Genomic DNA, 72,089 nt, shown 5'->3' with positions numbered 1-72,089 from the left:
GGAGTGTCATATTAGGGTTGTAAATGCCCTATTATCTTGCAATCCGGAGACGCTACTTGAGTGCTCTAAACACCTTCAATTGGAGTGTAAATGCTCAATTATGTTGCCATTTAGAGACACTATTAGAGTGCCTGAAACACCTTCAATTGGAGTGTTGTTTTAGAGTTGTAAATGGCCTATTATCTTACCATCTGGAGACACTACAAGAGTGCTCTAGACACATTCAATTGGAGTTTTATATTAGTGTTGTAAATACCCTATTATCTTGCCATTTGGAGACACTACAAGACTGCTCCAAACAACTTCAATTAGAGTGTTTTATTAGGGTTGTAAATGCCTTATTGTTGTGCAATCTGGAGACACTACTAGAGTGCTCCTAACACCATCAATTGGAGTGTTGTATTTGGGTTGTAATTGCCCTATGATCATGCTATATAGAGACACTACTAGAGTGCTCCAAACACCTTTATTGAAGTGTTCTTTTAGGGTTGTAAATGCCCTATTATCTTGCAATCTGGAGACACAACTAGAGTGCTCCAAACACCTTCAATTGGAGTGTTGTATTAGGGTGGTAAATCTCGTAATATCTTGCCATATAGAGCCACTACTTGAGTGCTTCAAACACCTTCAATTGGAGTGTTGTTTTCGGGTTGTTATTGCCCTATTATCTTGACATCTGGAGAGATTACAATAGTGCTCAAAACATATTCAATTGGAGTGTGGCAATAGTGTTGTAAATGCCCTATTATCTTGCTATCAGGAAACACTACAAGATTGCTCAAAACACATTCAATTGGAGTGTTGCATTAGTGTTGCAAATGCCATATTATCTTGCCATCTTGAGACACTACAAGGTTGCTCCAAACTACTTCAATTGGGTTGTTATATTTGGGTTGTAAATGCCCTATTATCTTACAATCTGGAGACACAACTAGTGTACCCCAAAGGCAATCAATTGAACTGTTGTATTAGGTTTGTAAATGCCCTATTATCTTGCCATCTTGAAAGACAACTAGAGTGCTCCAAAGGCCTTCAATTGGAGTGTTGTATTGAGGTTGCAAATGCGCTATTATTTTGCCATATAGAGACACTACTAGAGTGCTCCAAACACCATCAATTGGAGTGTTGTATTAGGGTTGTAAACTCCCTATTATCTTGCCATCTGGAAACACTACAAGAGTGCTCCAAACAACATCAATAGGAGTGTTGTATTAGGGAAGTAAATGCCCTATTATCTTGTTGTATAGAGACACTACTAGAGTGCTCCAAACACCTTCCACTGGAGTGTTTGTTTTAGGGTTGCAAATGCCCTATTATCTTGCCATCTGGAGCCACTACTAGAGTGCTCCAAGCACAATCAATTGGAGTGTTGTTTGAGGGTTGTAAATGGCCTATTGTCTTGCTATCTAGACACACTACAACGGTGCTCCAAACTAGTTCAATTGGAGTGTTATATTAGGGTTGTAAATGCCCAATCTGGAGACACAACTAGAGTGCCCCAAACGCCTTCAATTGGAGTGTTGTATTGGGGTTGCAAATGCGCTATTATCTTGTCATATAGAGACTACTAGAGTGCTTCAAACACCTTCAATTGGAGTGTTGTTTTAGGGTGGTAAATGGCCTATTATCTTACCATCTGGAGACACTACAATAGTGCTCTAGACACATTCAATTGGAGTTTTGTATTAGTGTTGTAAATACCCTATTATCTTGCCATTTGGAGACACTACAAGACTGCTCCAAACAACTTCACTTAGTGTGTTTTATTAGGGTTGTAAATGCCTTATTATTTTGCAATCCGGAGACACTACTAGAGTGTTCCAAACACCATCAATTGGAGTGTTGTATTTGGGTTGTAACTGCCCTATGATCATGCTATATAGAGACACTACTAGAGTGCTCCAAACACCATCAATTGGAGTGTTGTATTTGGGTTGTAACTGCCCTATGATCATGCTATATAGAGACACTACTAGAGTGCTCCAAACACCTTTAATTGGAGTGCTATCTTCGGGTTGTAAATGCCATATTGTCTTGCCATATAGGAACACTAGTAGAGTACTTGAAACACCTTCAATTGGAGTGTTGTATTAGGGTAGTAAATGCCATAATATCTTGCCATATCACGACTTGAGTGTTTCAAACACCTTCAATTGGACTGTTGTTTTTGTGTTGTTATTGCCCTATTATCTTGTCATCTGGAAACACTACTAGAGTGCTCCAAACACCATCAATTGGAGTGTTGTATTAGTGTTGTAAATGCCCTATTTTCTTGCTATATAGAGACACTACTAAAGGACTCCAAACACCATCAATTGGAGTGTAGTATTATGGTTTTAAATGCCCTATTATCTTGCTATCAGAAAACACTACAAGGGTGCTCAAAACACATTCAATTAGAGTGTTCCATTAGTGTTCTAAATGCCCTATTATCTTGATATCTTGAGACACTACAAGGGTGCTCCAAACTGCTTCAATTGGAGTGTTATATTAGGGTTGGAAATGCCCCATTATCTTGCAATCTGGAGACACAACTAGAGTGCTCCAAACGCCTTCAATTGGAGTGTTGTATTGGGGTTGCAAATGCGCTATTATCTTGCCATATAGAGACACTACTAGAGTACTCCAAACGCCATGAATAGGAATGTTGTATTAGGGTTGTAAATGCCCTATTATCTTGCTATCTGGAAACACTACAAGAGTGCTCAACACCATCAATTGGAGTGTTGTATTAGGGGTGGAAATGCTCAATTATGTTGCCATATAGAGACACTACTAGAGTCCTTCGAACACCTTCAATTGGAGTGTTGTTTTAGGGTTGTAAATGGCCTATTATCTTACCATCTGGAGACACTACAATAGTGCTCTAGATACATTCAATTGGAGTTTTGTATTAGTGTTGTAAATACCCAATTATCTTGCCATTTGGAGACACTACAAGACTGCTCCAAACAACTTCAATTAGAGTGTTTTATTAGGGTTGTAAATGCATTATTGTTGTGCAATTTGTAGACACTACAAGAGTGCTCCAAACACCTTCAATTGGAGTGTTACATTTGGGTTGTAGATTCCCTATTATCTTGCAATATGGAGACACTACTAGAGTGCTCCAAACACCTTCAATTGGAGTGCTATCTTCGAGTTGTAAATGCCATATTATCTTGCCATATAGAGACACTAGTAGAGTGCTTCAAACACCTTCAATTGGAGTGTTGTATTAGGGTGGTAAATGTCATAATATCTTGCTATATAGAGCCACTACTTGAGTGCTTCAAACACCTTCAATTGGAGTGTTGTTTTCGGGTTCTAAGTGCCCTATTATCTTAGCATCTGGAGACTTTACAAGAGTGCTCAAAACATATTCAATTGGAGTGTTGCATTGGTGTTGTAAATGGCCTATTATCTTGCTATCAGGAAACACTACAAGAGTCCTCAAAACACATTCAGTTGGAGTGTTGCATTAGTGTTGGAAATGCCATATTATCTTGCCATTTTGAGACACTACAAGGGTGCTCCAAACTACTTCAATTGGAGCGTTACATTAGGGTTGTAAATGCCCTATTATCTTGCAATCTGGGGACACAACTAGAGTACTCCAAACGCAATCAATTGGAGTGTTGTATTAGGGTTGTAAATGCCCTATTATCTTGCCATCTTGAGACACAACTAGAGTGCTCCAAACGCCTTCAATTGGAGTGTTGTATTGGGATTGCAAATGCGCTATTATTTTGTCATATAGAGATACTACTAGAGTACTCCAAACACCATCAATTGGAGTGTTGTATCAGGGTTGTAAATCCCCTATTATCCTGCCATCTGGAAACACTACAAGAGTGCTCCAAACAACACCAATTGGAGTGTTGTATTAGGGAAGTAAATGCCCTATTAGCTTGTTATATAGAGACACTACTAGAGTGGTCCAAACACCTTCAACTGTAGTGTTGTTTTAGCATTGCAAATGCCCTATTATCTTGTCATCTGGAGCCACTACTAGAGTGCTCCAAGCACCATCAATTGGAGTGTTGTTTCAGGGTTGTAAATGCCCTATTGTCTTGCTATCTAGACACACTACGAGGGTGCTCCAAACTAGTTCAATTGGAGGGTTATATTAGGGTTGTAAATGTCCAATCTGGAGACACAACTAGAGTGCTCCAAACGCCTTCAATTGGAGTGTTGTATTGGGGTTGCAAATGCGCTATTATCTTGCCATATAGAGACTACTAGAGTACTCCAAACGCCATGAATAGGAATGTTGTATTAGGGTTGTAAATGCCCTATTATCTTGCTATCTGGAAACACTACAAGAGTGCTCAACACCATCAATTGGAGTGTTGTATTAGGGGTGTAAATGCTCAATTATGTTGCCATATAGAGACACTACTAGAGTGCTTCAAACACCTTCAATTGGAGTGTTGTTTTAGGGTTGTAAATGGCCTATTATCTTACCATCTGGAGACACTACAAGAGTGCTCTAGACACATTCAATTGGAGTTTTGTATTAGTGTTGTAAATACCCTATTATCTTGCCATTTGGAGACACTACAAGACTGCTCCAAACAACTTCACTTAGAATGTTTTATTAGGGTTGTAAATGCCTTATTGTTGTGCAATCTGTAGACACTGCTAGAGTGCTCCAAACACCATCAATTGGAGTGTTGTATTTGGGTTGTAATTTCCCTATGATCATGCTATATAGAGACACTACTAGAGTGCTCTAAACACCTTCAATTGGAGTGCTATCTTCGGGTTGAAAATGCCATATTATCTTGCCATATAGAGAGACTAGTAGAGTGCTTCAAACACCTTCAATTGGAGTGTTGTATTAGGGTGGTAAATGTCATAATATCTTGCCATATAGAGCCACTACTTGAGTGCTTCAAACACCTTCAATTGGAGTGTTGTTTTCAGGTTGTAATTGCCCAATTAACTTATCATCTAGAGACATTACAAGAGTGCTCTAAACATATTCAATTAGAGTGGTGCATTAGTGTTTTAAATGCCCTATGTTAACCTAAACCCTAAACCCTATACACTACTAGAGGGCTCCAAACACCATCAGTTGGAGTGTAATATTAGGGTTGTAAATGCCCAATTATCTTACCATATAGAGACACTACAAGAGTGCTTCAAACACCTTTATTGAAGTGTTCTTTTAGGGTTGTAAATGCCCTATTATCTTGCAATCTGGAGACACAACTAGAGTGCTCCAAACACCTTCAATTGGAGTGTTGTATTAGGGCAATAAATGCCCAATTATCTTGTCATATAGAGACACTACTGTAGTGCTTCAAACACCTTCAATTGAAGTGTTGTTTTAGGGTTGTAAATGACAAGTTATCTTACCATTTGGAGACACTACAAGAGTGCTCTAGACACATTCAATTGGAGTTTTGTATTAGTGTTGTAAATAACCTATTATCTTGCCATTTGGAGACACTACAAGACTGCTCCAAACAACTTCACTTAGAGTGTTTTATTAGGGTTGTAAATGCCTTATTATTGTGCAATCTGGAGACACTACTAGAGTGCTCCAAACACCATCAATTGGAGTGTTGTATTTGGGTTGTAACTGCCCTATGATCATGCTATATAGAGACACTACTAGAGTGCTCCAAACACCATCAATTGGAGTGTTGTATTTGGGTTGTAACTGCCCTATGATCATGCTATATAGAGACACTACTAGAGTGCTCCAAACACCATCAATTGGAGTGTTGTAATTGGGTTGTAACTGCCCTATGATCATGCTATATAGAGACACTACTAGAGTGCTCCAAACACCTTCAATTGGAGTGCTATCTTCGGGTTGTAAATGTCATATTGTCTTGCCATATAGGGACACTAGTAGAGTACTTAAAACACCTTCAATTGGAGTGTTGTATTAGGGTGGTAAATGCCATAATATCTTGCCATATCACTACTTGAGTGTTTCAAACACCTTCAATTGGACTGTTGTTTTTGTGTTGTTATTGCCTTATTATCTTGTCATCTGGAAACACTACTAGAGTGCTCCAAATACCATCAATTGGAGTGTTGTATTAGTGTTGTAAATGCCCTATTTTCTTGCCATATAGAGACACTACTAGAGGGCTCCAAACACCATCAATTGGAGTGTAGTATTAGGGTTGTAAATGCCCTATTATCTTGCAATCTGGAGACAACTAGAGTGCTCCAAACACCTTCAATTGGAGTGTTGTGTTAGGGCTGTAAATGCCCAATTATCTTGTCATATAGAGACACTACTACAGTGCTTCAAACACCTTCAATTGGAGTGTTGTTTTAGGGTTTTAAATGCCTTATTATCTTCCCATCTAGAGAAAGTACAGGAGTGCTCCTAACACATTCAATTGGAGTGTTGTATTAGTGTTGTAAATGCCATATTATCTTGCCATCTGGAGACACTACAAAAGTGCTCCAAGCCCCATTACTTCGAGTGTTGTATCAGGGTTGCAAATGACCTATTATCTTGCCATATAGTTACTAGAGTGCTCTAAACACCGTCAATTGGAGTGTTGTATTGGGGTTGCAAATGCCATATTATCTTGCCATATACAAACACTACTAGAGTGCTCCAAACACCATCAATTGGAGTGTTGTATTAATGTACTAAATGCGATATTATCTTGCAATCTGAAGACACTACTGGAGTGCTCGAAACACATTCAATTGGAGTGTTGTATAAGGGTTATAAATGCCCTATTATCTTGTCATCTGGAAACACTACAAGAGTGCTCCAAACACCTTCAATTAGAATGTTCTATTGGGGTTGCAAATGCCCTATTATCTTACCATCTGGAGACACTACAAGAGTGCTCCAAACACCTTCAATTGTAGTATTGTAGGTGTGGTAAATTCCCTATTATCTTGATATATGGAGACACTACCAGAGTGCACCAAAGACCATCAGTTGGAGTGTTGTATTAGAGTTGTAAATGCCATATTATCTCGCCATCTTGAGACACTACAAGAGTGCTCCAAACACCTTCAATTGGAGTGTTACATTTGGGTTGTAGATTCCCTATTATCTTGCAATATGGAGACACTACTAGAGTGCTCCAAACACCTTCAAATGGAGTGTTATATTAGGGATTTAAATGCCCTATTATCTTGCAATCTAGTGACACTACTAGAGTGCTCCAAACACCTTCAATTGGAGTGTTGTATTAGGGATGTAAATGCACTATTATCTTGCCATTTGGAAATACTATAAGAGTGCTCCAAACAACTTCAATTGGAGTGTTATATTAGGGTTGTAAATGCCCTATGATCTTTCCATCTGGAGGCACTACTAGAGTGCTCCGAACACTTTCAATTGGAGTGTTGTTTTAGGGTTTAAATGTCTTATTATCTTGCCATCTAGAAACACTACTAGAGTGCTCTAAACACTTTCAATTGAAGTGTTGTATTTGGGTTGTAAATGCCCTCTTCTCATCTAGAGGCATTACTAGACTGCTCCAAGCAGCTTTAATTTGAGTGTTGTACTAGGGTTGCAAATGCCAGTTCTCCAAACACCTTCAATTAGAGTATTGTATTAGGATTGTAAATGCCCTATTATCTTACCATTTGGAGACACTACTAGATTTCTCCAAACACCATTTATTGGAGTGTTGTATTTGTCATCTAGAGACACTACTAGAGTCCTCCAAACACCTTCAATTTGAGTATTTTATTAGGGTTGCAAATACCCTATTATCTTACCGTATAGAGACATTACTTGAGTGCTCCAAATACCTTCAATTGGAGTGTTGTATTAGGGTTGTAAATGTCATATTGTCTTGCCATTTGGAAACACTACTCGTGTGGTTCAAACACCTTCAATTGATGGTGTTTGGAGAAATCTAGTAGTGTCTCTTGCCATCTGGAGTGTTGTAATCGGTTTACAACTACCCTCTTATCTTGCCAGATGGAGACGCAACTAGAGTGCTCCAAACACCTTCAATTGGAGTGTAGTATTAGGGTTGCAACTACCCTCTTTTCTTGCCATCTTGGGACACTAATAGTGTGCTGCAAAGACCTACAATTGGAGTGTTCTATTAGGACTACAACAACCCTTTTTTTGTAGCCATCTGGAGACATTTCTAGCGTGCTGCAAAGACCTTCAATTGGAGTGTTGTAATAGGGTGGCAACCACCCTCTTTTCATACCATATGGAGACACTACTAGAGTGCTACAAAGACTTTCAATTTGAGTGTTTTATTAGTGTTGCAAATAACCTCTTTTTTTGCAATATGGAGACGCTACTAGAGTGCTGCAAAGACTTTCTATTGGAGTGTTGTATTGGAGTTGCTACTACTGTCTTCTCTTGCTATCTGGAGACACTACTAGTGTGCTGAAAAACCTTCAATTGGAGTGTTGTATTAGGTTTACAACTACCCTCTTCTCATGCCATCTAAAGACACTTCTAGTGTGATGCAAAGGCCTTCAATTAGAGTGTTGTATTAGTGTTGCAACTACCATCTTTTCTTGCCATGTGGAGATACTTCTAGTGTGTTGTAAACACCTTCAATTCAAGTGTTGTATTAAGGTTGCAACCACCCTCACATAGGTGAAGCCGTTTCCAGGGGTGGGCAGTTGCCTACCCCTGGAAATTATTATTTTTTTGACAGGGTATAGTATTTTCAGCCTCTGCCTACCTCTAATTTATTTGTTGCCTCCTTGGCCTCTGTAGCCCACAACCCTTGTTGTGGCCCAATTAATTCCTACCTCTAATTTAGGAATAGAAAAATTGCAATCAAGTGAAAAAAGCCCAATTAATTCCTTGGCGTGGCCCGTTCAAAGAAAGAAGCAGAGGTGATATTTTTAGGGTCCCTGTCAATAGAAAGAAGCAGAGGCGCGGCCCGTTCAACCCTTTGTTGATTCAAAAGAAAGAAGCAGAGCTGCAGCAGCGACCGGCGATTCAAAGCAAAGGGTTTATGGAAGCGATTCAAAGCGAAGCACGGAGGCGATTCAGAGCAGAGGCAATTCAGAACAAAGAAGAGGCGGTTCACGGAGGCGATTCAACCCTGCTCGTTGATTCACGGAGGCAGACCCTGCTCTAGCGATAGATTGACGGTTTGAACCCTAACTCTATTTAATTTCTGCTTATAAATTGATAAAATCAGTAGTGACTAGCGAGTTGGATAAAATTGAGTACAAATATGTTTTCATTCTACTCAAATTAAATAAAATTGAGTAGAAATTTCTGTTTATACCCAAATTGAGTAGAAATTTTTGTTTATACCCAAATTTTAGAAATTTTTGTTTATACCCAAATTTTAGAAATTTTTGTTTATACCCAAATTTCGGTTTCATTCTACTCAAATTGCATAATTTATACCCTAAATTTCTGTTTATACCCGCTTTAGGTTGATTTTGTAAAATTGAGCTGAACCCTAAATTTCTGTTTGTACCCTAAATTTTTGTCTATTAGAGTATCAAAGATGGACAAGTACTATAAGAGGACATCTAAATCTCCAATTGATTCACCTTCACAAGAATCACATGAGGCCGGTATTGTTGAACAAGAACCTCCCTTTGATCCTGCCCTAAGGCCACCTATATCTGAATATAATCCAAATGAGCGTGACAAAATTCGTCGATTTTATCTAGTAAAAGACCTATGTCAACCTAATAACCATGATTTTCCCCAAAGAGATATAGGGGGTATAATGAGAAGATTTAACAAAGATTGGTTTAAACCTTATCAGTATGGCTCTTGGTTGGAATATAGCATTGATAAAGATACGGCATTTTGCCTTTGTTGTTATCTATTTAGACCAGAAAACCTAGGATCAGGTGGAAGGACCAACTTTATAGGAGAGGGTTACAGAAATTGGAAAAATAAGAAAAGGTTTGATGAACATGTTGGTGATACAAATAGCTGGCACAATCAGGCTTGGAGAAAGAGTTTGGATTTGTTGAACCAGACAATGCATCCAAACTGTCTTTGAGAAACAAACTGTTAGGCAAAAGAAGGATTATCGGGCACAACTGAATGCTTCTGTAGATTGTGCTTGATTTCTTGTGAAGCAAGGTTTGGCATTCTGTGGGCATGACGAGTCCGAAAGCTCTAGCAACAAAGGAAATTTCCTTGAAATTTTGAGGTTTTTAGGAGATCATAATGAATTTATAAACAATGTGATTTTAGACAAGGCTCCCCAAAACCTAAGGTTGACTTCACCTGATACCCAAAAGGATATAGTTAATGTTGCTGCAAAGGAGACAACCAAGGAGATAATTACAGAGCTTGGCGATGACTTGTTTGTTGTCTTGGTTGATGAGTCAAGAGATGTCTCATTTAAGGAACAAATGGCAGTTGTAATTCGCTTTGTGAACAATAGAGGTTCGGTTGTTGAACAGTTTCTAGGTATCGTTCATGTTTCTGAGACTACTTCACTATCTTTGAAGGTGGCACTTGAGGATTTATTGGGTAAGAATGGTCTTTCTTTGTCTAGATTGCGTGGTCAAGGTTATGATGGAGCTAGTAATATGAGAGGGGAGTTCAATGGTCTTAAGACATTGATCATGAAGGAAAATAGTACCGCATACTTTGTGCATTGCTTTGCCCATCAACTTCAGTTATGTCTCATTGTGATAGCCAAGAGTCATTCCAAAGTTGCCTTACTATTCCAAATGGTCTCTAGCATTCTCAATGTTGCTTGTGCATCTTGTAAAAGGTGTGATCGATTACGTGAGAAGCAGAGAATTGAAATGATGGAAGCTACTTCACATTATGAGGCCCTAAGCGAAAGAGGTTTAAATCAAGAAACAAGTCTTACACATGCAGGTGACACTCTTTCCATTTACTAGCAATCATTTTTTTGCAAATTTGATGCTTTATCTTATTTTCATTCTCTTATTTTTGTCACATGTAGGTGATACTCGATGGAGTTCTCATTTCAAGGCTCTCAATAGCATTATTACACTATTTTCAGCCACTGTAGAAGTAATTGAGGAAATAGAACGGGAAGTAGAATCTATGTTATCTTTTGAGTTTGTTTTCAATTGTCATGTCATGAGAAATTCATTAGCCATCACTTATGATCTGTCCCAATTATTGCAACACAAAGATCAAGATATAGTGAATGATATGTGCATGGTAGAAGTTGCTAAGCGGCGATTGCAAGAAATGAGGGATAGTGGATGGGAATCATTATTCCAAGAAGTAAGTGCATTTTGTGGGAAACACGATATTGAAATTCCAAATATGGAGGATATGAACACTTGTAGGTCAAGGCGTCGAGCAACAGATGTAACCAATTTGCATTATTATCGTGTTGAAATATTTTATACGATTATTGATATACAATTGCAAGAGCTTAATAGTCGTTTCACAGAAACAACTACTGAACTTCTTAGGTGTATTGCATGCTTAGACCCGAATAATTCTTTTTCATCATTTAACAAAGATAAATTGCTTCAATTAGCTCAATTTTATCCCTCTGATTTCAATCAGTGGGAGCTCACTATCTTAGAAAATCAATTGGTGAATTACCACATGGATTTGCAAAGTGATAGTGATTTTTTGGAGATAAGGGGCTTAGTTGAACTTTCTCAAAAGATGGTGGAAAAGAATAAACACACTGCTTATCCCTTAGTTTACAAATTAGTGAAATTAGCTTTGATATTGCCGGTGGCTACCACAAGTGTTGAGAGGGTATTTCCGGCATTGAATGTGGTGAAAAGTCGCTTAAGGAATAAAATGGGAGATCAATGGATGAATGATTGTTTGATTATTTATATTGAAAAGGATGTGTTTGCCCATGTGGATAATGAGAAAATTATGCAAAGATGAAGAAGATGAAGAATCGTAGAGGATTGCTCGCTTCAATGTCATTGGCTTGGAAATTTCATACTTATTGTTGGATTGTTGAAGTTATTAGATTAATAGATGAATTCTTGAATTTTTTTTTGAAATTTTCATCTTTCTTGGTGAATTATTGGACTTATCAGATCATTGTATAAATTGTTGAATTTATTGAAAATTTTGTATCTATTGTTGAATTATTATGCCCACCCCTGGCTCAAATCCTGGCTAAGTCACTGCACCCTCATCTCGTGCCATTACGAGTGTGCTGCAAAGACTTTCATTTGGAATGTTGTATTAGGGTTGAAACTACTTTCTTCTATTGCCAGATGGAGACTACTGGAGTGCTCCAAACACCTCAAATTTGAGTGTAGTATTAGGGTTGCAACCACCCTCTTTTTTTGTTATATGGGGACACTACTAGTGTGCCGCAAACACCTTCAATTGGGGTGTTGTATTAGGATTACAACAACCCTCTTCTTTTGTCATCTAGAGACATTTCTAGAGTGATGAAAGATCTTCAATTAGAGTGTTGTGTAACGGTTGCAACTACTATTTTTTCTTGCCATTAGGGGTGTACAATGGGTGGGTCGATGATATTTTATTAAAATTTGAATCCAACCCGATTACACCGGATTAAAAAAATTCTTTACTTGACCCACCAATAACCCAACCCAACCCATCTATTTTTTTATATATGGGTTATTACGGGTTATGCGGGTTAAACGGGTTGAATTTTTTTATATATATATTTTTACTATTTTTATTAAAACTAGGTACAAATAAACCAACAGCACCTTGTTAAACAATCTCGTCTAAAATAGATTTATAGCACCCTGTTATACTAGTTTGTACTGGTACAGTGCAAGTAATTACCCATGTTGTATTAGTACAACAAAAAACATAATCTCATACCCATAAAAATAATTTAGCATAACAATTCAAAATCCATGAAATAAAAAAACATAACAATTCAAAATCAAATTAAACTTAAAACTCTTAAATATCTTCAGAGCTTCAACATTTTAGCTTTCTGGTGCCTGAAATAATAATAAAGATGTGATAAAAAAATAAAAGTTAAGTTTGTCAGCAAATATAATAAAATCATATAAAGTTCTAGAATCTGGATCATATATGGATTAATTACCTTTAGCCTTGAATTGTAACCCCAGCAATAAATGACTTTGATGCTGCATGTTCTGAAAAAAAAATTGTGAATGTAAAATTGTATGTCCAGCAAGATTAAAACACAATTTAAATCCATCACAATAAAAATATAAAGTACTTACCCTTTATCATATTTCTCTACATCGTCCATCTCCTCCCGAGGATCATAATGAATTTTTGAAGACCGCAACCAATTCTGACCATACACCAATGCCTCTACAGTTTTTGGAGAAAGAGAGCTTCTGAAGGGATCAAGGATCCTCCCACCTGTACTAAAGGCGGATTCAGATGGGACTATTGAGACCGACATTGCTAACACATCCTTGGCCATCAGAGAAAGAATTGGATACCTCGAGGCATTGACCTTCCACCATGCTAGTATATCAAAGGACTTGTCATCTCCGTTGTCGCATGCTTCAGCCAAATATTTTGCAACTTCTGACTTGCTTTCAACACACTCTTCTTCCATTAAATGACGCTTAAACTGAGACTTCACAAACTTTGAATAGTCATCATCTACATCCATAGAACCAAGCCCCTCATTTGAACTACTAGCCACACCTTTCAATGCTGCACCTCCATCAGCACTTGAGTTCATTTCACCATGTGTTCAAGATAATATGTGTATAAGCTCTCCGTTGTATGCTCCATATTTCTAATTAGATCATTTGCCATATCAGTTGGGTACATCTGCCCCAAGCAAAACTTCACATATTTCAGTTTATACCGGGCATATAAAACAACAACTATGTAAAGCAATAGGTTAAGATTGCTGGGATTTTCCCAATACTTCTCCAATTTCACTTTCATACCATTTGCCATAGATTTTAACTCATGATCACAACCCTTGTTCATTCGGGTTAAACATGTTTGAATTGACACAAGTTCATGAAAAAAATAGTTAGATATGACATAAGAAGACACAGAAAGACGAATTGTAACTCTATAGAATAATTTCAAAAACTTGACAAAGTATCTAGCTTTGACCCAATCTTCTTCTACTGGTGGTGAAACAATTTTACCTTTTCCTTTGCCCTTGTTGTTTCTATCATCTTTATTCTCAATCTCTTCATCTACACCAAAGTATGATCGATAGTCCCTATCTATATCACCAAGCCTCTCAAATGCCTTCTCAAATTTCTCTGCACACTCTAACATCAAGTTGAATTCCACCTAGTTTCCACATCAAGACACAACAAAACAAATCAATAAAGACAATAAACTATCCTATAAAATTGAAAGTACTAATATATGGTCAGCAGTCTTTGATCTATGCTCATGGAACTATACAATTTCATTTTTTTGCCCAATTGCACACATTTCTAATTAATAGATGATTGTCAACTTGGATTGAAAATGACATGTTTTGGAGGGTAACTAAGCATCATAGATAAATGGAGCCGACAAAGAACTGAAAAGTGAACATGCCATGACAAAAGTATCACAATCATAGATAAACTAAGCAGGTCTCAACGGTACTGAACTGAAACAACTTCGAATTTGTGACTGGTACAGAAACACATATAACACAACCTCTATAATCAATTAGTCAGTAGCTAGAAATTTCATTTTCATTAAAATAGGTCCTTTCTTTTACTATGTTTTATTTTATTCAGTACCCATTTGTATTTTAGTTTGATACTAGTAAAATAGTTATCAAGTGGTAGAACTTAATCTGTAACATTTTATTAAGTCTTAATCAATGCCTATGGGCTTCCTCTAAAAAAAAATGATCTTATATTATTTTTTTATTCTTTGAGTTGGAAATAACATGCTCCAAATCAAACTCTCACTCTTTCATCTTTTTTTTTTTACAAACATGAAGAAAGACTTGCACTAAATAAATTGTGTACTATAAAAATTGTGACCTTAATTCATCACCTCAAACACCTAACTAGCATCGAAATACAATAATTTCAGTCTTAGAAAACTTAAATAAAATTATGCCTAATGGAAAAATCATAACAGCCCCAAAAAGCCAGTATCCCGCTGCATCAATCATTGCAATTCCAATTTACCACACCTGCTACTAATACGAAGAAATTAGGCAATAAGATAGGAGGAAAGGGTAATTACCTTATCCATTGCACCAAAGTGATAACATGACCTGTTTGGACAGCGCCGGGAGAGGATTCTACAAGCGCACGGTAATTATAGTGGAGGATTTGCAATCGATTTATGGTTGTCAGTCTCAGGTTTGAGGCAGATTGAAGACGGATTCGAACCATTTTCTCAGGCATCGTGAGAGAGAGCGTGCACCGTGCAGAAAGGAGACTAAAGCGTCGACCGCGTCGTGACTCGCGAGCGAAGGAGATCGAGGTGTCAACAGATTTGGTAGAAAATAAAGGGTGCTTTAAATGTTTTTGGGGTAGAAAGGTATTCTACGCTATTTCGCATGGGATGCTTTTAATTATCGGGTATTCTACCGTAGAAAAAAAGGGACTTTTAATTATCGGGCCAGGTCCAGATATAAACGGGTTATTAAGAGTAAATTTATGACCCGACCCAGTAACATCTCAACCCGGTAAAATACGAGTCAGACGGGTCGGGTGGGTTGATAGTTTTTTTGTACGCCCCTACTTGTCATGTGGAGACATTACTAGATTGTTGAAAAGACCTTCAATTGGAGTGTTGTATTAAGGTTGCAACATTCCTCTTTTCTTGTCATATGGAGACACTACAAGAGTATTGAAAAGACCTTCAATTGGAGTTTTGTATTAGAGTTACGACAACCCACTTCTGTTGCTAGATGGTAACCCTACTAAAGTGTTGTAAAGACCTTTAATTGAAGTGTTGTATTAGGGTTGCAACTACCCTCTTCTATTGTCATATGGAGACACTACTAGAGGACTAAAAAAATATTCAATTAGAGTGTTGTATTAGGGTGGCAACTACCCTCTTCTATTGCCATATGGAGACACTACTAGAGTGCTGCAAAGACCTTCAATTGGAGTGTTGTATTGGAGTTGCTACCATTGTTTTTTCTTGCCATCTGGAGACACTACTAGTGTGCTGCAAAGACCTTCAATTGGAGTGTTGTATTCGGTTTACAACTACCCTCTTCTCTTGCCAGATGGAGACACTACTATAGTGTTCCAAATACCTTCAATTGGAGTGTAGTATTAGGGTTTCAACTACACTCTTTTCTTGTCATCTTGGGACACTAATAGTGTGCTGCAAAGACCTACAATTGGAGTGTTCTATTAGGACTACAACAACCCTTTTTTGTAGTCATCTGGAGACATTTCTAGCGTGCTGCAAAAACCTTCAATTGGAGTGTTGTAATAGGGTGGCAACCACCCTCTTTTCATACCATATGGAGACACTACTAGAGTGCTACAAAGACTTTCAATTTGAGTGTTTTATTAGTGTTGCAAATAACATCTTTTTTTGCAATATGGAGACACTACTAGAGTGCTGCAAAGACCTTCAATTGGAGTATTGTATCGAAGTTGTAACCATCATCTTCTCTTGCTATCTAGAGACATTACTAGTATGCTGCAAAAACCTTCAATTTAAGTGTTGCATTAGGTTTATAACTACCCTCTTCTCATGTCATCTAGAGACATTTTTAGTGTGATGCAATGGTCTTCAATTGAAGTGTTGTATTAGTGTTATAACCATCCTCTTTTCTTTCCATATGGAGACACTTCTAGAGTGTTGCAAACATCTTCAATTGGAGTGTTGTATTAGGGTTGTAACCACCCTCATCTCGTGCCACTACGAGTGTGCTGCAAAGACTTTCATTTGGAATGTTGTATTAGGGTTAAAACAACCTTCTTCTATTGTCAAATGGAGACCCTACTAGAGTGCTCCGAACACCTCAAATTTGAGTATAGTATTAAGGTTGCAACCACCCTCTTTTTTTGTCATATGGGGATACTACTAGTATGTTGCAAACACCTTCAATTGGAGTGTTGTATTAGGGTTACAACAACCCTTTTTTTTTGCCATCTGGAGACATTTCTAGAGTGATGCAAAGACATTCAATTGGAGTGTTGTATAACGGTTGCAACTACCATCTTTTCTTGCCATGTGGAGACATTACTAGAGTGTTGCAAAGACCTTCAATTGGAGTGAAGTATTAAGGTTGCAACAATTAGTGTTGCATTAAGGTTGTGTCATATGGAGACACTACAAGTGTGCTACAAAGACTTTCATTGGAATGTTGTATTATGGTTGAAACTATCATCTTATCTTGCCAGATGGAGACACTACTAGAGTGCTCCAAACAACTTCAATTTAAGTGTAGTATTAGGGTTGCAACCACCCTATTTTCTTGCCATATGGTGACACTACTAGTGTGCAGTAAACACCTTCAATTGGAGTGTTGTATTACAGTTGCAACTACCCTCTTTTCTTGCCATGTGGAGACACTACTAGAGTGTTGCAAAGACCTTCAATTGAAGTGTTGTATTATGGTTGCAACAATTTTTTTTTCTTGACATATAGAAACACTTCTAGAGTACTAAAAAGACCTTCAATTGAAGTTTTGTATTATGGTTACAACAACTCTCTTCTGTTGCCATAAGGAGACCCTACTAGAGTGCTGTAAAGACCTTTAATTGGAGTATTGTATTAGGGCTGCAACCACCCTCTTTTATTGTTATGTTGTCACACCCTAGATTTTTATCATCCGGATCGTGATTATATAAGCATCTTTACACCTTTCCTTGGCCCGTCAACCTACGTCGCCAACAGAAATGAAAACAAAACAACAAAACGGAGTCAGCTACAAAGCTCAGTGACCAGTTATTTAACAACGCGCTTCTCTATAATTGGCTTAATTTAACAACCATTCAAATAGGCCAGATTAATCCACAAATTCATATCAAATTATGCACGCATATTTAACCAGCAATAGCACGTCGGTCTCGGTTATCCATAAAACCAGTCACATCATATTCACACATGTGTAATCCCTGTCACAGGCGATTCCCACATTCTCATAACACAATTCCTTTAAACCACCAATCCAATGGGAAATTCATCCAACATTGGAAGGCCGCCAACCCACTGAGAAATCCATCCAACAGTGCGAGGCTGCAATCACATATCAAATTCCAACCTCAGACCCGCTATCCCGTTAAATATGCATCATAATTCAATATGCAATACCAATATTCAAATCAACCATACAAAATGAAAACACAGTTATAGAGAAGTCCGGTTACCTGAGAATGAGATCTTCAAAATTTTAAATTGAATTGCAACGATGGTTCAGAATCAGTGCGACGTAGTCGAAATTGAAATCGGACATTGATAATTGATATCCAAAAAAACTTTCACAAAATATTTCTTCTATTCTTTTTCTTTTTCTTTTTAATTGTCATTTCTGTTTGTACTCGGATATCAACCTAAGAACAAAGTGAATTGTGTCGGATATAAAACAGAGAGAAGGGAATCGAGTCTATCAATTTTGATATTTTATTATATATATATAGTTAGAGTGTAAACCGAAACGGTGCATTAATAGAAGAGGTGCGTTTATCAGGAGTTTAAAATTTAAACAGCAATGCTCCGACACAGTTTCTAAAATAGTTATTAAAATAAAGCCTCAATTTTACCTAGTTATATGAAAGAAACTTATTTAAATAATTAAATTAGATATAGAATTTTCCTAAAACTTAACTTTATGGAATATTACAAACACAGACTTTAAATATGCTACTAAAAAAAATATCATCTTTATTATATTTTATTGTGATTTTTTTTAAAACATAAATAATAACGACTCAAATTTCCGGGACGTTACACATATAGAGATACTACTAGTGAGTTGCAAAGTTCATTTATTGGATTGTTGTATTGGGATTGCAACCACCCTCTTCTCTTACTATCTAGAGACACAACAAATGTACTGCAAAGACCTTTAATTGGAGTGTTGTATTAGAGTTGCAACCACTCTCTGCTCTTGCTATCTGGAGACATTGCTAAAGTGCTGCAAATACCTTCAACTGGAGTGTTGTATTAGGGTTGCAACTAACATCTTCTCTTGCATATGGAGAAAATACTAGAGTGTTAGAAAAACCTTCAATTGGAGTGTTGTATTCGGGTTGCAACTACCATCTTTTGTTGTCGTATGGAGACACTACTAGAGTGTTACAAGCACCTTCAATTGAGTATTGTTTTAAGGTTGCTACTACCCTCTTCTCATATAGAGATACTACTAGAGTTCTGAATAAATCTTCAATTTGAGTGTTGTGTCGGAGTTGCAACTACCATTTTCTCTTACTATCTAGGAACTCTTCTAGTGTGCTGCAAAGACCTTCAATTGGAGTGTTGTATTAAGTTTACAACTACCCTAATGTATATTCTAGTAAAGAATAATATCTAAATATAATTTTTCAATCATATATTAGATCTGATATTTTTCATAATAAATTTGTTAGTTACAAAATCTATTTCATATTATCAAAACATTAGTCACTACTCACTAATCATGTTATAGTGTTATATTTTCCATTAAATATAGGGATCGACTAACAGTCCCCCTACTTCAGTCCCCTATCTGTCCCCCGCACTAAAAGACAAAAAAAAATAGTTAAAACGTGCTAACTACCACCAAAGAGCAAGATTAATGTTATTTTATTAATAGTCAAAACGTATAGTATTCATACCTATGAATTTATAGTATTCATATTTATTATCAGTTGCATTCGTCATATGTAAACACAAGCTGGAGGGGACCAGTAACGACCAGGGGGACCGCTGACGTCTTGTGACAGCCTGGATTGGGGACCGCAATCGTCTGAAAGCGACATTTTCCAAGATTGGGGACCACTATAGCGAATCTATATATTATTCATATCTAAATAAAGAAGTATTCATATCTAAACAAATGAAGTATTCATACTGACGATTACGAAGTATTCATATATGTTTGAAATAATTTATACAATTCAAAATTCAAAGTCAGATTCATCTCTCTCACCTCACCTCTTCCAAGAAGTATTCATACTGACAATTACGAAGTATTCATACATGTTCGAAATAATTTATACAATTCAAAATTCATTGTCAAATTCATCTCTCTCACCCACCTCTTCCAAGAAGTATTCATATCTAACATGAAGTATGCATATCTAACAAATGAAGTATTCATATCTAACTAATGAAGTACTCAATATCTAACAAATGAAATATTCATATATATAATTATTCATATCTAACTAATGAAGTATTCACACATGACACTAACAATATTCACATCTGACACTAATAATATTCACACCTGCCCAGATTGGGACCAAGAAATATTCTCAACAGACTAGTATGCATATCTAAAACAATGAAGTATTCATATCTAACTAAAGAATTATTCATACTGACGATTACGAAGTATTCATACATGTTCGAAATAATTTATACAATTCAAAATTCAAAGTCAGATTCATCTCTCTCATCCCACCTCTTCTAAGAAGTATTCATATGTAACATGAAGTATGCATATCTAATAACTGAAGTATTCATATCTAACTAATAAAGTATTCATATGTTGCACTGTGACAACCTTCGCTGGGCTAGCATGGACCCCCTCCAATGGTGCACCACGCTCTCCCCACCGAATCTTGACGGTGCACCATGCTCTCCTCGTCAGATCTCGACGGTGCACCACGCTCTCCTCGTCTGATCTCAACGGTGCACCACGCTCTCCTCGCCGAATCTCGACGGTGCACCACGCTCTCCTCACCGAATCTCGACGGTGCACCACACTCGCCTCGCCGGATCTTGACCGCCATCACAACCGTCGGCGTGGGTAGATGGTGGCGAGCAATAGAGGAGAAGAACATGGTGAGTTTTGAGTTATGTTGAATTTTTTTTTTTTCTTTCTAAGAGAAGATTGAAAATGATGGGTTTTGACCACGTGAGAGAATAAAAAAGGAAAGTTGTTAGGGGGATAGATAGGGAACAGATTCAAGGGGACAACATCTTTACTCTTAAATATATATGTATATACAATTTAATAAATTATTGATATGAATATGCAATTTAATAAATAAATTTAAGATCATATATTGCATTTGTTGTGGTAAGCCAGCCGAGTCAGAATCCTCATAAGTTTGGACTTTACAATCGGAATCCGAACTAATCCAGTTCGAAATGGAATGCTAAAGCAGATCGTGTGATCCTGATCTAAACTGAAAATTTGAGTTAACTCAGGTGATATGAATTCGAGCCAGGCTGAGCTACAAAGAAGTCTTGAGAACAAAAAAATGGAGGTTGAGAATGGAACACAACCGGAAGTCTAAAAGATTAAAAAAAAGAGAGAGAGAGAGAAAAAGGAATTAAGAAAAATCTGGTCAGACCAAGAAAATAATGGCAAAATTTTAAGGAAAGAAAAAAAAAAAAAAAAGAGGGATATTAAAAATCTTAAATAGAAAAGGGATCAGAATGAAACCTAGATCATTTTTTTTTAAATTAATCAACCAAGTAGCTAAGCGCAAAGATGCACAAACCGACTCAAGAGGAAGTAAAAAAAAATACAGGCCCAAGCAGAAAGGTGCATAGACACTAGACAGTTACACACTAGTTAACTTCAGAAAAGAGTTAGCAAAAAATATTAAATGTAACGATCACATTTTTGCCATGTTAAGAAATTTTACTGATTTGATGCTATATGTATTTTTTTTTTTAAATCCTACAAAGTAACAAAAAGACAATCGATAGTATTTTTTTTTATGTTGTTACAAATAGACAATCGATAGCATATGCTAAATATTAATCAAAATTCAATTTATGCTTACAATATTTGACTTCAATTTAAAGTTTATTATGGACTATTATCAAATTATCAAATGGTCCTCGTTTACACTGCCCAACTGTTAGTAATTAAACTTGTACTATTTTTCATAATAAAAAGTCCGTAATCCATTCACACACAAAATACAGCGTGCCAAAAATGCCAAGTTTTTGCTCTAATTTACAACAATGAAAATTGAGTTGAACCTTCTAAGACTAGACCGATAGTGTGCTATTTTGAGAATTCAATTCCTAGTATTGGTTCGCAAATACATCTCTCCTAGTCTTGTTATATGTTATAACCCAAGTTGTTTCAGGGAATCCGGAGCAATCAGGAAAATACGTCTTCTAGTCTTCTTGTACCGAAATACTACAACCCCTTTATATGCAGTCCTTGGTACGCCATCCTGTAAATAAGATAAATAAATAAGAAAATTTGTCTTTTGACCGTACCTGCCTTGCCCCGAGCGATACCTTACCAGATTGATTTTTTTCCTGACATCCCTTTCGACTTGTGCATAAAGTCACAATAAAAATCTCAAATTGGCTGGGCAGTAAGCACTGATTGCAAAGTCAAAAGAAAGTTCAGAGGAAGCAGGAATTCAGATTGCCCCTGGTACAGTACCTACAATTACTAAATCTAGACCGTTCTTTAACTCTAGCACGAATCTCAAAATGGACACCCTGTATCTACAATAGGCATTGAATTCCTTTTGGCCTGGCTGTGATCAAATCCAGACCGATCTTTTCCCTAATTGCAGGTACGGTACCTGAGGGGATACGAACTTGAGGAAGCAGACACAATTACAGGTGGGGCCAAAAACAATATAATTTAAAATAAAATAAACAAATTGCAATTTTCATTATAACCTTCCACTCTTCAAAAATGCCGAATTGCCGAGCGATTCTCTCAAAGTCTCTCTGATCATTGTATTGTATCCTTACATCCTCATCCATGTTGTGTGCTTTTAGAATGGCATCAGACCCTTGCAGAGGCTTTGCTGCTGACACCTCTTTTGCAAACTTTTTCCTGAAGTTCTCCTGCCAATTTATGATAAAATATAAATTTCTAAATTAAGACGAAACTTTCCAAGTCTATAAAATTGAATAGAGATTAGAAGTAGAAAAATAAGTCATTACCTCCTTGAGGTAGCTCAGGTCTGCTGATTTCCAGTTAACCTTTAAAACAAAAGAAAATTAAGCTAGAGATAGATATAACAATTCTTGAAATTATATTTCTTGAGTCAGTATGAATTATATTTACTTGAACATCATTTAGCCTAATTGGCTGCAGGTACTGCTGGAAGAACTGTCCCATGCTTGATCCCTGAAAATCAACATATCTACAGTTAAAAACTGCAAATGCCATAAAGGAGCATAGGTTTATTACTAATATAAATAAGAGATTAACTTGTTTACAAATGACTGTACAACAAAAGGATATTCTTGCTAAAGAACAAAATAGACAATAATGTTAATGTTGATCTTAATTTAATCTATAGAGCTGTTTTATCATTTTATTCTCATATTATTACTAAAACAGTTTGGACTAGTGCTGAAATGAATTTACTTACATGTTCACCAAAATTATATGTTCTGCAAACTTCAGGATGAATAAATTGTCGGTCCTTGTGCACCTCCTTGAGCCTCACCCAATCATCCCAATAAGTAAGTCATGTCAAGGAACAATAAATACAGTGAAAACTAATCTAGTAAAAATTAAACTATTATGTTTATCATGTTAATAAGAAATAGTGAAGGATATGCTTTAGGCCACTTCGGTGATAGCTCTTCCCATATTGATTTGGTCAACATCCATCCAAGCCCGGGAAAGAAGTCTGACCGATATAGAACCTCTACAATTTATTTAAAAATGAAATAACAGTATGGTTAGAATTCTTATTGCCATAGAAGAACAACCGAAGATACCTTTTTTGGGGGCAATTTTATTCATGCCCCTGGAATATCTAAACTATTTTGTATACCCAACATTATAGGAAATATCATGTTTACACCCAACGGAAGCCAAAATAACTCTCATTTCTGGTTAACATGAAAAGATGGAAAAACTGCAGACCTTTTCTCACTAGTATTCTATGCTTTAATGAACTAGAGAGAAGGGCGGTACATCATAGAAAATAAAAGAGAAATGTAGGAAATATGCTACGTATTTTGTAGGGCATATGAGATATTTCTCATTTTGCAGGGGTAAACATGTCACATGCTAATTCTAATGCCCTGCAGTTGATCACATGAATTTACTCTGTTTAGTACTAACCAGGGTCATATACGAACTGCTGTTGCCCATTATCATTCCAAGAAGAAACAGCCATGATTGTCCTTTAATAGCAAAATATTAATTACTAAAATGAAAAGTCAGTTTCCAGAATTGAAAATATAAACAAGACATCTGATGGTCCTTACTTGTCAGTATCAAGGAAAGTAGCAGTGGCCTCGAAGTATTCAAAGAAGTCTGGTGCAATTTCCATGTCATCTGCTTACCAAATAAAATGCTCAATAAGCAATATGTATAAGCAATTACAAATATACAAAGTGAAAACATATAGAAGCATCACCTTCTAATATAATCACTCGATTGAAGCTACGTTTAACAAATAATTCATCCAATGCCCACTTGTAATGCCCTGGATTAGCAAAAGCCTTAGTTAATTATTATATAAAAAGGAAACCTAAAGGCAAAAGGTTGACAACAGAAAAGGACAATTACTGGCAATCTTGTAATATGCAATTAATTCTCCTGGTCTTTCTGTTTCCACTGGCTCAAGATCAATGTGCTGGAAAGATTTCAACAAATTATAAGACAATTAATTCAGTACAGTTCAAGTTTGTAACTTTGTCTCAAAACAAGGATGGAACGGGACACATAACAAAACCTGCATGAATGTGACATCAGTGAAGCTCAAGGCTTTGTTTTTGACATCAGCATTTGTACCATCCTATAATATAAGAAGCAGACCTGTTAAACCACAATCTTTTCTCCTTATTTTCTCTGAGTAAAAAACAATAGATAACGAACCGAGAAACTTCCATAAATAGTACCTGAGATATGAAAAGTGGGAATTTCGAAGCAACTGAGGTTTGGTATCTGGAATTCACAGTTAAAATTATAAAAAGATCTCTCGGTGGTTGATTCAAAAATTTAGTTCACATAAGACACGTGATACTTGTAATATATCTCCCAAATGTGAACAACAAACTGTTTGGTATGTTACTGCTGACAGGATTCTAGTATCATGACATCCTATTATTCCACGATTACCTCTATCATACTAAGTTACTATAAAAGGCCGTGTAATGAATCAAATGTTGACATGCACAACAACCTACTTGCCTATGATAATTTCAACGGACAGGGAAAATAAAATAAAAAAGAGTAAATTATTACTTCAAGATAGATTGGATTGTCCTTTCTAGATAGTCAGGGCGATTGCAAGCCATTACCACAACAGCTGCTACAGGGACCTAAGCACAAAAGGGAGGAAATAATGTGAAGTTTGTAAAATGTTACTCTACGAAGGACATTTTTAAAAGTCAAGGGAATGTAAAGTGAAAGCTGCAAAGAAAATAATTAAGAGTTGTAAATAAAAATTGAAGTACAGACCTCGTCTCTATGGTTTATTGTCAGTTGAAGCTTTTCTGCACTCAAAGCAAGAATAGTTAACAGCACAGCCAACTTATCACACACGTAAGCAATCAAAGCAACAATAGACATAAAAATAAATGCACTCTACAGCTTTATGCATCTTTTAGTAGCTCAAGTTTGGAAAAAAGTGGTGCCTTGACTCTTGATTAAAAAACAAAACTGAAGGTGAAGGTGAAGAGAAAAACTGGAACTGTAAAGAACACATACTTTGAAGATCTTGAATTAGTGTCTTTAGTTGAGCACACTCTTCATTTTTCCGTAGCATCTTTTCTAAGATAAGACCAAAAGTTCATAGTTGGAATTAATTATAAAATAATTGAAATTATATGGCAGATCTGTTTTTAAAAGGCACAAGAGACTGGGCCCAGGAAAAAAACCTTAAAGCTTTCCTTGAACCTGGATTGGAAAATGCATGGCTGGTAACAGATGTAAAGTGTTGGGACAGCCATGTAAGGTATAATGGTAGTTTGGACCTTCTATTTCATTAATGTTCCTCTTCTAAAACTTATCATATATACTTTCTTCTTCACTTCTATGATTCTATCATAAAAGTTTGTTGAATCATTCAAGTGTCAAACTAAATACAAGACACAAGATAAGAAAAGATAAAATCAATGATGTTACCTTCTAAATCTACTATTCTTTCCTGTTGCTTGCTTATTTGATCAATTAATATTCGTGATTCACTCACGCATTGGTTTTCAGCCTTTTCCTGATTAAGAAAAAGCATAGTACCTAAACATTAGCAAACGTTCCATATTGTGCCAAGATATAGAAGTAGATCTCAGTTTATAATTTTGTTTGCACCAAGGACTACAATACGATATGTTGGTATCGAACTTAGGAAGGTCGTCTGCTGTTTTTGCCAAAACTTTCCTTTTGCAGCTTGGATTTTCTACTTGCCCATTATTTATCCTAATTAGACAATTCAGTTAAAGTGACTTGAACTATGTCATGTCCAAGCTCAGTTACAGTATTGATTGTGGGTCTAGTGTTGAGGCTCAAGCAAACACTGAAAACAGTATATTGAGGCTAAATTAACGTATACTGATGCTTAAAAAAAACAAATCAGGGATTGGTCAAGACCATTGGCCCCACTGGATAAGTAGATGACCGATTGAAGCTTAATTTGGCTAACTAAGAAGACCAAGTGTACTGTACTCTCTCTTTATCTTACCAGCCAGGTTCAGTATCAGTATAATTTTGACACACAGGACCACTATTTTGAACATACGTTAAAAAATTAGAGAAAAAATAATAATTAGGTTAAAGCAAAACAGTACTTACTACCGCTGCTAATCGATCAGCATAGTGTGATTGCGTTGCAAATAGGCGCACCTGATAGGAGCTCAAAACAAATGGAACTGCCAAATTAGATTGCATGATGGTTGCGACTTAATCAAATTTCTCTAGCTACTTTTATTCAAATGAAATGCAACAGGCTGCTCGGTCTCAAAAAAAAAAAAAACATACACACACACACACACAAGAAATAGAACAAATTGCAACCAAAGAAACGAACTAAGATCGATCAAACAGCCCAAATTATCGATTCAGAAAGTAGACATAGAGAAATGTAGAATTCTATGCTGTTAAAATCGCATCACAGATTCTAAAAAGTACGCATGCCAGGAGAAGAATCATAGAGAAGTCGAATTGAGAGAGACCTGGATGAAGATAAAAATAGCGGCTACAACGAGGAAAAGCAAGCGTATGTCCACGATGCTTCTTGCCATTTTTTTTCTCGGGTCAATTTGGCGGGGCGAAGAACATAGTCGCTCGGATCTGGGATTCTGAGTACGGAGGAGGAATGAAAGAAAAAGAGAGAGAGAAACGAAGCTTTTTAAAAGACTTTGGTATTGACTTGTCGGAGCAGCTTATATAGAGTTCAATGACAGTTTAAAAAATGGAAATACTCAATACTGTACTGGCTAAAGAAAAATCGAAAGGAGCTCGCAAATTGTATGTAAAACCACGGAAAAACATGTTTTTGCGATTATTCGATAAAAGAAATAATAATATCAACAGCTTGGATGGAAAATGCAGATAATAAGTAAAGGGCTCCATTGGTTTCCATGCAATAGGGTCAATTTTACGGTTGCTTAATATTTTACTCTAAATTATATAAAATATGATTTATAAATATATAAATTTTGAAAATAAATAATGATCAAACCACATAAACTCAGGACGGGTCTGTTCGGTTGTCACTATACGTGTGAAAAAAAAAAATCACTCAGAGTGAAATTTTTTTTCTTCACGTACACAAATTCAAGCCAATTTTCGTTCTCACCTGGTAGCCGAACATGTCCGAGTGTGCATCAGTGCATCCGCTTTTGGGAGCGAACAGATCTTCTTGGTCTCTTTTTTACCGAAATTTTTATTAATAGGAAAGATAATAAAAAAAAATATCCAGATTAGAGAACACTTTTGATTTTTTTCGAGATATAGGGAAAACGTTTTGATTTATCACGGCCTCTGGCCGTTATGGCTTATCACGGCCAGGACTAACACTAATTACCGCACTTATTAAAAAAAAAAAAAAAAAAAAAAAGAGTTCCTGGCCGTGATTGATAATCACGGCCAGAATTCAAATCCAGTGCAATATCTGACCGTGTAGAATGAGATCTGAGTTTGTCCATTTTAATATGGCATATATGCTGGCCGTGATTATCAATCACGGGCATGAATTTTTTTTTTTTTTTTTCTTTAATAAGTGCGGTAATTAGTGCTAATTTTGGCCGTGATAAGTCATAACGGCCAGAGGCCGTGATAAATCAAAACGTTTTCCCTATATCTCGAAAAAAATCAAAAGTGTTCTCTAATCTGGATATTTTTTTATTATATTTCCTATTAATAAAAATTTCGGCTCTTTTTTACTTGAGAAAAATAATACATCCTATTTAGTAAACCATAAAGTATAATTGCTTGTAATGGTAATAAAATTGTTTTACAAATGACAGCTGTAAGTCTATAACAATGAACAACGAGTTGATAAATGACAGATTTTATAATTGTATGCACTTTTTCCAAGGTTTAGATCGGTTGTGACAGTGTGTATCAAATTTGATACAATTTTGTTATATTAATATTTATCCATAGCCAAACAATTTTCAAATTATATCAAATTTAAACACATAATTTATCTAGTTAGAAAAACATATAATTTTAACTTTCTGATCCAATAAATGTTAACTTCAATTGTGTTCAATAAAGTTAGTTGTTACTAGTTGCTTGTTAATACATCCCTACCCCTAGGTTATAAATGATTTTCTCTCTGTTTGGTATGGTTGGAGGGACCATGGGCCGATGGATTCAAATGGGCCTAGTCAAAAATTGGAGCACCCCAACGGATCAAGGCCCAAAGTTCTTCTGATTCTCAGATTATCTAAAGCTGAACGTCTGCGGTCTCTGATCTGTCACTACCAGAAACAAGGTCGGCAAGAAGCATTTTTACCAAAATAGTATTAACCAGAATTATTCATCTCCAGCTTCAGCTTCAGTGGATTTGCACTTTCTTAAAAAGATAGTTCTATTATTTTTTTCTCAAGTAGCATGTTTGGAGAGATCCAACTCGAAAATTATTTCAACCAGAATAAAATGCTATTGGTGCAACAGTAACAACAAAACGAGCGTTAAACTAGGAGCAGGTAATGTAAACTTAATACAAGGTCCAAAAAAGAATAATTTGCAACTGCATTATACAAAATATCTAGAATTTATAATGGCACATATGCACAAATATAATCCCTCCTCTCATACGAAAAGAGATGAAAGATATATAAAGAATGTCACACATCACACACGCACAAATGAGCCGTCCAATAACAAACCCGTAGATACTTAGTTACAAAAACAAAAACCTTAATCTCGAAAAAGAAAAGCAAACCATCCTCATAATAGGAAACCCAGAAAGAAATGAATTCTCATACCATGCAGAGGAAAGAAAAAACAACAAAAAGGGATCAAAATGCGCTCCAATTAGCAGTACCATGTCTTGGGCTATTGTTATCTGAAAATTTGATAGGGCCTGAGCCAAACGCGTCGTTATCATCAAAAGTGTAATCCCTATCAGTTGTGCTTCTCATTGAATCAAACCTTGCAAATTTATCACTTCCTGAAAGATCAGCAGTGCTCTTCATTGAGTCGAACCGAGATAATTGATCACCCCCCCATGAATCAGATGTGCCAAAAGTCTCCGTTGAACCAAATGGATCAGAAGTATCAAACGGGTCAGTGGTGCTTCGCATTGAATCGAACCGAGAGAATGTTTTCTCAGACCCAAACTGATCACTTGTACTGTTTGTTGTATCAAACCTCCCAAAACTGTCCCCAAATCCTTGGTCAGTAGAGCTACGAAACGAATCGAACCGACCAAAAGCATTATTTGAAAAGCTGTCGCGGGATGACCCAAATGCATCAAAATTGTTCGAAAAATTGTCGAATGAGTTGTTGTCATCACCGGCCTCACTATATCGAGGTGAGAAAGATGAGTTGTTGTACATAGGGGTTGACGGTACTGAGGAATCAAAGAATGATCTTTGTGGAGGCCCATTATTATTGCCAAAAAGGGACATAGGGGTAGATGGTCCAGAATCAAAAAAGGATTTTGGGGGATCATTGTAAGTCACCGTCATTGGTGTGCTGGGGACTGAATCAAAAAAGGATTTTGGGGGATCGTTGTAAGTAGCCGTCATTGGCGTTCCAGGGACCGAATCAAAGAAGGGTTTTGACAATCCTGTTTTGATGGGAAGTAGGTTGGCCCCACCGAAGAATAAATCATTGTTGTTTTCATTGTCCTAAAAAAATGAATTTTAGGTGACAGGTGAATTATCTCAAAAAAAAAAAAAGAACCTAGAATTAATTAGATGAAAATACAAGTTATTACAAGTAATTCAGCAGACAGTAGCTAGGTATTTACTAATGGGTGGAGTTTTTGTCCACAGCCGGTTCTAAACCATCCGATCTGTTCTAAAATTCACACGGACGGTTTGGATTTAAAGAACCATTTAAATTAATTAAGTTTTAAATATGTTAGCACGAATCTTAAAGCATGTCAGACGATTTAGGCCCAGCTTTGGATGGGACTTTGTCCAAATCCCTTTGGACAAAACCCAAGTCCTTTACTAATACAAGTTAAAACACAAACTGGGCTTATACAAAAACTGGGCTTACACACAAACTGGGCTTATGCAGTTCAAACCGAAAAATCAACTCTGTACTGGATCTGAACTGGTTTAGACAACAACATTCTTCTTGTTCTTAAACAATACCTTATCATTGAAGTTCCATGTTGAGTCAGCATCATCGGCATTATCAAATGATGGTCCCCAAGAGTGCTCATACTTATCACCAGAAACAGATGACTCAGCACCATCACGATCACTACAAATTTAACAAAATCAGAAGGTACAAGTTGATCAAGAGGCATTTGTTTTCTGTACTGATCCAAAATATACTGCACTGTAAAGTGGGGCTGTTAAGTAGCACCAATTATCCCCGCGAAGACATGATGCATCTTAAATTAAGAAAGATATACTACATAAGAAAGGAATACTAAATCACACGAGAATATTTGGACTAGCTTGGACACTGCTCTGGCACCTCCTTATTTGGTAGTAAAATCATCTCCTATACAGAGGGCAAAAAGAAAGGTACTTGTTGTTACCTGATGCTTTCACTAGCACGAGGTGAAACATCATGAAAGATGCTTGATTCTTTATCTTTTGCATTAAACCCATCATTGCTTTTCTTAGGAGATTTCTTTGCTGGACTAGAAGGCACACTTTTTGGTGACTGCACCTTTTTATCATCAACACTGGAAGTGGGAATTACTGAATCACCCTCAGTCACCTGCTCTTTCACAGGTGGTTTCTCAGTCTTTTCATCTTTGGTTTCTTTTGAAGAATCAGGAGATGCCTCGTTTGTGTTGGCAGCTTCTTTCTTGTCAGTCTTGTCGGGTTGAGTCTCTTTTTTAGGTTTTTCTATTTCTATGGTCAACTCCTTTATAATTGCAAATCCTGAAAAACAAATAAATTAGGTACTAGTTAGCTGATAGAAAAAAGACATACTATAATGACCATAACATATTGTAATCAGGGTTCTAAATAGCATGCTATAGCGTTTTCGGATCATAAAAGCTATGGTGCTATCGGCACTATAGCGGCACAATATGGGCATAGCACCGTATTTTTAGTTGTTCCTCTATGACGCAATAAACGCTATTTAAACCTTTGATTGTAATACATGTTATGTCTAAGAAATGTGCAATTAAATATACCTCCATCTTCAAATTTGTCCCACTCATCATCCCACTCATCAACGGTCTCAAGAATTCCTGGCTGCCAACCTTCAGTATGGAAACAAATAATTACAGTAATTTCTTTCTTCTAACTTGTCTGGGAGTGTGTGTCTGTGTGTGTTTTCTAGAAACTGAATACAAGGTCATTCTAAGCAAAGAAAAAGAACAGAAATGGATGTGAGAAAAAGAAGTACCAAATGGAAGCTCAGTTATAGTTGTGGGCTTTGTTCTGAGCCCGTAAGTCTTGCACTTGTCATTAAGAGTTTTCATAACCTCTTCAAGGTCAGATTGAATATTCTTAGCTCTCTCCTGATTCGAAAAAGAAAATAAGAAATAACAATATTAAGATATGAAGGATGTTTCATGGTCAATTGATCAACTCAAAAGCTCAGCTAAGTAGATATAACAGTTTTTTCAAACAAGACTATCAGCCTTCAATCTGGTACAATTTTTCAACAGAATATATGATGATAAAATCCAGCAAACAGGCTGCCAACAAAGTTAAAAATTGTATCCATGCTAACGAATGTACTTGTAACTCGACAACACAGACTGAGGAGAGAGAGAGAGACCTGAGCAGAATCATCTCCTTTGTCCCCTTTTTGCAATTTAAGGATAGAATTGTAGATCTCCATTTTCTTTTCCTGAAGTATAGGCAAAATATTACCAATCAGAACATCTTATATAAACAATATTACCAGTAGACTATCTGAAGCAGCAAAGATGTCTTTACACAGAAAAATCATATAAAAATGGATTGGGATTAAATGGCAACAGGAATAACTTGACATTTTTGACAACATTTCTCAGGTCAAAAGAAACTAAAAAAAAAAAAAAGTTGTAGGTAGGGGTGTCAATGGCACCCTTTTATCCGTTTACCCGACCCGTACCGTATCCAATAAGACGGGTATGGGTAAGATTTTTTTTTCGTAAACTTATCGGGTACGGGTACGGGTAAATATTTTTTTTCGTTATCAAAACGGATAAGGATACGGGTAAATCCTATTTCGTACCCGTTACCCGATTGGGTAATTATATATATTATATATCTTAAATTCTTAATTAGCATTGATTTATTATCCTCCAACAGTCCAACTGCCATTCTGCCAACTCTTTATCTTGGAAAACAAAGTTAGACATAATTAACCATTAAAGCATTCCACTCTTTATTTTTGTTTTTTTATTTTATTGGTTGTTTAAGGTTTTTCCTTTGGTACCGATTGGTATAGAACAAAAATGATGCAAAGATGTTTTCAGTTTACTTCTAAATATATTTCAAGTATTAATCGTTATTTACCCGCTACCGTTTCGTTATCCGATAACTATAACGGGTAAGGGTAGGGTACGGATAAGGCAATTTGTAACGGGTAAGGGTAGGGTACGGGTAAGGATAATTTGTAACGGGTACGGGTATGAAAATGCTTCCACCCGACCCTTACCGTACCCGTTGACACCCCTAGTTGTAGGCATGTTTATCATATTCCACCAAACGTCATTAAATATGGACCTTTTCAAATTTTGAGTCAACTGATAAACAGGAGTAAAGCTAGTGTGTGACATGCTCACCAAGAAAGTTTGGTGAGCATAACTCCAAAAGTATATCGGATCGACGTCAAATGCCAAATCCAAACCGTTGAAATCCATGTACTTTATGAGTGATGCATATACATGCAAAATTTTGAAAGTTTCGAGTTTATTTGCTACACGGTCAAGTGGTCAAAGAAATGAACATTTTATTATAAGTTATTTTATATATTCAATTTTTATTATTTCTTTGACCACTTGACCGTGTAGCAAATAAACTCGAAACTTTCAAAATTTTGCATGTATATGCATCACTCATGAAGTACATGGATTTCAACGGTTTGGATTTGGCATTTGACGTCGATCCGATATACTTTTGGAGTTATGCTCACCAAACTTTCTTGGTGAGCATGTCACACGCTAGCTTCAGCGGTAGGATTTCAAAATTACAGGTTCTTTTTTACGTAGTCAACATTGTCAAGTTAATCCACCCTCCACCGAACCCAACCATAAAAAAGTGCACCTATAAGCTGTCCAAGAATAAAGCATACAGTATGTAAAGAAACCTGGTTCCTAAAAGTAAACCACCAGAACTGAACCAACAATAGTTAGCTTATTTTGCTTCAATTTATGGTCGGTTCAAATCCATCAAAACAACAGTAAAAGTGCTCAAACCTGAATTTCTCTAAATGTAGCTTCCTCCAAAGTCAATCTGGAAGCAACATCTCCAAGTAGTTTACATTTATCCTCATACTTTTTAGACAAAGAAACGACCTAAAATAGTATATACAGCAATTAACAATGTTCATGTACAACCCGAATGAAGACATATCATTTTTAATTAACTATAGAGCAGTACCTCGCGTTTATCAGAGGAGACCCGCTCTGAGATCTCATTTAGCCTGTTATCACACCTACTTTTGTAAAGAATCTAAAAATAATTATAACAAAAATGGTCAGAAATAATTCTATTAACAACCAGGCAAGTACAATGACCAGCAGAATAAATTTTACTTACAAGCTCTTGCATCTTAGTGCGGTAAAATTCATTCTTCTCCCTCGACTCCATGATTTCCTTCTCCAATTCTTGAACCTTTTGTTTGAAATTACAAAAAGAAAAGAGAACAACTATATGTAAAAACACCATGCTACCAATTGATCCAGAAAAAAAAAACTATCAACAAGTACGGGAAAATAAGTTGTATGTGTACCTTTTTTTCAGCATCTGCAGCCTCTTGAAACTTAGAACTCAAGGAATTTTGCTCCTCTTTGCTTAATTGATCGGTCAGGTGCTTCTCCAAGACAGGGATCTTTGACTTTGGAGGCTCTTGTGGGTGTGTCCCATCAGATTCTGGTGGGCCACGTGGAGGTGGTTTCATCAAGCCAGATTGCATCATCATGGATCTTGGACCTGCTTGTACCCCTTGTGGTGCAAGACCTTTTCCACAAAAAATAATTGGTACCTTCTTAGACTCATAAATTATGCAATCTTTTGGAGATATCATTCCATATTTTTCATATTTCCCAAAATATAAAATAACAACAACATTGAAATTAGCACCCAAAATATTTCTGGGACATGTAATTAAAATCCAACCATTGGCAACATTGGAAAGATACATTTACTCAAAAGTACTGACAGTTGTGCCCTTAACTACCTCTATTTCCTAAACACACCTCAACCCATATGGCAAAAACCACTAGGCTCTATGAGTTTGCAATCAACAATTTGGTCCAAAATGTCAAATAGGATTGTCATTATATTCAATAATATTTAATATCTCAGGTTTTGGATAATAATTATTATGTTGGGGTAATGCAATGGCAGGCCCCCAAACGTGGGTTGTGACAAGTTGACCCCCGAACTTTAACTTTTCACAATCACAACCCCCCACCCCTCCCTCCCCCGCCCCACCACCCCCCCCCCCCCCCCCACACACACCACTATGCAATCAGTAACGAACACCCCATCCCACAGCAGTTAATTTACTATTAAATATCTATTTCAATCAATTAATGACCAGAACAACCTTGGTTGTTTATATAATAATATTTAAAATATCTATGATTTATGGCTTTTCAATTTGTTATGTTTAGGAACTTGCGCCCATTGTTTCTCAGCTTTACCTAAAATTAACAGCTGGGTATTAGTTAGATAAACCCAAAAATTGTGCAGACATTACTTGCTTCCATTAGAAAAATCACCTCTTAAAATGCAGTGAAATAGTGGGTATAACCTTGAAAGAAAGAAAACTGGCCAGTGTGTGGTCAGTACCTTGAACTTGCTGTGGGGCTGGGCTGGTGTTGGAGGCAGAAAATTGACCAGTGGAAGGAAGAGAAACCCCATCAGACCAAATTTCTGCAGGAAGTTGGTCAGGAAGGGGCCGGTGCTCACGATTTCTCTCCATTAAGTACACTGCTGAGCAGAATTCTCTGAATGACAGCATGCCATCCTTATCCTGGTCCGACAGGTCCCACACTTTTTTCAACACCTCTGAAACAAATGCATTTGATGGATAATTCAGTTGTTAAGTTCAAGACTTGGGCACATGAATCTGGTGAGGTGTTAGTACCATTACCATACCATACCCACAGTAAAGGTTGTTACAAGACTTAAGCATAACATAGAACCGCAACTCAAACAAAAGAAGGAAAAAAAACCATTGAGAGAGAGAGAGATAACTGGAAATAATTATTACAAGTTTGATATAATATCTTATGTACTCGTACCATTATATAAATAAAGGTTGAATCCATTGACAATTTTGACAATTTTTCAATCAAGCTAAAAATTATTAAAAAAAGAAAAGAAAAAGATTTATAGGTATGTGGTTTGACTTATGGATTGGTTGTGTATCAAAAATCATGCAATTTGAGTGTTATTTGATACCCCCATCAAATGCCATTAAATATAGACTGTTGCAAGTTTCAAGTTGCTTGATAAACGGTAAATTTTGCATCAAATTTTATCATGTTTAATACGCGAGATATAAGTGTAGTATAGACCACGTTCAAGAGGTCAGCTTACAAAATTGTAAGTAATTGTTGCCAATTGCCATAATTTGTCAGCTTGAAACACTGTCAATGGATCCCAAACCTTAAAAAAAACCGTATGGTAATTCCAGTACCAACCTTAATTATGTACTTGCAATTTGAGCTAGTAAAATCAACCATTTTTTTTCAAACATATACTTATCACCAGGCATCTAGGAAAAAGAAATCAACATTAGGAATCAGAAAAGAAAATGAAAAAGGAATAAAAAATAAAAAACCTCTAGGAAGCTTCCAGCTGAGAAACAAATTGCGTGCCTCTTGACCACTAATCTTCCCATCTCTATCTTTATCCACCTTAATAAAAACCGTCATGTACTTTTGTACGTCTGATTGCATTATTTTTGGCCATGGAGCCTGAGCCAGATGACCTGCTCCAACACCAGAAACAGCTGGCACCATCCCAGCACCAGAGACAGTGGGTCCACCAGTAAAATTCGAGACAACAGGTCCTGACGAAGCAACAGAAACAGGAGGATTCATTCCTGTCTGTTGCTTCGGTGGTAACTGGTTCCCACTTGCTGGAGCAGTTGATGATTGTGGTATAGGCGAAAAAGCAGCAAATGGGTCGACAGGTGCACTGGAGACAGAACTGGAACTGGAACTGGATGTGAACCCATTTCCTGATACAGTCGGAGCCTTTGAATCCTTGGCTTCTCCACCAGAAGTCAGACCAAAACCCAATCCAGCATTTGCATTGTTTGCAGGGCTAGCAAGAGGCGCCACTTGGCTTCTCACCTGTGACACAGGTGGCATTACCTGTGCCTGTACCGGTACAGGTGGACCCCCTGAGGGCGGTAAGTTCCTATTACCGGAAAACCAGTCGGTCGTCAGATTTGATGTATTTTGAACATGATTTTGACTGGCCAAAGGTGGCTTTTGACCCATCCCTAATGGGCTCGGACCAGTTGGCCTAGGACCTGCATGAGGGGCAGCTTGTTGCTGTGGAGTTATTCCCCGAAATGCATTATTTGGTTGAGTAGGGATTCCTCCTGCTACTTGAGGGGCGGGTGTTGGTATGGGTGGACGTGCTGGTGCTGATGCTGGTACCGGAGCAGGTGCAGCTGCGCTGAAATTTATTCTTGGTGGTGGAATTTGTGAAGCGGCTGGACCAAATAAAGCCGAGTTAACTAAGTCAGTGGTTAGCTGACGGCCAGTTTGTGCTACAGTGACAAGCCGCAAGGCATTGTAGAACTCAGGTCGGCCAAGGAAACCTTTTCGGGTTTGATCTGCATATGTCCATACCTGCCACAGTTAGAACAAGCAAATTGTCAGGAAGTGACTAGTTGTTGCAAGTTAAGTGCATATGTTCCCTCGAATCAGATTTGGTTAGGCATTGTAATTTATCAAAATTTAGTCAGGTAGACCATTTGCCTTCTTCTAGTAATTTCTAAAATGTTCTGGTCCATATAAATCTAAGAGGTTTTTATCATGTTCCAACTTACAGCACCTATAAAATACAGGATAGATTAGCTAATCATGTATTGATATGATAATACTCGCAAGTTTGTATTGTAATCATAGATTTAAATTACCAATCTAGTTGTGACATGATCTTATGCAGGAAAAGGAAATCGACTTGCTAAGCTTCTAAAATGAAGTACAATTTAATCATTTTTTTTTTCTGAATCTTATGTCAATCGTTGAACTACACTTTTCTATTTGACCAATATCTGTCAGAACTCTGACCCTATTCAGACCACAGAAATGGGAATGTTCTCACAAGCAACTTGGTAGATTTGGACAAAGTAGGGCACAAAAGGTCAATTTTCTAACTATTAAGCTCAAGTTATAACCAAGTGGTAGTACTTTGGAGAGTCAATTTAGGAGGATACAACAAACTCTTAACATTTCACCATAAAACAATCCGAAAGTGCATTTAGAAACCAAACTAGCCAAATCACATCATCCCCAGCAAAAACCACTTTATACAGAAAGAGATGTAAATTATGTAAAAACAAAGTTGCATCGGATCGGAACCTGAGCGAGTACTTGCTGGGGCAAATTGGATCCTTTAAAGAACGCCACCGCCTCGTCTCCGGTGATCTTACCATCATGATTCAGATCCGCGGCCCGGAAGTAGGCGTCGAACTGATCCGCACTTGCTGCTGCCATGAAGATCCGAAACCCGCAACTGAAGCTCTTAGATCCAAATTCTTCACAGACAAGAGAAGTTGCTTTGCTAGGGTTTATGCGACTTAAATTGGGGGTAAATTGGAATTTCAAATTGAGGAAATTAACTAAATCTCTCCTCTCAAGAGAGAAGAGAGGGAATCATCCAAAAACGAAGGGATCTGGAGCGAGCGAGGCAAACACGAAGCATCGGTTGGGTCGGAGGGGGAGAGGAGTGCTTTCTGGTCTCGGGGTATTTTAGGGATTCTTTATTTTTCCTTTATTTTTAATTTTTTTATTGTTATTGTTATTGTTATTGTTGCTTCGCAGTCGCACCGGTTTTTTTCTGAATTCGTATCCTCTGCATTAACTTAAAAAGGAATCTTTTAAGTTAATACATTTTGACCGTCCAATTAGCTTTAAGATTCGTGTGAAATAAATCCTCACTAATATTAAAGACCTCAATGTTTTAGGAAGGGTCCGGATGGGCTCCGTTTACAATCGGACAGTCAATATCTATTAACTCGAAAGATGCTCTATTGAGTTCATGCAGACGATGCGGACTCTTGTTTTTCTCGGCTATAGTTTCTCAATCACTCCCTCACTTTTTGCAATATTACATTAAATTATCTATTTTGTGGCAGACAAAAACTATGTAACGATAAAGTTTTTTTTGTTAAAGAAAGAAAAAGAGGGATGATTTTTTTTCATAAAATGGTGCCAACTAGTTGCTTCCAGTATAATTGCTCAAGTTAAAAAGAAGAAGGTTCGAATGACTTTTTTCTTGTCTGTGTTTTTTAATAATTATTTTTAATAAAAAAATGTAAGACTTAAATATTAAAATAAAAATAAAAACGTTAGATGTAATAAATATATGAGGAGAGTTCAAATGCACCCAAATTTTTGTGTACCCAAATTTTTGTGCACCCAAATGCACTCTATCTTTCAAATCATTTTTCTCCATTTTCAAAGTCCAAATAGTCAATCCGAACCATTAGATGCGATCTTTATATTAAGATGTGCTTGGAGACCAAATTTTACATTTTTTGAAATTTTTTTACTATTTATTAAGCCACTTTGAAAATTATTGATTTTACATTTTCTGGACCATTGGATTAGTGATTTTCAAAGTAACTTAATAAATAGTAAAAAAATTCCAAAAAATGTAAAATTTGGTCTCCAAGCGCATCTTAATATATAGATCGCATCTAACTGTTCGGATTGACTATTCGGACTTTGAAAACGGAGAAAAAGGATAGGGTGCATTTGGGTGCACAAAAATTTGAGTGCATTTGAACCCTCCTCTAAATATATATATATATATTATTTTTCTCTATATGTAATTAAAAAAATATTATTTTTTGTACTTTTATATGAATCAGTAAGCTGGAAAATCAACATTCATAAATTATCTACATCTTATGTTCTTAAGATTTGTGTAAATTATTGATAACAATCAAAATAAAAGCTGAAATATCATAAATTTTTGAAAATGATATAAATCATGATATTTTAATTTAAAAGTTGAAGTGATTAAAGCTTTAAAACTAAATAAATAATGGAGACAAAAAAATATAAATATTTAAGCCATTTCAAGTTAAAATAATACCGGTCTAACTACTTGTGTTAAAACTTAAAATCACCTATTTAAAATTAATATTGATCTGTCTAATAACAATTATCCATAATCTTTCACTATGTCGAGTCAATAATTATCAAAAGGCACCTACATTATCATAATAAGACGCACAATTTTCAACCAAATTAACAGTAAACAGTTAATTATACAAGCTAACAAAAATTTAATATACTAAAAACACAAACTGATTGAAATGAAGAAACATGGACTAAATTAAACAATTATCAAGTTCGAAGCTTCTTCAATTGCTCGTCAAGATCCGTTAGTGGGACTTTATATTCGTATAGGTATATTCGGTAAACTATTAGAATAGAGGAAAAGTGAAAAAAAAAGTGGAATTTAGAATAGACTTCAATTCCTCGTTATTCCGATCGTGGTGGTTGATGGTGGAAGAGTGGAATAGTAGAAGAGCGGAATAAATAGTAGAAGAGCGGAATAATTTGGTATGTTTGGATGTAGCGAGAATAGCAAGAATAGCGAGAACAGCGCTATTCTCATCCATCCAAACGTACTACAGCGAGAATAGCGCTGTTCTCGCTGTTCTCGTTATTCCTACAGAAACATGGAATAGCAAATGAACTCTCTCAAAGCCTCAATCCCTACAGTAGCTATTCTAAATGTTCAATCCAAACAACTTCCGAATAGCTTTGAGTTAGCGCTATTCTTAAACAGTAGCTGTTCTCGCTATTTTTAATTTACTATTCTCAACAGTAGCTATTCTCGCTATTCTCTAGTGCATCCAAACGCTAGAATAGTGGAAGAATATAGGTACATGAGTTAAATTCATCTCTTGAAAAATGTTAATTCCTCTATTCCACATTTCATATGGAATAAGGAATAAGGAATTGGCTCATGGAGATATAGAGGAGTGACCAAAATGTAAAAAATAAGAGTTTGACTGCATAAGTTCAAACCAATTTCACTATTCGTAATTCTTCAATTCCATTCACTTCTTCTTTTGTTCAGCAGGTATAAAATATTTTTTCTATTCTATTTCTCTATTTCACTCTTACCAAACGGACCATATAACATATATATAGTAACATAGCTATTTTAGCTTTACGCTCGTCTAACCTCAAAAGACATAAGACATTGACAAACCTTCAATTCCTCCAATTCCAACTCATCTAACCTCAAAAGCTTGTGCATTAAGAAACTCCATATCACAAGGTAGCATTAGATATAGCTTTACAAAAATTATCTCCATTATCCTTACAAAAAAAAACAGTTAAAAGAATTGTCTTTCACCTACATATCAAAATGATAATTTACAATTACCCCCTTAAAAAATATTTAATATATTTATTCTAAATGCTTTATGGTATTTCTACTTCGTAATTTTAGTAATATTTTTATTCGTTGATGGTATATACCAAAAAAAATTTTATACCATAATAAAAAAATTAAACCAAAACACCTCTGTTTTAGAGGAATTTCACCTTTATTCAGACAATCTGCAACCCCACTTGACGGGCCACAGGAGATGTTTTGATTTGTTGTAACATGTAAAGTGGGACTACAAATTGGCTCTGCGGTCCTCCCCCCACCAAATGGAGCCACAGAACCAATCTATAGCCTGAGTAAAGGTGGAATTCCCCCAAAATGGAGGTGTTTTTTTTTTATTTTATTATTATGGTATTTAAAAAAATTTCGGTGGTATATAACTATCCAATCTTCATAAATCTACAAATTTATCACCTACAACTTTGTAGATATTGTAATATACAATTCAGCCTTATCTGGTTTTAACTACATAACAACTGACAAAAGAAAATTCAATAAACTCAACTAAACCACGCGTCATAAACAAAGAGCTAGAGTATGTATATATACCTTGCCAACCTCTTTTAAGTAAATTACTTTTTATCATGATTTTTCTTCTTTTTGTGAAACAAATGAAATTTTGAATTTTGAGAGATAATTAAGCTCGCTAAAATCCCACCAACAAAATAAAATTTTATTGTAAAAGGATTCTGAGAAGTTTCTTTTTGCTAAACAAACGACTTTTTTATTTTAGTTTATCAAAAAAATTGTCTAAAGACTAAAGTCTCAAAAATTAAAGCATTTTATATATGGAAAGTCAATATAAAGAAATTGTTAAAACATCATAATTAGTAGAGCAACTACCCCCCCTCAATGCATCTATATCTTTTTCTATAAGCATATTCTATTTCTCATTGTTTAGCTTTATTTAATGTAAAATGTACCTAAAATAATTAATGGATTTTTGCTATTTTTCATCTTAAAAATATTGTTAATTGAACCCCCACATTGAGCTAGTGGAGTTTGTAAATGTGTGGAAAAATGAATTCCGAGTAAGGTTTCAAAATCACAAGTCATTTGTGCCACAAAATGCCCCCATTTTACATTTTCATTTGTATTTGAAAATTGAAGCCCAAGTATCCGATTCAAAGTGTTAATCTTGTTTATTTTCAAGAGAGATGCATAAATGTTAAATTTTATGATTTTTAAAGTTCATTTTATACTAGTTTAGGATTTTTTTTTTTTTAAGTTTTAAAATTACAAGACATGCATCTGTGTAAAATTTTGTAATTTTTAAAGTTCATTTCATACCATGTTAAGATTTAAAAATTAATATTTAAAAATATGAGAGATGCATCAATGTAAAATTTTATGATTTTTAAAATTTATTTTGGACTACATTAAAACTTAATAAAATAATGTTTTAATCTGCCATTATGTACTAGATTAATTTATTTTCTGACAAGTTCATCTTGGATCAAATGAACTAAAAAAAAAAATCACAAAGTTTTGCATCAAAACATATCTAGTGAAATGAATAAGATTAATAATTTGGTTTCGACATTTGAAGAATAAAATTTAAAATATCAGTGAAACATAAAATTAAGATAGTTTGTGACTTTGTGGTACAAAATTAAAGCCCTTCTTAATGAACTAAACCATTTTTTGATGTATAAAAGGACTATTTAATGAGCTATGTTATATGAATACGGATACTAGTATTGTATCCAATATGACATGTATACGGTGGCAAGTAATCGATCGTACCACTAAGATATACTCAGGGGCGGATTCAAAATTTTCGTCAGTGGGGGGCAAAAAAATATCGAATCAAATTTAAATAGCTAATTAGATTTAAACCCATTAACTAATGAGTACTCTATAAAAAAATTAAAAAATAATAATAATGTTTTGACTTATACTCTCCAACGCCCTGACTTGTAATTTATGATGCTCTAACTTATAAGTATTCTAATTACCAATCATAACTCAAAAAATATATTTTGATTTTAACACTAAATTGAATCCGAATTACAAATCAAACATTCAGAGGGGGGGCAAAAACATTTTCAAAGAACGAGCAAAGTCAATCAGAACCGATAAATTATCACTAAAACTCAAAATTAAGAAAGAACAACTACCCCTCGGGACTATGTAGGTCTGCCCCTGGATACATGTACTTGTGTGATATTAGATTAGACAGCTTTAGTGTTGAAACCAAAAATTTGAAAATTCAAAATTTCATCACCGTTTCGTAATATTCATAAATTTGAGGATTAGACTGAAAACTATCTTATTTAATATCTCTTTATATTTGCAAATTGCACCCCCGGGCCCCTTCACTGACTCTCTCTAATTTTTAGATACATATAAAAGTGGACCACCCCCTCTCTCTGATTTTATTTGTGAATCCAAGAAAAACAACAACAAAAAATATTTTCTTTAATTCGCTCTCACACAACCTTTCATTTTCAATCTCTCTCTTCTATCTCTATCTCTGGGTTGTTTGGTCCTTTTCAATTTTACTTGTCCGCTGAATTGCATTTATCTGATTAATTTGATATTAGCGCATAATCATGATTTATGTGGTAAATATCATGATTCCTAAATACATTTTATTATTTACCTAGTTAGTTAATTTTCAATAAATTTGACAAATTGCATCTGATATGAGTTGGTCAGATTCTTTATAATTTTGGCACATTACAAAGAAAAACATTAAAAATGAAATTCAGATCCAGATTTATATATACTGACATGGTAGGATGAGATCTAGACCGTTTATTTTAATATGACATGAAATTTAAAAACCCTCCCAAAATTTAAGACATTTTAAAAAGAAATTCACTCGGTTAAAATTAACTCAGATAAAGTCAATACTTTTCTTTCTACTCAGAGCATCCACGAATGTGAGGAGTTTCTTATTTAGAAACTATACAGTAAAGTTTCTTATTAAGAAAATGTTTATAAACTCCACACTGATTAAATGATTTGCTCAAATTATTTTTCCTTTTTAATTTGTTGTTGACGTGGTTTAATGAAAACTCTAAAATTAATTTTAGAGATGTGAGAGAGTTGCTGGAATATAGATGCTCTCAAGTTGATCTAGAGACTAGATTAAAAAGGCATTGTTAAACGAATCTATATCCTCCTAGATACATGCCTGAGAAAAATTAGCAACGGACGGTCCAGATTAATTCCAGTATGACTAAATTCAATCTAGCGTCTATGAAAGCCACAAGGGATAAGTTTTGAGATTCGTGTCATGTTAAAAGAACAGTCCAGATCTAAATTTTTTCAGTTAGGTACCCGGGAAGATCCGAATTCTTGTTAAACTGCCCGTCTGCCCCCACAAAGAGTACAATAAATTATGGTATTTTTTTTGTCTTCAAATGTATAGATTACCAGAAAGAGAATCCGTCTATTAAATTGTCTTTGAATGAAATTAGGGTCCATTAAATTGATAATTGCCAGCAAATACAACACAGCACGCCGTGTAGCATACCTACTGTTCTTGGATTTATAAGAGATTTTATATCACCAATCTTAATAAAAAACACGACTAATGACAAAATAATAAGATTGGATCAAATAACTATACTAAATCCATGAACATGTACTACTTGCAAAAGAAAATTATTTACTCAATTTGATGATGCTTTTCAGTAGCTTGCTTAAGAAGAAGAAGAACACCTCTTTTCCAAAAAATAATAAGAATTTATTAAGATGTTTTCTTATAATATATTTTATATTTTATTGTTAGAAGCAGCTAACAGTCCTCCAACTCTAGTTCCCCAAAAATCATCGGAGATTTTCAACTAATTCTGTAAACATCAATACTAAATCTTGTAAACATCAATACTAAATCCTGTAAACATAAAAACGCGTGACAGCTGTTGGGGACCACCTTCTGTGAACATACACATAATATCCTGTAAACATACACATGTTATCCTGTAAACATACAAATATTATCCTATAAACATACATATATAATTCTGTAAACATACATAATTTATTTGAAATTATAGCAATTAAAATTATGACAGTTGTGACCATTAAAAACGCATCAGAACTAACCTAAAAAGAAAAGACTTTTATACACGGAGATTTTTGAAGGACTGTAGTCCGAAAAACATTACCTTTTCTCTTTATTGTTCGACGAGATGATTGATATTCATTGGTACAATTATTCTCCATCTGAGTGATCTGACTAATTTAGAACTATTGCAGGCGGAGATAACAAACTGAAGAATTTCAGAGCAAAACCGACAAATTCGAGGCGGAGCAGTTGGTGTGGGGACCAGTCGCATCGGACGATTGATAAAGGAAGCGAAGCCAATATGGACGGCTGAGATGATCCCATCGCCTGATGGTGGAACATTACGTCATGACCAGCTCATATTTCTGGAACATCGACAAGTGACAGCAGACAAGCACGCGAGAATTATTATTGAATCTGTTGTCTTTGCGTAGGTAGATCCAAATCTCTTGAATTAAGTTATCACGAGGTTGATCTCATTTATTATTATTATCTTAAAAGACAAAAGAGAAGTGGTTTACAAGAAGAAACTGTAGAAGCATTAGATGTTTTTTTTACAAGTGGTATGAAATTTATACTAAACGCTTCTTTTTGCTATTTAACAGAGTAATTTTGGCTTCACCAGCGCACTAACTATATGTAGCGTTATTTTTATTCTATAGTCTCTGCGCTGTATGAAGTCAAAACTGATCTGTTAAAAATCTTATACAGAGGTGGTTGTCCTCAAGGCTGGTTCTTATTTTTGAACGGGTCATTGGCCTATTTTCATTTTTTAATTTTCTTTTTAGTTCAGATTAAAAGTGTTGTTTTCAGACAAATTTGGGCCATAAAAAGATAACAATTTTCAATAAATCTAAATGAATTGTAAAAAATTTTCAAAAAATGAAAAATTTGGTCTGCAAACATATATTAATATGGAGAACAAGATGAACAGTTTGGATCGGTTATTTGGACTTTAAATCCTGTGATTTATAGTGTAATGTACAAAAATGCCTATACATTGCATTGTACTGTAGCCCATCTCTCTCTCTCTCTCTCTCTATATATATATATATAGAGAGAGAGAGAGAGAGTTGGGCTATGGTGCATGCAATGCATATGAATTTTTGTGCATTGGACTAATAATTACCGGATTCAAAGTTCAAATGACCGATCCAAACCGTTCATCTTGTTCTCCATATTAATATGTGCTTGGAGACCAAATTTTATATTTTTTGAAATTTTTTTACTATTTTTTTAGTTTTTATTGAAAATCGCTGTTTTTTTATGGTCCAGATTTGTCTGAAAACAGCGATTTTCAATAAATAAAAAAAATAGTAAAAAATTTCCAAAAAAACGTAAAATTTGGTCTCCAAGCACATACTAATATGGAGAACAAGATGAACGGTTTGGATCAGTCATTTGAACTTTGAATCCGGTGATTATTAGTCCAATGCACAAAAATTCATATGCATTGCATGCACCATAGCCCATCTATCTATCTATATATATATATAGAGAGAGAGAGAGAGAGATTGACTAATATGCTTTCGGTAGCACTTCGGCCGAAGTGCTACCGGTCCAAATTTGAAATTTTAAAATCCAAAAAGTCGATATGAACCGTACATCTTGTTCTCCATATTAATATGTGCTTGGAGACCAAATTTTATATTTTTCTGATTTTTTTTACTATATATTAAGTCACTTTGAAAATTGTTGATCCAACGGTGGCTTAACAAAACAGTGCTACCGTTGGATCAGCGATTTTCAAAGTGGCTTAATAAATAGTAAAAAAATTCAGAAAAATGTAAAATTTGGTCTCCAAGTACATATTAATATGGAGAACAAGATGAACGGTTCAGATCGACTTTTTGGATTTTGAAATTTCAAATTTGGATCGGTAGCACTTCGGCCCATATGCTACCGAAAGCATATTAGTCAATCTCTGAGATTGACTAATATGCTTTCGGTAGCATATGGGCCGAAGTGCTACCGATCCAAATTTGAAATTTCAAAATCCAAAAAGTCGATCTGAACCGTTCATCTTGTTCTCCATATTAATATGTACTTGGAGACCAAATTTTATATTTTTCTGATTTTTTTACTATATATTAAGTCACTTTGAAAATTGCTGATCCAACGGTGGCTTAACAAAACAGTGCTATCGTTGGATCAGCGATTTTCAAAGTGACTTAATAAATAGTAAAAAAATTCAGAAAAATGTAAAATTTGGTCTCCAAGTAGATTATAATATAGATTAAACATCTAACGGTTTGGATTTGTTATTTGGACATCACAAAACAAAAAAATGGGTGGTAGCACCGCCGGCAAAAATGCTGCTGGCAGCAAATTAGCCACAGCCTATATATATATATATATATATATATTTATTCTTGCACTAATAAAGAGTGAAAATATTGTTTGGTAATGAGTAATGACAATATAACAACTACACTAGAGTAATAACAAGAATAATGATGACCGCGATGATAATGATAATAATGATATGATTATAGTGATGGTGTTGATTATGATAATGATGACTATGAGAATGCTAATAACATATAACATAATACAATTACTAATAACACTTGGCAGCTTCTGCCTAGGTAGTTAAAAAAAAAACTACTACTAATAATCATAATTATAATTATTATGATAATAATTTAATAATAATAATAATAATAATAATAATAATAATAACAACAACAACAATTGTTATTTCGTGCAACAATATATGTTATTAAACCCCATTTGGCATGCCATTTTACTATTTTGCTTGCCATAATAGCTCATATACTTGGAGAAATTTTAATAGCACTATTTTAGTGCTTTTTCTTGATTTGTTAAAGGAACCCTATGAAAGTATATATGATAATAAAAATGATTCTGTTGACTTTATGAATTATATATATAAATTCTCAATTTAGATTCTAAGTTTTGCCATTATGATTTAAAAAAATGTTACTCTAAATGAGAAAAAAAATTGACCTTTACATATCCAACAGCACACATGTGACTTTATTATTATTTTTTGTTTTTGTTTTTAAGCTTTCTTGGACTGGATTTTAGAAAAGTTGTCAATACTGTCCACTGATTCAGTTGTCACGGACTCCTACCAAAATTATTAAATTTGTTTAAAAAAAATATATCATAAAGAGAAAATACAACCTGGGTCAAACATTTTAAGTAATTTGACCGAATTAATAGTGTTTAAATTAGCAACCAGCAATATAAAATGGGTGCGTTTGGATGCTCAAAGAATAGAGCTATTCTCAGAATAGCGGAGCTATTCTTAGAAGAGGGTCATCCAAACGTGAAACGAAGATTAAGAATAGCTCCGGATTAGCTCTATTCCGCTATTTCGTGAAAACGTTGGGTTAGCGATTTAGCACCCGCAAGAATAGCGATTTAGCACCCGCTGGCCTTTGCTATTCCTAACATACAATCCAAACAACATTTCTACAAATCCGGAATAGCCAAAGTTAGTGCTATTCTTGAATCTCTTGGGTTAGCACTATTCTCAATCACTAATCCAAAAATCGCTATTCTTGAGCTATTCCTTGCACGATCCAAACGTACGAAAATAGAATTTGGTTGAGCAGATACACTATAAAGAAAGTTACGTTGATCCCAAAAATTGTATATATATTCATATTTGACTAAAAAATGTTTGACTTCTACATTAGAACAAGAAAAGTATATAACCAAGGTTCTAAATAGTGCGCTATAGAGTTTTCGGATCATAAAAGTTATTGCGCTATCAGTACTATAGCATGCTATTTTGTGCTATAACGGCACTATATGGACATAGCGGCATTTTTTGGCCATTATGTTATGATGCGACAAACGCTATTTAAATCTTTGATATAACATAAGAAATTTTACCATCAAATTTGCATCTCTCACTACCTAACATAAACATAATTATTTATGAGAATAATCATAATATTTTCCAAAACAAAATTTCATAAACATACAAGATTGTTTTATTGATTTTATTTTCGGAGATGCGTATGCAGCTTTTTGTTAGGTCAAGATTTGTTTTGATGGAAAGAGCTAGCACTAGCAGTGTCCATGTGCAATGGATGAGCTCTGATTAGCTGCTTTTCAACCATATTTTAAAATCATGCATATCAACCATGAATTTAATCAAATCAGGCATGAAAACTTGACCAACAATAATTTACAAATGTACAACAGTTGAATTCTACAATGGTACCAAACCTTTTGTTATCATAATCAAGATTATTGATGATAGTTACCAGCACATTCCAATTTATAATCAGATTAATTTCATTATTATGATGTAATCCATCTTTCATGCAAAAATTCAATTGCCAAGTCAATCAGAACAAAGAACTATATCAACTCTAAACTGGTATTGACTAAACAAATTAAGTGGGAAACAGATAGGACTCTCTTTCTGGTACCAGGTGGGAAAAGGTCTCATCAGCAACCATCTGGTACCAGTTTTGTACTTGCAGCTGATAATGTAGCCTTACATAATTACAAATAAAAAGAAAAACAAGATAGTAAATAAAAAGCAGGACAGCTCTGTTCTATCAAAAATCTGTTCCAAGATATAACATAAGATCAAGCAATTCACACTGTAAATAAATAACAAAAGAAGCAAGCAAGAAACAAAATTAAACGAGACTTTGTCTGCTCTCCACCTGTGAAAACATACATATAAACAAGCAAACCTAACAAAAACACACCAATTGAATTCATATTCAATCATCCGATCTTACCGACTAAGCAATGCAGCTACTTCAATATTAATCATCTCATCAGTACTTGTTCAGCTTCCATCCCAGGCGTAAGTACAATTTTACTTAACTCCCCATTAACTATTCAGCTTCCACAATAGCTGATGCCTTGGTACCAGTCCTATGCAAAATGTTCGTGTCAGATGCACATTTTGATGTTTTAAACTTAATGCATCTCCAAACCGAAGTAAGCTTGTTCGAATTCGAACCATCTTTTGAACTATTCTGATTTTCGATTTTCTCTCTACAATCTACAAAACTGGTTTTTGGTTTTAATCTCTTTGCCTCCCTCTCATCAACTCTGTTCAAAAACAACCTTTTTCTCTTTACTCTGGGACTCTCCATAGGACATTTTTCATTTCCCCCCTCATCAAAATCAGGTTTTGCACACACAACCACTTTCTCTTTACAAGTTGAAATACGTGGCGAACTATTCATGGCACGGTGTAATTTCTTAGCAACCTCTTCATCAGAAACTCTAACCCTAGACTTTGAACTTGTTAACTGTGTCACCTTCTTCCTATCACTGGAATGATTTGCCGATTCTTCAGCGTAGCATAAAACCTCCATAGATACTTGCTTCTTCTTCAACTTCGGTCTACCCCTTACCTTTCTTTCATTTTTCTTACCAGAAGAAAGTGAATCTAAAACTTCGAGGGCTTTTTTGGCATTCTGCTTTGCTTCCTCTGCTACAGCTGCTTTCTCCATGGCCACAATTCTCGCAGCAGCAGCGGCCTCTGATGCAGCCAAAGCAATTGACTTTAGAGAATGGATGGCTTCTTCTGGGGACAAATTATGGGAATTTATTATCTCACGGATACGGAACCCAGTTTCTGTGGAAGTGAGTTGAGCAGGGAGCTCAAGATCAATATTCGGGTTCGGGTTTTTCAACCCAGCTAGCAGTCTCTTACGGGGTGGTAAACGGGTTGCAAGATCCGATAACTCCATTGAATTTGACTTGAATGTTTATAAGATGTTTAGATCTTATTGCTCCATTTGAAGATTCACCTCAGTTGAAATTATGTATTGCTATTTGGTTCTACAGCAAAATCCTGATCAATTGAGCAGCATGAACAAACAATATTTCAAAACTGGAATCTGGTAAAGAAATATTGAATCAATTAACCCGTGATTACTCAAAAATATCAATTAAAAGACAAAATTATTCCTTAAAATCAAAGATTAAAATATCCATATCTATGAGATCCAGTAAAATTAGGAGAAAGAAAATCAATTAATCAAATGATAAACAATTGAAATAATAATCTGGGATTGTGAATTCTACCTCAATGATCTCGAGGAGGATTTCACCTTAGATCAGAGATTAAGAGGCGTTAGAATTAGGGTTTTCATCGCCAGTTTTGATTGTGGCAGAGAAAGAGAGAGAATCCCAAAACCCATGAGAGAGGTAACCTCTCTTATATATATAAGGTCGCCTCCAGTGTCGTTGCCATGAATTGACTGAAATACCCCTCGAATTCATACTTTTCGATTTGCAATATTGCTAAATATGCCTGGTTTATGCCGTACACACAGCTCTGTTGTTTCTAGAGAAGTTGATTGTGGCTGTATTCCTCTCTGGTAGCAGCAATACGGAAAACATCCCCATTTAACTGCTTGCTAGGTGGGATTAACGACATAACTAATGCATATATAATTTATTTTCAAATTTTACGTGCTCTCTTTGTATCCTTATTTTATATATTTATTTGTTATTTTGGATCATTCAAAAGGAGCAATTTGATAACTATTTTAAAAAAATAATAAGATTTTTTTTAAAAATATATAAAATTTGGTCGGCATGTATATTTTAATATGAAAATTATGTTGAGTAGTTTGAATCATTATTTAGAATTTCAAAACAGAGATAATGATGTAGGGCACGGAAACAAACAATGGGCCATTTGAGCCCACCTCTTTACTGCATAAACATGAAAAATTAAGATGATAATAAAATAACAGAGAAAATTAGGAATAAAAAAGAATAAAGTTTGTTTTCTCATCAGCAGTAATATACGTAATTACTTAATTCACCGTTAGTGAGATAACATTTCTCTCTTTTTTTCATAGCAGAGTCACTTCTCTCTTTTCACATGTCTCAGCGGAGATGTACATTTATTTTTATTTCTGATGGTCTAGTGACAAAGACACATAGTCTCTGATGTGGAAGATTCCATGACTAAACTTATAATTTAAAAACTATAATGTCTTGTTTCTCAAAAAATATATATATAATGTCTAATATATTTATGTATTAGAGAGTTGATGCATTTATATCACAAATAAAAATAACATTTACTTCTGAATTTTTTTTCTCCTTATCCTCACTGTATTATTGTTAAAAAAGTATAGACGACACAAATATTATTTCAATCGTTCTTATTTAAACTACACATATTGAATTCTTAAAAATTAAATGCGGAAATATAAAATTAGTAAGTAATAAAATCTTTCCTTTTTGGACTCCCAGAGGAGAGATCTCCCCTGTTCCAAATGGAGAGGATCTCACAATATTCAAGTTTTTAAAATATGGCGGGTCCCGCTTACCAGTGGCTTAGGATCCTGGGTACGGAGCTGCTCCGCTATCTGTAGTCAGCATGAGGGTGATTTGACAGAGATTAAAGACCGACGGTTTGAGATGATCCTGGCCGTTGGTTGGAGATAAAAGGAGCTGATATGGCGTACTTACCCTAGGGGTGCAAACGGGTCCAATAATATCCGACCGTATCCGCATCTGTATCCGAAAATTAGATACGGATATCCGATATCCGAATATTCGTGCGGATACGGATATAGTTTTAAATTTTAATTATCGGTATATGAATAGTAGATATATACCATATAGTTTATCATAAATTATGAAAATATTTATGTATATATCTATGGATATTCGATATCCGATCCGTATCCGTATGTATCCGTCTAATATCCGTATCCAAAAAATTAAAAGGAAGCTGATAATTAACCCTGCACCTCCTATGTACCCCGCAAAAAATCCTGCAAAAACTTCCAAAATAATCATGGGGGGACCGCTCAATCATTAATAAACTGCTAGTATTTAATTTGAAGCATCAAAGTATTTATGTTGAATTTGCAAGTATTAATTCCTATGCAATTGTCTCTATTTATGAAATAATAAATCAATCCATTAATTATCCCCTCACAAAATTTCCTTTTTTTTTTTATCATCCCTGCACAACTGGAGACCATTAAATAAAAAATCCCCTCATCCAATAATAAATACTTGTCAGTTATCCCTGTACAAAATTTCATTTTTTTTTGTATCGTCCCCGCACAACTGGAGACCATTAAATAAACAATCCCCTCACTCAATGATAAATACTTCTCAGACATAATCATAAATACTTGTCAGAAACAATGATAAATATTTTCTTGAACATCAATAAACATATAAACATTTATTTATAAACATTTTAATTGCAACTTTCAGTAAAACATCTAGATTAGATGAATATTTTATGTTACATGGATAAATACTCGACGATACAAAAATGAATATTTTGTACTTGAACTTGTCAATAAGTAATGTTTAATCAAATCAATGTATCATAATGTCAGAGACAGTGGTAAATACTTCTCAAACTTAATGATAAATACTTGTCAGAAACAATAATAAATATTTTCTTGAACTTTGTTTTTGGATTTGTTAATAAATAAACAGATAAACATTTCAGAGACAATGGTAAATACTTCCTTGAACATCAATGTCACACCCCGCGGCCACGGGTCGTAACAGTCCCCCGCCGTAAGCATACAACGCCGTGTATGCTTACAAGGCAATTAACAATTCAAACCAAACAACACGCAATTCAAAACAAGTTCATAATATGAAAATCAGAGTACACAGTCTGGACAGTAAATAATACAATATAAGTATCTCATCCGGATACCAACCATGAGGCCTACCCTAAAACTATACACCAAAATATCTAGGGTCCTGAGATGGTAAGCTACTATGGCCTACTACTCGCGTGCCTCTCCGGAATCAGTCGCACCAGTACTTGTAAAATAACCGGGAGGGTGGGGGTGAGAATAAATTCTCAGTGCGAATTTGCCACAGTTCAGACTATTGGACTTGCAATCAAACTCTATATTCAAAAATGAAACCCAAACAATAATAATGCAAACAGATATACATATAATCATAAATAACAGTATACCAATGCTCGACAACAATTAATCAACCTGAAACACAGTTTACGGAATTTCCAAGATGAGTTTCAAAACACCACATATATTTGGCTTAACTTAATTCATTAGGGCTTGTAGCAACTACAGATGTTCTTTCGAGCTGGACCGTTATCAAACCCACATTTGTAGGGTTACAGACGCCTACAGATGGCCAACCAAGCTGGACCCTTTTTCTGACACCCATCTGTAGCTGTTTGGCTTAACCATTTCCTAAGGTCCGGTTACAAGTCACCTATGCAGGTCAACTTTGACAAAAATGCAATCACACGGAATCAAAGTCAGCCATACCGCTCAACTTTGCAATTTCATTCAAATAGAATCACAAACAACTATCAGCCTTGCACAATTCATTAAACAGGTCAACGGATAGGTCACCGTCACCTTATCCAGCCACCTAAACAGGTCGGTCTGGCAAATTCATAACAGGTCAACGCATAAATCAGCAGCGTCACCTTATCCAGCCACCTAAACAGGTCGGTCTGGCAAATTCGAACAGGTCAACGCATAAGTCAGCAGCGTCACCTTATCCAGCCACCTAAACAGGTCGGTCTGGCAAATTCATAAACACAGGTCAATGGATAGGTCACCGTCACCTTATCCAGCCACCTAAACAGGTCGGCCTGGAAGATTCATTCACATCAAGAACAATTAATAGAACTGATCAAATAATAACCATACCAACATGCCAATTAACCTTAACCGAACAATTCAATCATTCTCATTTATGCAAGAATCAATATACAACATGAATTCCAAAATATGCAACAATTAAGCATTCAACATGACAAACGAATAAACAGTTTAATTCCTGAAAATAAAGTATCAAACAAGTCCAAGAATCCCGCACCTTATTATGACGAGCGTACCGCTTAAACTATGGATCAGGCGTCTCGAATTGCCTCGCTACGTCTTGCTCGACCGGGCCTACACCTATATCACACGTATTCTAGGTTTAACCTTGGTTCATGATCGAGGAGTTTAATCGAGTGGTACTAGGGCTTTTACATTCCTTAACCAATTCCTATGCTTTGGTACCGATTCTTTTGATTCCTCTTTTCTTATCAAAATCTCACATAACGGTGCACAATTTCATCTAGGCCCTCTAGCCATATACTATTTCACTTTGGTAACCATCAATCACCGTTTCACTACTTTGGTTCTCGGTTCAATTCAATTCACCGTTTGGTTAACCCTAATTTGGTCAAAACCTCAAATTAACCGTTAAACGTTCTAAAAAAATTCCAGATCAGGAAGCAACCCTACCGATTACAAGTCTAATTGGTCGGGTTAAACAAATCAAATCACGATTATGCCAACTTTCAATTTTGGCACGAAACCCTAGAAATCAGATTTCACAAATCGGAAGAAATCGGGAAAAAGATTGACAAACAAACTAGTAAGGAGTGTAGAGGAACTAGTCCTCGAGCAATTCGAACACAAATCTCGAGTTTAAAACGAGAATCCGAGAAAATCGAGAAATCCGAGATTTTAGAGAGAAATGGGAAGAGAAAGAAATACCGAACAGGAGAGCTAGGAGAGATTCACGGCCGCTGACTCGGTTCCAGTTTCGATTTCTCGCAACAATCGGGGGTTTAAGTTAGACGGGAAACTCTCTCTTTCTTTTTCCTTCTCTTTGGACGAAAATGACTTAAAAATGGGGAAATGGTGAAGTGAGAGAGAGAGAGAAGCTTCAATTTGAGTTTTAGGGTTAAAATTACCCTGAATGCGGATGCACCCATCCGCACTGCGGGTGGCTTGACCCGCACTCAGCACTTAGTCGGTTTCCAGAAAATGAGCTTTAACACAGAAGTCATCCGCAGTGCGGGTCACCCATCCGCACTCGGGACTTAGGCAAATTTCGGAAAAAGTCCGAGCCTATTGCGGATGAAATCCACCCGCAGTGCGGGTCAACCCATCCGCACTCGGGACTTAGCCAATTTTTCAGGAAATTCAGCTCAATATAGGAATTTATGAGTGCGGCTGGACCCATCTGCAGTGCGGGTCACTCACCCGCACTCAGCACTTAGTAAATTTTGACCAACACATAATTGCATGAGTGCGGATGCACCCACCCGCAGTGCGGGTCAATCCCATCCGCACTCAGCCTATAAAGTTTCAAAATCTCGAAATTTCGACGCGGTTTCGATTCACACTTAACTTACTTATTTAGGGGAACCTTAATTAAGGTTTAAACTTCTATTTTGTTAACATGATTTATCGATTCCTTCTTTTAAATCATTTGAATTTAATTGTAAAAATTTCGTAACGTAACAATCAATAAACAAATAAACATTTATTAGCAGAGATTGTTATTAAAGGACAATATAATTAATGCGGGAATAAATGAAAAATATTAGCGGAATAAATGGGGGAATAAATAACAACTAAGGAAGTTAATATTGAGAGAGAGTGTGCGGGGATAAATGGGGAGTGGGGGATGAGAAAAATAATATAATTATTCAAATTAAAAAGGGATACGGATATGATTTTACCACTATCCAATCCGTATCCAATCCGTTTGCGCCCCTAACTTACCCTGATGGAATTAGTTTTTTTTTTTTTGCCAGTAGCAGAAAGAATTATTAAATGTTTTTACTTTTTAGGGAGTAGAAAGGGTTCTCAAAGGAAAGATATTAACAATATTTTTTTGACTTCGTGCAGCACTATCGTGTATTTTTGTCATTTTGACGCTACTGTCCATACACTGTAGGAAAACAAAACAACATTGTCAATATTTTTTATCCAAATTTTCCACAAGCTTAATTCAGCTTTTCCATTAAAAAAAACATGCTCAATCCAAAGCTTATAAAAGTAAACAATAGAGAGATTTCAGATTTTTAACGAATGCCACTGGGTCAAATTTTAATTATCTAGCAAAAAAAAAAACAATTATATTAAATGCTTGTCATGTGAAATTAACACTAGTTTTAAATATTAGTAAACAAACCAATAATTGTACAGATGGCTTAGAAAGTGGGCATCCCATTTGGTAAGGGAAATGAATGGTTAGTGGTTGCATATAAGAGAACGTGTTTCCAGTTCAATTTAGAATTTAGATTGATTTCTAAGGGTTATGATTATTTTTTTCTTGCTTAAAAATCTAGTACACTTGTGGTCCTTGGTGGGTAATAGGTTATTTTATTTATTTTTTCTTTGGAAAAAACAAAAAAAGATTGGGACGTTGGGTAATAGGTTTGACTCTGACCAGATTAAAAAAAAATGTGATATTTCCCTTTTTTTTTTTTTTTTTTTTTGCAATTTATTACACCATATATACGGCAAGTAATTTGGAGAAATCTCCTTGTTAAAATTATTGATGGCAAATATGGCAATACAGAAATCATTTGCTAACCGTTGTAGTTTGCAAGAAGAAACCTTTTTCAGCAAATGTTTAATTATGAAGGGGCTCCATTTGCAAATTAATGGGGACTTTCTTAAGTTTCACATGATATACTAGTTTGGTAAATTTGAGGAATTGAAAAAGATATTTAGACTGAAGTTAGTATTTTGAGCTTATCAATATAGTTGGTGTTAGTTGGTGAGTTTAATTTCAAAATTTATTGAATTGATTTCAAATTATAAATTTGAACGTTAAAATCGATCTATTTCATTAGAGATAGATTTACATTTTAAATTTATAATTTTTTCAAATTTATCTAGTAAAAATTTACGCGTTAAAAGAAATAAAGAATTTGTAAGCTATTTTAGTAATTTCGTTTTCATCATATTTTGCCACCCCAAATTTGCACTTAACAAGATATCAACAATTAGTAAATTTAGCATATAAAGTATAAACACATCATTCATGATATAAATTAATTTTAACAAGTTGAATTCATCATTAGAAATCAATCCAATAAAATTTTGAGTTAAGATCACCAATTATCTTGTTAAGCTTAATTTATTTAAAATAAGTTTGCAGTATTCTCTACCTAGATTGCATCATAATTAAGCAATAGAATTTTTAATAAAAATAAAAATAATAAAGCATTAGAAATGTTCTTATTAGAAAATAAAAAATGTTCTTTTTTTATTCCCTAGAAGTTTTTAACTCGGTAGCATTCTCCTCCTTTCAACTATTAGCAAAAACCATATGCTACCAACATTTTTCCAACTACGTTAGGGCATCTACATCCCAGCAACTCAAATGAGTTTGTAAATTGTAAAATTTTTAACTTTCACATTTCTAAAATTAATTTTAGAGTTTCTATTAAACTACATCAGCAATAAAATTAAAAGAAAAAATAATTTCAGCAATCATTTGACCAATATAGAGTTTATTAAGAAACTTTCCTGCATAGTTTATAAATAAGAAACTTCTCCACATCTCTAAAACTGAATTAGAAATTGCTACATCAGATTAAAAACTCTCACAATATCAGGGATGTAGATACTCTTATAAATTTAAGTAGGAAGAAACTTGTGGCAAATGCTTGCTTTAAATCCCGAGAGGATAAAAATTACTCTTTGAAAGGCAACTTATAGAAACGAATATGCTTAATTTCTTTAACTAAGAAACGCACCATTGTTTCTCCTTGGTCTTAAAAAATCTAGACAATGGACCCTTTTTAAGTTTTAATGCTATCAACATCAGCAACACATGGATTGAAAATTAATTGCACATGCTTATCATCACATTAAAACCATACATACACAGGAAATTACAAAGCAAAAGAAGGAATCACCTTAAGGATTCAAGTAAATAAATTTCTATATATCAAGAGGTTCAGGTGCCATAGATATCAATAGCTCTCTTAGCACTGGTTATATCTATATATATATTGGCACTAGCTTAACCGAACATGTCAAAGCTTTCCCCAGGTCGAAATTGGCAAAAGGTCCCTGGACTTTCCATTTTTCCCATGTAGTGCTCCATTCCTACATCCACTCGAAAAAAGTTAAGATGGGAAATTTTGATAAAAGCAAAATAAAGGGCAATAATTAACATATAAAGAAAACTAGTCTGGTATGACTTCAAAACCTCTGGCTTATTGGTGATTGCACCATTGTGCTGATTTTCTGTCTTGTTTAATCCAAGTTTGGGATTTGCTCAAACACAAGCCTTAAATCGAAACTAAGATGGCTTGAATTAAATCGGATTGAATTGCACAGTCCAGAATACATAACAGCAAAATGGTAACATCACATAATGAAAGTATGCAGACTAAGTCTGGTACCAACACTATAGGTCTAGCATGAAAAGCCAATTAAAAGGGGATACAAACAAGTTTATCTGGGTATTGTTAATGAGAAGCCGATCTCGGTACCTTTCAGCTCTCTTATATAACATTCAGACTGTGCACGACATACATGCATCTTCTTTAGTTGGTAACGAAGTGCTTTTCTTCTTTTGAAGAATAAATTTGACATGATGTGCAAATAAAACATCGTCCCATATTTACAAGAAACACTTGAAAATTTTGTGAGTTATGTGAGAACTAAACCCAATGCATAAAGGCTCAAAAGTTTGCTGTATTCCTGATTTTAGTTTTACTTGCAAATCAGCAAAATATGAAGTCTTGCACTAAAGAAAGTATTATCATGAAAACTGCAGAGGCCTTGCTGGGACACTAAATTTGAAGTCATTTGTGCAAACTCTATCATTATTTTAAACCATTGTCCCCTAAAATACAAAATTAACAAAATGGAAAACAACGAAAAGACATACTAGGGTTAGAGAGGATATTCTCATAGAAAGACAGGTGGCCTGAGCTGCCAGACGACCTCGAACTGTCATTAGACATCATATACGCTGCCCCACCACTACTACCAACTACTCGATGATTATCTTGGTCAAATTGCGCCTCGTCATTCCTCTCCATTGCATAAACTGAAGTTGAGATGGAGCTTGGTGATTTATCAGGCTTCGGCTTCTTCTCTCCCGTAGGAGAATCCTCATCAGCATCAGCCTCAGAATCCGCATTATTGTTTGGCAACAGATTAGCCACCTGCCAAGATGGAATGGTAAGCATAAAAAAGATCAAGGTAATGGATCTGGGAAAAAAAGGTTCAAAAGAAAGAAATGTCATCATCATATGTGTTTTTGGGACACAAAAGTCTCCAACTTGAAAGCTGTGCTCTACCAGCATCAGGTCAGCTTGTCATGCATTCATATGCTGAGAAAACAAAAAAGTAGGAACTAGTATCTTTTGTATTGTGGCGGTAAATATGTAAGAGCTAATGATTGTGCACGAGAGTTTGTGTTTGTGTATGTGCATGTGTGCGTGTTTACTTGTGCCTCTTGAAAGAATGAAAGGAGGGAACTTATAGATCACATACTGTAATATTTGTATCAGTAGTGTGAGTTTGTGGATTGCATATTGTAAAAATTGCTTTCGTTTGTTATTTCTAGAAGTATGGGTATCACAAGTATTTATCTTCTGTAAATCATTTGGGGCTCCTCAATTCTACATTCCTCAAAAAAAAATTCTATAAAAATAATAACATTTATGATGCATTCACTGCTTTTAGCAGAACAATTGATACTATAAGCAATGCTTTCTCCGCTCCTGAGTGAAAGACACTATTGTTGACAGAAAATCAGAGAGATGAAGCCTAGGATTAGTATTAGGCTAATCATGGTAGGTCTTGTTAGGTTTGAGATTGAATTTGGTACAATTGAATTTCCACGGTGGATTAGTATTGGGCTAATAATGGCTTGCAACCCCCTTCACTAAATCCAAGAAAAAAGAGGGAAAGAGGAAAAAGAAAAGGATAATATAAACAACAATGCCAAGCACGGACCTGTTTTCTCTTGGAGCGGGCGCGGCGATTCTGAAACCAGTTATAAACATTGGTTTCAGAGATATGGCCGTGTTGAGAGAGTTCATGTGTGATCTCTTTGATCTTCTGTTTGCTTGGAGTGCCAGTGCCTTGCTCGAAGATCCGTTCAAGGATTTGCAACTGCATCGGGGTCGGGGTCCACCGCTGCCTAGCTGTTATTTTGTGGCCCCCAGGCGTTACTAATGGGTCGCAGTACAAGTTACCCAGCCGCATACCTATTGTAATTGTCACTTATTAAGTATATTTGTATATCAGATGATGCTTTGAATGTTTACTATAAAAAAATAACAGTTTTTGGTTTTTTTTTTTTTCTTGTCTTTATGGAGAAAATTGGCAAGCTAGCCAATTTTATTACCGGGAATAAGCCATAGCCTAGTTGGTTTCATAGAATTTAAAAGGGTGTTCTTCTGGCATAAAATGGAATGATCTGCACACTTTTTGGAGAGCTTGAAAGGGGAGTTTAGGAATTTTAATTCAACTTGCAGTATTTATATTCAGTTGTTAGTCCTCAACTTTTCTAAAAACATCAAGTTGGTCCTCAAACTTCCATTTGTACCACCTTGATCCTTGACACTTTCAAAATAGAACCAAACTAGTCCTTTTATTTTCCAAGAAGAATTTAAGTTGTTCCATCAAATTTTCAGCTGACGTAGATTATTTTATTTCACATGTGAATTTTGGTCTGCCACCTGGATTTTTTTTTTTTTGCTCCATATATAATAATTAGCACATCAAAACTCACTTTGATTTATTTTTTGCTCCATATATACAAGTGGCAGATTAGAAGTCCACTTGACAAATAGAACAATCAACATTAGCAAAAATCTGATAGAAAAACTAATTTAGTCCTTTTTGAAAAGTAAAGGGACTAATTTGATTTCTTTTTGTAAGTTCAAGGACTGAGTTAGCACAAATGAAAGTTACCAATTTGGTTCTTTTGACAAAGTTTGAGGAATAAAATCAGAATATTTCCTACTTATAATTGAAATATATTAATTGACTCAGCCCATTCTTCTAGTCCATCTTCACATGGGTAGTTCAAGTATATAAAGACACTAACAACTGAAACAAAATAACACTAAATTAGGAAGAAATAATCAATTTTGCATGTATGAACTGCTCAACTTGGGACTTGTGAATAGTAAAACAGCAAACACACCAGGCCATTTGCATAAGCATCCCAACAAAGAAGGGAAATTAAAATCAAAGACAACGAAAACTGCAACGGTACTGGAGTTGTGGGTAGACCGAACACATCAAAAATAGATGAGAATTAGGTCTAAAGCCTCGTGTTGCTTCATCCATTTATTATCTATCTTGTGATTGTATTTTTATAGATAAAAAATCAAAATGTGTTATAATTTAAATGACAGTAAGATTTGAACTATAGAGTATAGAATTATCTTTAGTATTATATTACTTTTCATATAAAGATAATAAAATCATTAATTAAGGTTTTAGGAAAAAAAAAAATCATAAAACTAACATATGACTACATCTTAGAGCTTCAATACATGCATTTAAATATGTAAAAAATATTTCACATAATTTTATCTATTTTGGCAATTCAATATATAATAGATAGGCAAAATATAGGTACATCATATCTAATACTGAATTGTTGATCAATATAAAATGGACTGCAATATTATTTTACTTGTTAAAAATATACATCTTATTTATCATGCAATATATTATTAACATAAAATAACAATACTGGTCGATGTCAAGAATAGATAACATTACATACTTTAGTTTTCAATAACAGTTGAAATAACATAAAGTTTAAAAAATGTTTGATTCTTTTATGACAAAAATTATTATTATTTTGAGTTAAATTGCAATAAAGAGTTTACATAATATTCATGCAGTTGTGGTTGTTGAGCACAATGAGTTCTTTAAAAATTTAACTCAACCAATAAATCTCACTAAATATTATAACTATCTTTTTTCTTAAAACAATAATGTACTTTTTTCAGTCTATGTTAAATATCAGGCAAGCAAACAAACCCATATAAAAATCCTCATATTAAGACCGTTCCATCAACATTAAATTAATGAAATTTTGAATTTATCAAAATATAGATTGATGAAATCTCAATCTATACATCTACAAGTTTTTTCTGTTTTATACAAATAGTTCCCATGTTTTAGGGTTCAATGATAAAAAAAAAAAAAAACAATACCATCCAAACAGCTGGAAAATATTTCAATATTATACTCGTTCAGCTTATAAAACAAGATCCACATTTTAGAAACAAATTTGGTCCAGTATAAAATTAGCAACAAAGGATGAGAAGGGTTCAAATGCCTTTATTTTTTGTGCCTCTATTTTTAAAAAACATTAATAATTTAAAATTTAAAACTAAAAATAAAACCGTTGGATGTGATCTACATTCATTTTATCTATGCACATGTAAAAAATTATGACATTTCAAGTTTGTTTTGATTGTTATTAAAAGCTTGTAAAAACATACTAATGTGGATAATTTCTAGACGTTGATTTGATTCACATATAAACAAAACTAAAATGTAATAATTTTTTATGAGCACATAAAGAAAATAATATAGATCACATTTAACGATTTTATTTTGACGTTTATGATTTAAATTTCGAGTTATTAATGTTTTAAAAATAAAGACATAGTAAAGACATAAAAAAAATTGAGACATTTGAACTCTCTTTACAAAGGATATATACAAATAAAATTATAAATAATTGAAATCATGATTGGTGGAAATTTGTCGCAATTATGAATTATCCAAAGCAAAAACTAAATATTAAAATCACGTTTATTATTCTCTCCGTGGCTTCAGCTAAACGACAGCTAAAAGTCTTTGACAAATATTCATAAAATTCGTCACCAAGACGGAGCAACAGGAGATCCAACGGAAGAAAAGGAAAACAAATGCTCACCCGCTGATTGGGTGAAGTGCTCTGCGGGGACCACGCACAGCACAAAACGTAACTGATTCTGATTCTGATCCGTTACATTGCGGAAACAAAAGAATATGCTACAGAAGATCCGAGAGAAGAAATTCGGGAAAAAAAAACGCACAAAAATCACAGAGGAAAGAAGAAGCTGTTGGCAAATTTAACCAAAATTAATAGAAATGATAATTATTTGGAGAAAACTATGTGCTACAAGAGATGGTTCCAATGCCTCATCTTTTTCATACCTTATATTTTATGTCTTCATTTTCAAAGTCTAAATTATCGATTCGAACCGTTTAACATAATATTTATACTAAAATATGCATGGAGATGAAATTTTATATTTTTTGAAATTGTTTTACTACTTTTTAAGATAGGTACAAAATTATTGTTTTTGAACCACTAAAAAAAAATAGATTTTCTACCCCTCTTAAAAAATAGTAAAAAAATTTTAAAAATTATAAAATTTCATCTCTAACCATATTTTAGTATATATATATCATGTTTAACGGTTCGGATCAACAATTTGGATTTTAAAAATATGAAATATGATGAGGTATGAAAGACATGAGGCATTAAACCCTCCTCGTGCTACAAATGAACCACATAAATGATGAAATACATTTGTGATTTGTGCATTGCACAAAATATTGCAAAGGAACAGGTTCTCTCCAGTATGCATAAACTGAAGATGAGATGAACCTGAAATGTATCTAACTTTGACTTGTATGCTCCTCTGCGGCTCTACCATATTGAACGAACTAATTCCATTTTATAAATGTATATATAGCCTACTAAAGAAATCTGATAATTAATTAAGACATGTGTTAAATGATAACTCAAGTACAAGAAACAAACAGAGACTTGGACCAAAAATGTTCTAAATTTCAGCATGAATTGAAGATTTCACATCCAAATGTATGTATTAACATCAATATTAGAGACTAAAAAATTGCGAGGTTTGGAAAATAATTCTTCAAACTTGACCAGAAAAACGAAAAGGGAAAAAATGGATCAGAATTTTTTTTCGAATAAAAATTTAGATCAGAAATTTACCAGCAAGAGAATCCTGTTGTGCAGTGACAGCCTTGTGCATCTCTACTAAATTTTCACAAATCGTGGCGTAAATGGAGATCTGTTTGCGAAGCAGCTCCAGCTGTTCGTCAGTCATAACCTTCATATAAGGCACATTGTTATCTCCAATTGCCTCGCTTCCTTCCATTTCACGATTTCTCCAAAAATCGCTTCAAAATTCGAAAATCCAGTGAGAAAATAGAGCTCCCTTTTGTGGTTCTGCTTCTATGACCGACAAATCGGTGGTAAGATCAAAAATCCCTGGCAGAAAGAAAAGTCTGATTGATATCTCGCTTCAGAGCTGATCAGAGAACGCATCGAGATCGAAACTTTTTGAAGGAAATCTGGGTTTTGGATTTTTGCTTCTGTTTTTTTTCCCGAAAAAACAAGGCAAAAGATTGTTTTGCGGTTTCGATGGGTACAAAAAGAACAGAGGTGGTATGAATGGCAATAGTTGAAAAAAAGGGAAAGGAGGGAAAAAGGAATGGCCCAGCAAGGCAAAAAAGGAAAAGGAAAAAAGCACGCGTGCTCTCTCACTCTCTCTCTCTCTCTTTCTCTCTCCTCTTTTCTCTCTCACTGTGTAATTGGAAAGAGAACAGAGAGAAAGCGCGCAGTGTTAAGTGGGAGAAGAACAGAGAAGAAAATTTTCGAGAGAAAACGAGAAAGAAAGGGAGAGAGAAGTTTGGCCGAATTCGTATCCCCTCAGGTTACCTGACTGAGTAGAATTGAATCTGACGGTCCGAAAATGGTTGGCACGCATCTCAAAGCACAAATAATCCTGCCCCCTCTGTTATCCCGAATCCCGACCGGATGAGAGTAAATCTTAACCGTCCGTTTAAAATGTGTTGAGTCAGGTACCTGGGAGGACACGAATCCAGTTTGGCCTCGGGAGGTATTTCTAATTTGACAATGTGGAGACTTTTCCCTCGAGAACAAAAAAACACGATATTTAATATTTATATTTTCTTAATTCCGTACCTAAGTGAAGACGTCGGTCGCAAATCAAGATCGTCTCCATTTTTCCTCTACAGTTTTCAATTGTCAAGGTGTACGGAAGGCTCCGTTTGTGGCGTAAATGGAGGGGATGATTGTGAAGGTAGAGCGAATGAACCTGAGGTGGTGGTGGTGTAGGGATGTGATATGGTCCGTGTTGAAATGATGGTTACTAGCCCCTGCTTGACGTTAGGGTCAATCCATTAGATATTGACATTTACTAAGAAATTTAGATATATACGGCCTCAGTTTGAGAAGACCGGAAATCTCAAAAAAAAAATTATAAACCATAATTAAAAAAAAAAATTATGAACCAGCGTGATTATTTTATTTTTTTTTACAAAAAATATTAGAACTGAAATTTTATTTTGGTCAGATTTTTTTTTTTTGAGACTGAAATGACAATTCAGTCCGAGGTACTTTTACAAATTTTACAACATCATTTTTTTTGAAATATGTGAAAATGACTCAGACTGAAATGATAATTCGTTAAAAAAAATACTTCGGACTGAAATAGCATCTCGGTTCTTATGGTTTTTGTAAAAACCAAAGCAATCAAGTTGGTTTGATAAAATATATTTTTTTTTGTTTATGGTTTCTAAAAAAAAAGAACCGAAAATCTTGGCTGCCTAAAAATGCAATTTTTTATATTTAGATATTAAATGATGATTGTATTTTTCTTCGAAAAAATAATTGAGATTGATCCAATAAAATTATGGGTAACAAGAATAATTACATTTTTGTTCGAAAAAATAATTGAGACTGAATCATTGGTTGGATCGGATAGGTTAATGGGATCATATCAACGATTTTGTTCTCAGTGGTTTTCACAAGTGTAGAAAAATTAATGCGACGGAATATTTGATTTGATTCTATTAGTCTTCAGAGCGAAATTAGAAAATTTTAATAGGAGTGGATAAAAATTAATGCGACGGAATATTTGATTTGATTCTATTAGTCTTCAGAGCGAAACTAGAAAATTTTAATAGGAGTGGATAAAAATTAATGCGACGGAATATTTGATTTGATTCTATTAGTCTTCAGAGCGAAACTAGAAAATTTTAATAGGAGTGGATAAAAATTAATGCGACGGAATATTTGATTTGATTCTATTAGTCTTCAGAGCGAAACTAGAAAATTTTAATAGGAGTGGATAAAAATTAATATACACTATGATAGATAAAATTTAAAGAGTGAGTCTATGGTACTATGTATATCACGGGTTGGTCCGTAATATGACTTAATATTCAACTTTTCAAAATTCTAACGGTTGATCCGAACCATTCATCTTGTTCTCCATATTAATATGTGTTTGGAGACCAAATTTTACATTTTTTGAAAATTTTTTACTATTTTTTTAGATATTTAGAAAATCACTTGATCTGAAAATTCTGGACCATCCAAAAACAGTGATTTTTAATAAATCTAAAAACATAGTAAAAAAATTTCAAAAAATGTAAAATTTGGTCTCTAAATACATATTAATATGGAGAACAAGATGAACGGTTCGGATTGACCGTTAGGATTTTGAAAAGTCAAATATTGAACCGTATTACGGGCCAAATCGTAATATGCATAGTACCATAGACTCACTCAAATTTAAATTCAAATCTCTACAACTACAAATGGCTCTCTAACCACTAAACTACAAGCAAATATTTGATATTTTATGAAGGAATAGAGTATATAAAAGGTTTTAAAAATATATAATTTAATTAAATTTCAATATACATAATTTAAAATTTTAAATTATAATGATGGCTAATCAATGATTATGTTCCATCAATTTCCGGATAGTCTATAGACTTGACTAATACTGTTGGGCTAGCAAAAGCTTCACTAGAACCGAATCATTATGGAACAAAAAAAAAGATATCATTATTATCTACGATATTTTATTTTTAAAATTTTTAAAAATTAAAAAAAATGGTAAAAGTGCGCTGAAGGTGGAAGAGTTGGTGAGATTTATATAATTGTTAATACATTATATCTACAGAGAAAGAGAAAGCAAAATCTTTGAGACTGGTTGTTGTACAAAAATACGTGGCTTTTCTTAATAATTATAATTATTAGTTTTCTTTTGTAGGTTTAGTGTGAATATTGGACTCATTTGTTGTCACTTGGTTCATGTGTCATTTCAAACATTGTTGTTTCTTGAGTGGAAAAAAAAATGTGAAAAAATGTGTCTTGTCGTGTCGTAATTAACAAAATATCATGCTGTGATTAAGTTAATCTTTCACGTGTCGTGATCAAAATATCGAGAGATGGTCACAGCACGTGAATAGTCACGGTACGTGAGTCACGCTGTGTCTAAATGTACCGTGATTAAACGTGTTATGTCGTTCCGTGATAGAACCAGCTCCACGGTGTTATTTTTCCCAATCTAGTTGCTTCATTCGATTAAGTCCGTGTAGTTTGTAACTTTGTACTACAACAGTACCCGTACTTTTTAAGTACAAATATTAGAGCATAATGACTTGATTTTTTTTCTTTTAGCTTTTAGCTATTTTTTCTTTGAGCTTTTAGCTATTTTTTCATTTACAAATTTGATATAATTGCTGACTGTGATCAGCTGAACCTTTGGTTTTGTGTTTCGTTGTGCTTGATTTTGTTCATACACTCTCTGCTGGTACCACTTTACAGTGGTGTAGTTGCCTGATAGTTGAAACTAGTACTATAATTTAAGTTTATGCAATGAAACGGGCTAAGCAGCCTCATTTTCAAAAAATAAAAAACAAATAATGACTTGATTTTGAATTTTATATAAATTATTCTGCTATAAAAGAATGGCCGGGTGATAAAATGAGAATCAATCAGCTGCTTTTCTCCAAAAATATATATATAAGTTTTTGTTTTTCTCATCCCAACCGTTCAAATATATTTAACATTCGAAATTCCATACTCTTCTTTTGAGATTCAAATATGTGCTCTCTTAAGATCCGCACACATCATATTTGAATTGTTGAGAGAATTTGAACGGTTAGGATTAAGAAAAATATATATAATCTTTTCTCTTTTTTTTTTTAAATAGAGCAACAGATTCTCAAGTTGTGACTGTATCTCCAGTTTAAGAAGACTGGATATCTCCTCTGCTCCGTAATGCAACATTAAAAAAGAAAATTCTTTGGGACCGGTTGTTGTTACACAGTGTACAGCTTTTGCAGATATACAGTGAGAACGGAGAACCAATTAATTATTATTTTTAGTAATCCTAGATTAAAAAAATTAACAATAATTTTTCTTATTTGCAAAGTTTAACAACCTTATAATCATTTTCTGAATTCAAGTGTTCACAAGTTCTATTGAACTAATATGTTTATATACAACTTAAATTTTGTTCAGCTGTATATGAAGGTAGTTACCGCAGGAGTTCATTCAGGGTTTGTTCGGCTATCACTGTGTCCGTGGAAAAAAAAAATTCACTCAGAGTGAATTTTCTTTTTCACAACTCATTCTTCAACAGACACGCGGTCAAAGATCATTTTTTCCTCTCACTGCTTGGGAGCTCACAGTTTCATGTTCTATTTCACTCCATCGAGGGGTTCTTTTCACCTTTCCCTCACGGTACTACTTCGCTATCGATCACTCAGGAATATTTAGCCTAGCAAGATGGTCCTTGCTGATTCACACGGGATTCCACGTGTCCCATGCTACTTAGGTCAGAGTTAAATTTAGTGATACTTTTGACGCATAATGTTTTGACCATTCAAATTGAATTCAAATTCAAAATCCATTCCCGTTTTCGCCTGACAGTTGAAATGTTGAATAGACCCTTAAAATATTTGTGCTAAATATTATAAGAGATGCTTCTATGGACATAAGGACCTATTTGTAAAATGAACACCCTTTTTATTTTCAAAGTTCAAACAGTTGATCCGAACCGTTCATCTTGTTCTCCATATTAATATGTGCTTGGAGACCAAATTTTACATTTTTCTGAATTTTTTTACTATTTATTAAGATGGGTACAAAAAATATCAAATTCTGACCATTGAATTTTGTACCCATCTTAATAAATAGTAAACAAATTCAGAAAAATGTAAAATTTGGTTTCCAAGCACATATTAATATGGAGAACAAGATGAACGGTTCGGATCGACTGTTTGAACTTTGAAAATAAAAAGGATGTTCATTTTACAAATAGGTCCTTATGTCCATAGAAGTCTTTGCCATATTATAAAGACAAAAAAAAGTTCGGATTGTCAGAAAAAAAGGGTTCAAGGACAGTGCATCATCACTTGGTTTAATGTGCCATTCCAAGAAGTGCTGATTTATTTGTTGTATTGTATATGGATGATATGTAACCAAAAAAAAAAAAAAAATATATGGATGATAGATTGATAGCAGTATTTTATGTACGAGTTTGGATGTGATGTCTATTGGAGTTGTCTGATCCGCTTGAAGATTCGTGTTTGTTTTGTTTCAAGATTTGTGTGCATAAATTTTGAAGCAGATCGGATGATTTTGATATCATCAGATCTATATTTGTTTTCGATGAGCATCGGATCCAAATTACATTATTTTATGTACAGATACCAATGGAAAAAAATTGTCTAGTGTAAATATCTTAATATTAAAGTATATTATTCTAATATATTTATGAAGAAAATTTGAATTCTAGGTGGTGAATTTGGAATGTAAGTTTTATTGAAATTATTATTCAAAAACCTTTTATTTTTATCAATGAAAATATAATAGACAATTCACTTCCTCAAAAAATTAAAAATAAATAAAGAGTTATCAAATCACAGGAAAGGTGCTTTCTAACTGTCAGGCCAATTCACTGGCATTGCAGTACCCCTGATCTACCTAAGTTATGATTATGATTTAGAATTTTTGTTTGCAACTTTTTTTTTAATGGAAATTTTTTAATATGATGAAATTAAAATAAAGGAAGAGAGAGAAATAGAAAGAGTATATCGTATTTTTTTATTGGTAGAAAGACCGGTAGAATTTTTATTGATCTTAAAAACAAAAAAAAATTGAATAGGTAGGAATTCTATCGATGTAAAACAGTTTGTATTTTTTTTTTGCTTTAAAATTTTCTAGAAAAATATAAAAAGAATTTATAAAAATAGATAGAGTATCTTAAAATGTATATATAATATAAATATTTCATCTATTATTGGAAAAACTTTTTACATTTTACTAAAGATCTAATATAAAAATTCTCTCTATTTATACATCAGATAAAGAAAAACTAAGTTTGAATCAGTATAATTCCTACCGTTCCAAACTTTTTTATTTTTAAAATTGATAAAAATCTTATCGATCTTTCTACCAATAAAAATATGATGTACTCTTTCTGTTTATCTCTCTTCATTTTTCTTAATTTCTACGGATAAAAATTCCCTTTTTTTAATGGTGCCACTACAACAATGTGTTGTGAAAAATATCATGCATTTAAATTAAATAAATTATTTTGCATTCAGATCTCAACCCACTGGAATCGAATTAATTTTTATATTATAAATATTTGTGTCAGTTTAAACCTAAAACAAAAATGGGAAAATTTAAGGTTGAATAGGAAGGTAATCAATGTGATTTTTGTTTTGTTTGAGAATATTTCCAAAATGCTTCAATTACTTTTCCATACTTTTCTGTTGCTTTCCTTCCAATAAAAGAAGACCTGGCACTAAGAGAAATTAAATTACTGGGTCCCACGTAGATCGCACCTGTAACCAACAATGCAACAACGCTGATTTTTTTTTTTTTTTTTTGGTATTTTGAAATAAAATAATATAATATATTGGAAAGGGAATATTTTAGTGCAGCCTTTTTGTTTTCCAGTCTAAACTCAGTTTTTCCTTATTGTCTATTTGAAATGAAGAGGTTCAAATGCACTCAGATTTTTGTGCATCCAAATGCATTCTATCTTTTTTCTCTGTTTTCAAAGTTCGAATAGTCAATCCGAACTGTTAGATGCGATCTATATATTAAGATGTACTTGGAGACCAAATTTTACATTTTTTGGAATTTTTTTACTATCTATTAAGCCACTTTGAAAAATCGCTGATCCAATGGTCCAGAAAATGTAAAATCAGCGATTTT

General features: G+C 34.6%; 4 protein-coding genes across 11 annotated transcripts; all 4 read right to left on the bottom strand.

Annotated features, from left to right (window-relative positions):
• Positions 1–21,657: 21,657 nt before the first annotated feature.
• On the bottom strand, positions 21,658–27,230 carry CGL1 (alpha-1,3-mannosyl-glycoprotein beta-1,2-N-acetylglucosaminyltransferase). 3 transcript variants are annotated; one of them, XM_078305908.1, is made up of 18 exons: positions 27,026–27,230; positions 26,646–26,696; positions 25,983–26,070; positions 25,566–25,623; positions 25,317–25,351; positions 25,101–25,177; positions 24,755–24,800; positions 24,589–24,651; positions 24,423–24,489; positions 24,271–24,339; positions 24,119–24,188; positions 23,973–24,034; positions 23,461–23,550; positions 23,269–23,363; positions 22,959–23,021; positions 22,835–22,873; positions 22,565–22,735; positions 21,658–22,101 (listed from the first exon to the last, which is right to left on the bottom strand). In XM_078305908.1, exons 4-18 carry the CDS (start codon positions 25,621–25,623, stop codon positions 21,991–21,993), a joined length of 1,116 nt encoding a protein of 371 aa, XP_078162034.1. In that variant the 5' UTR covers positions 25,983–26,070; positions 26,646–26,696; positions 27,026–27,230; the 3' UTR covers positions 21,658–21,990. The 3 variants fall into 3 exon arrangements, with proteins under 3 accessions (XP_078162034.1, XP_078162032.1, XP_078162033.1); XM_078305906.1 differs by having other exon boundaries at positions 25,566–25,628; positions 27,026–27,187; XM_078305907.1 differs by having other exon boundaries at positions 25,566–25,628; positions 26,649–26,696; positions 27,026–27,182.
• A 1,806-nt stretch (positions 27,231–29,036) lies between these two features.
• On the bottom strand, positions 29,037–38,638 carry LOC144557338 (uncharacterized). Of its 2 annotated transcripts, none has more exons than XM_078305905.1 (13): positions 38,215–38,638; positions 36,456–37,479; positions 35,459–35,677; positions 34,395–34,621; positions 34,202–34,276; positions 34,043–34,114; positions 33,859–33,957; positions 32,232–32,303; positions 31,854–31,968; positions 31,639–31,707; positions 31,027–31,378; positions 30,632–30,743; positions 29,037–30,157 (listed from the first exon to the last, which is right to left on the bottom strand). In XM_078305905.1, exons 1-13 carry the CDS (start codon positions 38,347–38,349, stop codon positions 29,324–29,326), a joined length of 3,405 nt encoding a protein of 1,134 aa, XP_078162031.1. In that variant the 5' UTR covers positions 38,350–38,638; the 3' UTR covers positions 29,037–29,323. The 2 variants fall into 2 exon arrangements, with proteins under 2 accessions (XP_078162031.1, XP_078162030.1); XM_078305904.1 differs by having other exon boundaries at positions 34,395–34,646; positions 35,466–35,677; positions 38,215–38,635.
• An 11,166-nt stretch (positions 38,639–49,804) lies between these two features.
• LOC144556993 (uncharacterized) lies at positions 49,805–51,464 on the bottom strand. 3 transcript variants are annotated; one of them, XM_078305510.1, is made up of 2 exons: positions 51,327–51,464; positions 49,805–51,093 (listed from the first exon to the last, which is right to left on the bottom strand). In XM_078305510.1, the coding sequence occupies exon 2, from the start codon at positions 50,987–50,989 to the stop codon at positions 50,123–50,125; it is 867 nt and encodes a 288-aa protein (XP_078161636.1). In that variant the 5' UTR covers positions 50,990–51,093; positions 51,327–51,464; the 3' UTR covers positions 49,805–50,122. The 3 variants fall into 3 exon arrangements, with proteins under 3 accessions (XP_078161636.1, XP_078161638.1, XP_078161637.1); XM_078305512.1 differs by having other exon boundaries at positions 49,805–51,080; XM_078305511.1 differs by having other exon boundaries at positions 49,805–51,139; positions 51,327–51,459.
• Positions 51,465–58,832: 7,368 nt separating this feature from the next.
• On the bottom strand, positions 58,833–65,703 carry LOC144557053 (WUSCHEL-related homeobox 8-like). Of its 3 annotated transcripts, XM_078305604.1 has the most exons (5): positions 65,028–65,167; positions 61,392–61,725; positions 60,998–61,251; positions 59,922–60,201; positions 58,833–59,131 (listed from the first exon to the last, which is right to left on the bottom strand). In XM_078305604.1, the coding sequence occupies exons 2-5, from the start codon at positions 61,420–61,422 to the stop codon at positions 59,046–59,048; spliced, it is 651 nt and encodes a 216-aa protein (XP_078161730.1). In that variant the 5' UTR covers positions 61,423–61,725; positions 65,028–65,167; the 3' UTR covers positions 58,833–59,045. The 3 variants fall into 3 exon arrangements, with proteins under 3 accessions (XP_078161730.1, XP_078161729.1, XP_078161728.1); XM_078305603.1 differs by lacking the exon at positions 61,392–61,725 and having other exon boundaries at positions 65,028–65,703; XM_078305602.1 differs by lacking the exon at positions 61,392–61,725 and having other exon boundaries at positions 60,998–61,266; positions 65,028–65,646.
• Between the last annotated feature and the right edge of the window lie 6,386 nt (positions 65,704–72,089).

This window comes from Carex rostrata, chromosome 7 (genome assembly GCF_964058835.1).
Source record: "Carex rostrata chromosome 7, lpCarRost1.2, whole genome shotgun sequence".
In the NCBI taxonomy this organism is placed as follows: Eukaryota; Viridiplantae; Streptophyta; class Magnoliopsida; order Poales; family Cyperaceae; genus Carex; species Carex rostrata.
Note: the sequence above shows the minus strand (reverse complement) of the source record. Positions and strands in the feature narration are given on the sequence as shown.

Bases quoted from the DNA above. Each gene is read 5' to 3' on its own strand.
- LOC144557338 (XM_078305904.1), bottom strand. From the start codon at position 38,349: ATGGCAGCAGCAAGTGCGGATCAGTTCGACGCCTACTTCCGGGCCGCG. The intron at 35,678-36,455 runs GTTTTTTATTTT...CATTTGTTTCAG, and splicing joins CAGCTGGAAGCTTCCTAGAG to AGGTGTTGAAAAAAGTGTGG. The intron at 34,647-35,465 runs GTTCAAGGTACT...GAGTCTAAGAAG, and splicing joins CCAGCCCAGCCCCACAGCAA to GTACCAATTATTTTTTGTGG.
- CGL1 (XM_078305906.1), bottom strand. From the start codon at position 27,094: ATGGCAAGAAGCATCGTGGACATACGCTTGCTTTTCCTCGTTGTAGCC. The intron at 25,629-25,982 runs GTAACATCATTG...GTCTTATCTTAG, and splicing joins AAGAATAGTAGATTTAGAAG to AAAAGATGCTACGGAAAAAT. The intron at 24,189-24,270 runs GTGATGCTTCTA...TTTGGTAAGCAG, and splicing joins TCGAGTGATTATATTAGAAG to ATGACATGGAAATTGCACCA.
- LOC144557053 (XM_078305602.1), bottom strand. From the start codon at position 65,193: ATGGAAGGAAGCGAGGCAATTGGAGATAACAATGTGCCTTATATGAAG. The intron at 60,202-60,997 runs GTCCGTGCTTGG...CCATCTTGGCAG, and splicing joins CCCGCTCCAAGAGAAAACAG to GTGGCTAATCTGTTGCCAAA. The intron at 59,132-59,921 runs GTATGTCTTTTC...GAGTGGATGTAG, and splicing joins GAATATCCTCTCTAACCCTA to GAATGGAGCACTACATGGGA.
- LOC144556993 (XM_078305510.1), bottom strand. From the start codon at position 50,989: ATGGAGTTATCGGATCTTGCAACCCGTTTACCACCCCGTAAGAGACTG.